This window comes from Juglans microcarpa x Juglans regia, chromosome 8D, assembly GCF_004785595.1.
Source record: "Juglans microcarpa x Juglans regia isolate MS1-56 chromosome 8D, Jm3101_v1.0, whole genome shotgun sequence".
Taxonomy (NCBI): Eukaryota; Viridiplantae; Streptophyta; class Magnoliopsida; order Fagales; family Juglandaceae; genus Juglans; species Juglans microcarpa x Juglans regia.
Window position 1 is genome coordinate 15,942,566 of NC_054608.1, and position 57,270 is coordinate 15,999,835.

The 57,270-nt window shown below is 38.4% G+C and overlaps 4 protein-coding genes across 4 annotated transcripts; all 4 read right to left on the minus strand.

Annotated features, from left to right (window-relative positions):
- Nucleotides 1–10,128: 10,128 nt before the first annotated feature.
- LOC121242711 (17.3 kDa class II heat shock protein-like) lies at nucleotides 10,129–22,289 on the minus strand. Its single transcript, XM_041140646.1, has 2 exons — nucleotides 22,188–22,289; nucleotides 10,129–10,814 (listed from the first exon to the last, which is right to left on the minus strand). Exons 1-2 carry the CDS (start codon nucleotides 22,204–22,206, stop codon nucleotides 10,360–10,362), a joined length of 474 nt encoding a protein of 157 aa, XP_040996580.1. The 5' UTR covers nucleotides 22,207–22,289; the 3' UTR covers nucleotides 10,129–10,359.
- Nucleotides 21,482–22,206, minus strand: LOC121242710 (17.9 kDa class II heat shock protein-like). The gene has a single exon (XM_041140645.1). The coding sequence runs from the start codon at nucleotides 22,204–22,206 to the stop codon at nucleotides 21,733–21,735; it is 474 nt and encodes a 157-aa protein (XP_040996579.1). The 3' UTR covers nucleotides 21,482–21,732.
- A 2,812-nt stretch (nucleotides 22,290–25,101) lies between the features above and the next one.
- Nucleotides 25,102–26,245, minus strand: LOC121243050 (17.3 kDa class II heat shock protein-like). Its single transcript, XM_041141111.1, has one exon. It carries the CDS (start codon nucleotides 25,865–25,867, stop codon nucleotides 25,394–25,396), a length of 474 nt encoding a protein of 157 aa, XP_040997045.1. The 5' UTR covers nucleotides 25,868–26,245; the 3' UTR covers nucleotides 25,102–25,393.
- Nucleotides 26,246–45,042: 18,797 nt separating this feature from the next.
- Nucleotides 45,043–47,504, minus strand: LOC121243133 (ankyrin repeat-containing protein NPR4-like). Its single transcript, XM_041141200.1, has 2 exons — nucleotides 46,737–47,504; nucleotides 45,043–45,972 (listed from the first exon to the last, which is right to left on the minus strand). Exons 1-2 carry the CDS (start codon nucleotides 47,364–47,366, stop codon nucleotides 45,136–45,138), a joined length of 1,467 nt encoding a protein of 488 aa, XP_040997134.1. The 5' UTR covers nucleotides 47,367–47,504; the 3' UTR covers nucleotides 45,043–45,135.
- Between the last annotated feature and the right edge of the window lie 9,766 nt (nucleotides 47,505–57,270).

Genomic DNA, 57,270 nt, shown 5'->3' on the forward strand with positions numbered 1-57,270 from the left:
CTTCACCTACATTCCTTCAAGAATTCATGGCCACCATATCCCACCGCCAACATTATCGAGAAGATTGTTCCTTCCTCTAGTTTCTGGAATCTAGTATGCTTTGACCGAAAATAACAATGCACGCAAAGCTAATGTTGTCATTCGACGAGGAATGCCGCTTTTTCGGCAGGTATATATTATGCTTCATCTTATATAACACATACTAGTTCTGGCTTCCTTTTTGAAGATGATTTTATAAGCGTTTTTTTATGTGTAGTTTGGACGTTTTTTTTTTCTCAAGGGTGATGTCCAGGATTCTTTAGTGGAATTCAACCGGGCGATTGAGTTAGATCATTGTCAAAAGGCATGTTGGTTACAGGGATACTTGATATCCTATCGTTGTAATGCGAATATATTACTTTTTGAATTGTATAATATGCAATCGGTGGTGTTTTTTGACAGATCTTTGGCAAAGGGGGCTCTCGTTATACTTTGTTTCATGACAAGTCTTTGGACTCGTCTTTGGTGCTTGGAGGGTCGCAAGGTCGCCTGACCTATGTGTTCATTTCGTTTCACCGCGAGTTTTTTACTCATCCTTGGTGTTTGGAGGGTCATAGGGTCATTTGACTTGTGCACCCATTTCATTTCACCGTGAGTCCTTGGACTTGTCTTTGGCATTTGGAGGGTCGCAGGGTCATATGACCTACGTGCCCTTTTTGTTTCACTAGGAATCTTTAGACTCGTATTTGGTGTTTGGATAGTCGCAATGTTGTCTGACCTACGCTCCTTTTTCGTTTCACAATGAGTTTTTGGACTTGTCTTTGGTGCTTGGAGGGTTGCAGGGTCATCTGACATGCATGCCTTTTTCATTTTTGAGTGCGTCAATAAGGAGGGAAATGATCGCCTTTATTTATTTTTCTGCACAGTAAAAAAATACATAATCAAGGGTAAAATTTTTGTAGGTGCTCCATATTCTAGGGATGTTACAGTTCTTTCCCTTGGCTGTCCTTTAGGCGATATGATCCAGGTCAGTGTTTGGCGATTACAATGTAGGGCCCCTCCCAACGCTGGCAAGCTTTGCCTCCTCTTTTGTAGTTACTTCGGGTTCTTTTAGTACCAATCACTTGTTTTGAATGTTTTGGGCCTGACCCTTTTATCGAAATAGCATTATGTCCTTCTTTTATTCAGAACAATCTGAACCTCTATTTCTTTCCTTTCTTCATCCAAGAGATCGAGGTGCTCTTCTAGTGCTTTGTCATTCTGGAGTGGGTCAAAGTGGCGGGCGTAGTAGGTGTGCCACCTAACTTCTATTGGAGGCATGACCTTTCTCTCATATGCAAAACGAATGGTGTTTCTTCAGTTGGGGTCTTCACAGTTGTTCTATAAACCAAACAGTACTCTCGGGAGCTCCTTCACCCATTCTCCTTTTTTGTCTATGAACTTTTCTTCAATATCCCTAACAGGACTTTGTCGTAGCCTCTACCTACCCATTAGCTTAAGGGTGTCCCGGGGATAAGTACTTGTTCTTGCGCACCACTCTCAATAGTGCTCTGAGTCAAAATGCCACCCATTGTTTGAGATGATGTTTTGGGGGATTCCAAATTTGAAGATGACATTCTTCCACAGAAATCTAGTGATTATTCTTGTGGTGACAGTCACCACGGGCTCCACCCTCGCCCATTTCGTGAAATAATCCACGGTGATGACTATGAAATTCACTCCTCCCATCCCTGGTGGGAAGGGTCCTACTATGTCGATTTCCCATTAGGCAAACAACCAAGGGGCCGTAATGGAGGCTAGGTCCTCTAGAGGGCAATGTGGCACAGGAGCGAACAACTGGCACTTAACGCATTTTTTCACAAACTTATAGGTGACCCTAAGGCCAATAGTATCCCGCCCTTATGATCTTTCTGGCTAAGGCCTTTCTTCCGGAGTGATTCTCGTACACCCCTTCGTGTATCTCTGATAAGACATATTGGGCTTTTTAGGGTGAGATGCATCTTAGTAATAGGGAGGCAAAGCCTCACCTGTAGAGGATCTCGTCCACCTTAGTGATTGCCTATATCCAGGTACTTCTCTATCTCCCTTGCCCAATTAGGCTCCTTGATCTCCACTCCATTAACTTCTCCCCCGACTACCAGGACCTCAATTACTCTCTTCTCCACTTCCCATGGTAGGATGGACTTGTCCATCCTCGACGCTGCTCTTACCAGTTTGTCTACTATAGAATTGCTTCCTCTAGGTATTTGCATAATATTGAAGTATGAGAACCATTCGCGACTCTCTCATACTCTATTTAGATTCTTCCTCAACTTCTCACCTTTGGTGGCATACGTTCCCACTACTTGGTCCATGACCACTTGGGAATCCGCTTTTACCTCAATTTCCGTAGCCCCCAGTGCTTTCGCAATAGAAAGTTCTGCTTTTAATGCTTCGTATTCGACTTCATTGTTAGTAGTTTTGAATATAAGTTTCGCCATGTAATGGTATTCTCACCCTACTCCATCGACTATATGGACCCTTATTTTCCCTCTAGTGCAGAAGGAGGAGCTGTCGACGAAGATCTGCCATGGTTTCCCAATGGGGGTGGGTGCCACCTCCAGAGGGAAGCCACTGAACTCGGTGATCCCTTCATCTCTTCCCTTGGCAGGTAATCAATGTTGAACTCGCTGAACTCGATCAACCAGTTGACTAGTCTTCCCAAGCTATTAGGTTTCTGTAATATCTTCCTAAGGGGGTGCTCTGTGAGTACCTTAATAGGATGGACTTGGAAGTATGGTCACAATCTCATGGCGGCAATCACTAAGGCGAACGCCAGCATCTCCATCCATGGGTACGTAGCTTCCGTGCCTCGAAGTGCGCAACTGGTGTAATACATTGGCATTTGAGTTGTCCCTTCCTATTTAACTAGGGTCAAGGATGTGCTGTGGGGGAATACTGCTAAGTACACATACATGATATCTCCTTGCTCAAGTTGCTTTAACAATGGCAGGCTAGATAGGACCCGTTTCAAATCCTAGAATGGTTGGTCGCATTCCTCATTCCACAGGTGCCCTTTACGTAGGACCCTGAAGAAACGAAGACATTTATTTGTGTCAAGTCTGTTTAAAGCTACTACCCTGCCTGCCAATCGTTGGGTCTCGCTTATGTTCTGTGGCAGTTTCATGTTTATAATGGCGTCGACGTTGAAACCTAAAATTTTCCTGAGTCCACGCTGAATGCATATTTTGCTGGATTCGGTTTCATTCGATATTGGCGGAGTACTGCGAAGGACTCCCTTAAGTCTGTTAGATGCTAGTCTCTTTACTTTTAACTAGCAAGTCGTCGACATATACTTCTTTGTTCTGCCTGATCTACTTCTTGAACATCTGGTTTACCAGTCTTTGATAGGTTTCCCTGGCATTCTTCAGGCCAAAAGGCATTACCTAGTAACAATCAAGCCCCTCTGTTTGTGATGAACGACGTTTTCTCTTCATCTGTTGGGTTCATACGGATCTGGTTGTATCTTGAGTAGGCGTCCATGAATCTTGGCATGCGGTCTCCTGCCATGGCGTCGCCGATAACGTCGATTCATGGCAATGAGAAACTATCTTTTGGGCATGCTTTGTTCAGGTCAGTGAAGTCTACACACATTCTCCACTTACTGCTTGCTTTGTTGACTAGGACGACGTTGGACAACCATTAGGGGTAGTGGGCTTCTCTAATGAATCCTGTGGCGAGGAGGCAATCTACTTCTTCAGCCATAACAACGTACTTCTTTGCGCTAAATGATCGTCCTTTCTGGTAGACCTTTCTGCATGTGGGGTCAATGCACAGTCTATGCTCAATGGTTGTATTGTCAATCCCAAGCATGTCTTTGTGACTCCATGTGAACACATCCCTGTGCTCGATCAATAATTACTTCAAGACCTCTTGGATGTCTGGGGAAGTCATGTCCCCACCCATATTGTTGTGCCTGGCCCCCCCGGGTGCAACGTTACTAACTCCAATGGCTCATTTACCTCTACCTGTTGTAAGCTATGCTCATCATGTGCCTCCACGCCTTAGTCAAGAAGAATTGGGGGTGGGGAGGGGGTAATTTGCTTTGAGCCCAGCTTTTGTCTATGCGAACGTCAGGTCCCCCTACCTTTAGCTCCTGTACATAACATTCTTGGGCTAGGGCCTATTCGCCTTGCACTTCCCTTACTCCAGCCTCCGTCAATAACTTCATCTTGAGGTGGTGGGTGAAAATAATCACTTTGAGGCTATTTAGGGTCGGTTGCCCTAATATGGCGTTGTAAGATGATGGGACAATGACCACCAAAAGGTCGGTCATCGTGGTGGCCGTGCATGTCCCTTTCGTCGCCATGACAAGTAGGGTTATGGCACCCACTGGCTGAATTGTGTTGCCAGAGAATCCTTTCAATGGGGTGGGTGAAGGTCACAACTTGCTAACGTCTATGTCGATCATAGCAAAAGCCTCCCAGAATAAGATGTTTGCGGAGCTTTCATTATCCACCAGAATTCACCTGGTAGTATAGTTGGCAACTAGGAGGGTCACTACCAATGCGTCGTCATACCCGAATTTGCAATCTTCTTCCCTGAAGCAGATTTTCATTGAATTACTGCGACGCGAATGCTTGGACGGCCTATCCATCACATAGATTTCTTCGTAAATCGCCCTACGGGCATGTGCTCTTCTACTTGAGGCAGAAGTGCCATCTTCTGCAAACCCGACAAGTATAGTGTAGATTTCTCCCCGAGGTGCATCGTCATGATTGTTGTCCTAGCGAGGGGGTTGCAACCATCTTCTCTTGCTAGTCGTCACATTTCCAGATTGTTGCTTTCTCAAGGATTACAACCTTGCTCTAACCGTCGCCTCGGCTTTTCACGTTCAGTGAGCATCCTATCAAGCTCTCCTGTACTTACCAATTTAGTTACCCTCTTTTTCATTGTGGTGCAATCTTCTGTCCAATTAGTGTCTGTCTGATGATACTTGCAAAAGAGGTGTCCTAATCTTGCCTAGCTTGGTTCTCTTTTTTAGGAACCTTCTTTCTCCTGTACGTTCAAGTTGCTGTGGACAAGCTTGGTAGCCTGGTCGCGTGGGGGCGCCTGTCTGTCACGGCTTCTCTCTTGAATGCCTAAACTAGTCTTCCTATCCCCATTTATTCTCTTGCCGTCCGACTTCATCTCTCCTTTCCTTAGCTTAATGAGGGCTTGCAGGGTGTCCTCTTCATTGATGAAATTGTTGACTTTGTTCATAAATTCTCTCAAAGTTGATGGGCTCTTCCTCACCAACTCGGCCATGAATGGACTTTTGAGCCACACGCCTCCCAACAGGGCTGTTAAGGCAATTTTTTTCGTCTTGGTCGTCGGTAGTCAATCTTTTCTTGTTGATTGGGTGAGGTAAACTTTTAGGCTTTCTTCCTTTCTCTGCTTGATGGTCAAGCTTAGGCATAAACTGAGTTAGGAATTGCTTGGCTAATTCTTTGAAACTGCTAATTGAGCCAAGTCGCAATGCTCCAATCCAGCAACCTCTTGCCATACCTTTTAACGTTAATGGGAAGGTCCGACAGGCTATTTCTCTGAGAAAATTGTGGAGAGTCATCTATTGCTTTATAATGTTCTAGATGATCGACTGAATCGCGAGATCCATCGTACAATGTTTATCCCTCCGATACTTTGTGCTTCTCCTTCTATCTGCTCGTTGTGGCTTGGTAGCATGGCTTCGCTGAGTTCAATGCAACGACATTTCAACTCTTCATTCTCTCGTCGTAAGTCTTCCATTGCTTCCATAACCTTACTTAATTTCTCCTTGGTTTTTACAAGTTGCACTTCCATGTCTCCTTGCTTGAGAGTGCGTGGTGGTTGGCATGTGGAAATCACACTAGAGTTCAATGAGAAACTAAAATGATACCTTCAGTATCCCACAGATGGCACCACTGTTAAGGACGTGTTTCACAATCTACCAAAGTTGTCTACCTGCAACAAATAAAGATGGTGGCCTAGTGTGCCTGAGGCATCTCTGATGCCGAAGTAAGTGATACGTAGAATGAGTTACCACTAAGATTCTAGTTCAATGAGTCATTTTCTGCACTCACCACCTTCTTATTGTATATATGAATACCAATAAGTGATAAGTGATAAGTAGGTGCAGTAGATTATCAATAAATACCAATGATGGTTATCCCATTGGGTCTGATCTTCTCGTTACCCTTATCACCTTTTTCATTTGACATGATACTCATCCTAGAGATGTAGGGTTTATGCCAGTTTCCTGGATTAACTATCCATTTTGTTACATTTGGTGGTTACCAAATGGAGTCGTATTGGCCTTTAAGACCTACTCAACGACCTTGTTCTCACGATCTGTTGGGCTGGGCCTCTAGTTTGGACCCGTTCCTTATGAAAGACTATAAAGGTCCCTCCACTAATAAAATCAAATTCTCTCTATTTTTAATTTTCTTTTTTTTTACAATTTTCTATATTTGCAATTGTTTCATCCTCCTGAAGAGTCAATCTTTCAAAAAAATTATTATGACTTGAATTTGTGTGCGCGTGTATATATATATATGGCTTATATATATATATATATATATGGCTATAGGGCTGGACAAAGAAATGCATGCCCAACCCAATTTGATTTACCGATCCGACCCAACCCGTTTAAGTGTAAAAAGGGAAATGAAATACCCGAACCTGTTTTCTTTTTTAAACGGGTAATACCCGATACCCGATTTTAGTCTAAAACGAGGTCGTTTTTGGCCTTTCAAAGAAACACATCTCAGCCCTCAGGTTCCTCTTCTTTCTCCCACTTGATGCTCACTCTATCCCTTGCAGCGGCAACTCTCATCCAGCTTGCAGCTCACTCTCTCCACTGCAGCTAACTTTCATAGCTCTCACTCTCTCTCTCGCAACTCAAAATCAAAGTTAGCACATAGGTTTGTCGGTTTTTCATGATTAGAACAAAATATTGCCGTTTGGTTTGGATCTAGGATTTGGTGTTCTGGTGGCTGAATAGGCTACATTTTCTTACTTGTTTGCTCTTCATGGTTTATGCTCGCCCATTCTCGATTTATGCTTTGCTATTCGTAGTTTATGCTCTACTATTATTATTGTTATTATTATTATCATCATCATCATCATCATTGTCATTTGGTTAGGATCTCATGTTGGAAAACAAAATCGTACTCCCTTGCATGAGATTAGTTTGTGAGTTTGCTATTCGTGAGATTATAGGTGTTTGGATGGTTGAATGGATTATATATTGTTTGCTTGTTTGTGCTTGATGGTCTATGCTCTCCTGTTCTTTGTTTATGATATGCTATTCTCAGTTTGTACTCTGCTATTCATGGATCTATGTGTAAAATTACTGTTCTTTACTGTGTAGAACAATGTTGTCAGTAAAGTGAATGATGTTGGATGTCTGAATCATTTTATTCTTTTTAAGTAAGGTCTAAGTTCTGGCCTAATCTTAGCCTATATCAGATATCATTGTTCCGGATATATCTTTCTAAATACAGTGTAGGTGGAAGATATCAGTAAGGAGCCTATTCATTTCCCGTTTCTTTTATTTTGAAACTCATTATCTGAATCCTCTAGGATACGACTTCAGTGTGTATGGTTTAGGACCAACATTTTCTTTTAATGAGATCTTTTAGTGCACTGTTCCCCTTTTATTTCATGGGGTATATTGTTTCTTATGGATTATTTATGAGCTTTTCTTCTTGAGCTTGGGTAACCTATGCATAAAACGGGCTATTTCCATAAAGGTTTGTGCATAGACCTTCACATAAAGGTTTATGCACAAACAAATAGTGGTTTTTTTTCTCTTTTTTCTCTTTTTAGCAGACCATTAGAACTGCATTGGGTGATTGTGGTGAAACTGAGATGATTGTACCCCATGTGCTGTTTTGACATATGAAAAGCCTCTACCCGTCGAAACATCCCAAACCGTGGATATGGATTTTCTTTTGCAAGCCAAGGAATGCTTGGGCTTGACAGTCTTTGGGATGTTACAAGTTCGCCCTCCTATCACAAGAAGACGAGGCAAATCAGATGTATGACAATACTTTACGAGGATTGAAAATGTCGAGGATTGAAAATGAGCCCAAAGTCTCATGCGATTATTGTGGTAAGATTTTGTTATGTCATCCTAAAAAATAAGATACTTTATCTTTGAAATACCATAATCAAACATATAAAGCCTTTAATACTAGTTGATGACCTCCATTAATTATGACTCCCAAGATATAATAGAAGATGCCGAAAGCTACAAGTTAGAAATCCATAAGATTCATATTTAAAAATTATTTTCATATAATCCTTTCAATTAATTATATGTTTAAAATAATTTTTTTTTTTTTATGTGGAGATAACTTTAAAGAATATTTTGAATGAGGTCAATTGAAGATTACTTGAAGTACTTTTAGACCAAAACTAGCTAATCCAAGAGTAAGACCATTTTTGCTTGCTAATTGGTTAAGTCATTGATTGGATTATATAGTATTATAATATTATGCATTTGATCCTTGTTATTTATACTTCCAAGATAATTGATGCATAATTTTCTTTGTTATTTGCAGTTCGATTTTAAGTAATATGTGGTGATTGGTGATGATGAATTTCTATTGATTGCTGCTCCAATTGAAGAGGGCTTAGCTATGAATTTTCCTTGTGGATCTTTTGGGATTGATGTAACCAGGATATTGCTCTTTATGATGTAAGCAAGATAATGTTCTTTTTGGTATAACTAGGAAGTTGCCTTTAGTTGGATTGTTCTTTTTGGATGTAAACAGTTGTTAATTACAAACAGTGTCAAATGGAATGGTCTTTGTTTTTTTTACCAAGTTTTATTATTAGTATTTAGCTATGCTTTATTATGAAGGATATGTGGAGACACATCATGCACTCTTGGAGAGTTGAATGGACGTAGTTCACAAAAGGATACCAATAAAAATACCAATAAGCATGCAATCTTGAAGTGGTGCTGCAAATCACTTCCTCCATTCACTAACTATTCTCAAAAGTCTTGGAATTGAAAAGAAAATCAGATTCTAACAACGAGAAAAAAATACAAAACCATCTATTGAAAATACAATGAATCGTTAGACATTCGTTACAATATAAACTCCAATTACATTGAAATTTAGAAACAAATAAATTCTACAATTAATGGACAATCACAACCTCCTGCACAAAATCACAAAAGAATATTAAAACGGACCATTTCAATTCTTTTTGTATAAAATGGTAATCAAATTTTTCTAGATCATTAAAGAAAAAGGAGTTGAAATACTTGTTTCTTCCGAAAGATACGACCAAACAGAATGGCTCTAAATCGGGTCGGAATAATAATTTTCAAGTCGTATGCACGGTCCTAGTTATATATATATATATGTGGCTTATATATGACTTAAGTGACATAATTTAATTTAAAAGATAAATTTTAAAATTTATATTTTATAAATCAAGTCTTATGATTTGAATAATGTTGATAGTGTACTCTACATATTGACTTCAGAATATAATAATTCTTTATATATATATATATAATTTATATATATATGTATATGTATGTATGTATAATGTAATGAATATAATTATTATATGTAGCTTAGTTTTCTTTAAATATCGTTTAAATAGTGAGTTAAAATAAAAATTAAAAGTTGAATAAAATATTATTTTTAAAATTATTATTATTTTAAAATTTGAAAAAATTAAATTGATTATTATATTTTGTATAAAAATTTGATAAAATTATAATAATTAGATGAAAAAAAAAATTGAAAAAAATTGAGATCAAACGGGGCCTATCTTACTAGCCAACATGGCCGTCCCACCTAGCAAGGCTTATTGAAGCACGGTCGTTTCAAAGGAAATTTTTGTCCTTCAAATCATAAAGCACTTCTCAAGAAGATGGTGAAGAATTAGTGCAATTAATACTTGAATGTATCTTGTAAATTTTCACGCAACAAGATACTGCGACGAAAAGACTTAAAATTTGTGCTTGATGTTCCATTCACCCAAAATTTAAACCCAAAACCGAACCATTTCATAGAAGCAGTTAAACAATCGCATGAACCATTAAACAGAGCAGGCCCTGCATCTGAAGGAACTTAGTTGTTGGCATTGCCAAGGAAAAGAGGAAAACCAATTAAAAGATGAAGAGAACCAATAAAATGTGATATCAATATCAGAGTTTATATCACATTTTTCATTGGTAAGAACAGTTTTCTTAACACAAACCGAAGGCACAATGACAGGAAATCCTACGGATGATAAAAAACAAAATCCACTTGCAAGCAATGACAGAACAGACGCAAGACAAAACACTCGATTATTTTCATAATCCAACAAAAGGGCAACCCCCATCGAGTCACCCATGACCAACCACTGCGCTTATGCAATCTTAACCTCAATTTTCTTGGGCTTCTTGGGTTCTGGAGGCGGAAGCTTCTCCACAGTCACAGTCAGCACGCCGTCCTGGCAAACCGCGGAGATAGCATCTGTGTTGGCATTCTCAGGCAGCACAAACTTCCTCATGAAGTTGCCCACCCTCCTCTCCATCCTCACATACTTGGCTCCCTCTTTCTCCTCCTCCCGTCTCCTCTCGCCGCTTATCACAAGCACATTGTCTTCCTCTACCTGGACCTTGATATCCCCGGACTTGAGCCCCGGCATGTCGATGATGAACACGTAGGAGCTTGGGTACTCCTTGACATCGGCGGGAGTGGTAGCCATGGCCTTGGCGTCGCGCATGTAGGTGCGTGTAGGAGCGTTGAAGGACGACTTTTCGGTGTCATCGGCCAGGTCCATCATCTGCTGCAGGGTGGAGAACAGTGGAGAATCCACACCCATGATTCTGAGATCCATTTCTCTCTTCTAAGTTGGCTGGTTTCGTCACTCAAACACGAAATGCTAGACAAGTTTTTGGATAACTTCTGAAATGGAATTGATCGAATTTCTCTGAGAAAAAAGGTCAGGTGCTTCGGTGATTAATAGGTGCATCAGCGGGGAAGGTAGTGTTGGGGCGATGGAGAGAAGGGGAAAGTTCTAGAGGGAATTGACTGAGATTGGAAGTCTCCAGGAGGTTCCGTTGTATGAAGTCGCGTTGCGACTTGCGATTCCAGAATGACGTGGAAAGTTTTTTTTTTTTTGGTTCGAATTCTTGTTATCCACCATTTATGAGTATATTTTAAAGAAATAAAATGTTAAATGTATTTTAAAATAATTTACTTCTTTATACACGTGTAGAAAAATCATAAAATTTAGCTTTGAAAAAAAAATCATAAAATTTGAAACCACTAAGGTAGTTTCTCGGTCTCCTCTGCTCTCTGTAATTAGATATTAAGTTGAGTTGAAATGATAAAATATTATTTTTTAATGTTATTATTATTTTAAAATTTAAAAAAATTAAATTATTTATTATATTTTATATCAAAATTTAAAAAAATTATAATAATATATTAACATAAATTGAGAGAAGTTTAGTTACCAAACGAAGCCGAAACTCAAGAAACTGCTCCATGCAACAGATTCGACTCACTGGGTCATTTGCTGATCAAAAGTAAGTTTGTGGTAAACTGATCAAAAGTAGCCCGGGGCTCTCTAACAATAGTTTGATGCAAACTTCTCAATACTTTATTAGATTGTAGACTATTCTTTTTATAAAGAATACATTAGCATATAATAACAAACAGTTCTTTTATATATCACCGTAAAACGTAATCGTTGGAAAACCGACTGACCACGTTAGTGATTTGTTATTAAAAAAAAAAAAAAAAAAGATTAAAACAACCCGAAGGGAAATATAAAATTCTTTATTCATCTCCTTCTTATTGTTGTTCAACACCTAGAAGGCATCTGTTGAGGTAAGTTCATCTCCTATCCTCATCTCCTTCATCTTGCAGTTCAACACCTGGATTTATCTCTATTACCTCCATTAATGGAGGATAGACTTAGAAGGAGATGAATAATATTAAAAAAAAAAATAAAGATAAAAACAACCTGAAGGGAAATATAAAATTCTTTATTCATCTCCTTCTTCTTGTTGTTCAACACCTAGGAGGAATTTGTTGAGGTAAGTTCATCTCCTATCCTCATCTCCTTCATCTTCTTGTTCAACACCTGGGTTTAACTCTATTACCTCCATTAATGGAGGATAGACTTAGAAGGAGATGAACAACATTCATCAATTTGAGAGAGTGTCGTCGCCGTGGCTAGCCGAATCTATACCGGTTGTCATCGTCATGGGTAGCCGAATCTTTTGAAGGTGGTCGTCATGGGTAGCCGAATCTCCACTGGGCAACACCTCAACATACAGAGTAAGGCTCAATTCCAAGCTTGCTTTCGTCAAACACCGTCTCCATAGTATATCCATTTCACCACCATTTTAGATAACATATCCTGATCTCAGTAAATCACTTCATCAAAAATAAAAACCAGAACAAAAAGTAAAGAAAATGCAAGAGATAAAAATGTAAAGAAAAATGCCTATTTGCACTTGGCCACGCGGGATGCAATGTCCCTGCAGTTTCCCTGGCCGGTTGCAAATAGATTTTTTCAATAACAAATTTCAAATACTGATTATAGAAACTGACTCCCAAATTGACACTATAGTAGTATGAACTAATACTGACTCCAAAACTAAGATTGGGTTTGTTTGAAAACATAACAGTTTTTTATACTATTTCATTATTATTTATAAATTATTTTATTACTATTCTCACTATTCACATATCATCTAAGATATCTTTAAATTCCTTTTGGATAGTGAGATAAGATGAAATGAGATGGTTTTAGATGAAACTTAAAAATTGAATAAAATATTGTTAAAATATTATTTTTTAATATTATTATTATTTTAAAATTTGAAAAAACTGAATTATTTTTGTGTGAAAATTAGAAAAAGTTGTAATGATGAAATGAGATAAAATTAGATCAGATGAAACTGTTTTTATATCCAAAAAATCTTGAAAAAGTATTAATTAAAGAGTCGTGTTATACAGAAATTTTATACTCTGTACAAAAATTATATTTTTTTATCTTCATTTTTCATTTTATATTTTGAAGATAAAATAATAAAATTATATATTTTTATATAGTATACAAGAAAAAAAATTTCTTAATTAAAAGTTTCAAGCGATTGCAACTCTTTTAAATAATAAACACCACCCAGATAATATTAGATAATGTTTACATTTGACTTAAATGTCTTTTCCTAAACTTCTATTGCTACTAGGCACCAAAATTTTCCGCCAGTTCCGACCCCAAATAACTGAACCGGATATTGAATTGTTTCTAATGCGAGCCAAAAGGCATTTCATAAAGACCTACAGAACATTAGAATTCAAGATTTATGATTGCCGACAGTGCTCCCCGATCATCCACTCCAACGGCTGAATCCTACATAGGGAGCTTGATTACTGTGATTTCCAAGAGCGAGATCAGATGCAAGGGGGAACTCCACATCATTATGTTATGGTTCTCCTTGTAATCTAGTGTAACTTTGTTAGGGTTCCGTAAGGGAAGGATAGAAGAGGGCGAAGGGATGACACTGTGAAAGGGAAGAAGCTTCGGGACTTAGGGGAACTGAAGTAAAAGTGAAAGTGAAAATGAAAGTGAAAGTGAAGTGAAGGGAATAAGAGGAACTCTATATGCACCGTTTGCTACAAGACTGAAACGCACTGTTTGGGAAGAGACTTGGAGCGCACCGTTCTTCCACGCACCGTTTTGGAAGAAGACTTGTAGTTTAGTAATCAAGCAGCAGTACCGTTTAATGCTTTTTATTATCATTTTCATTTGCTTTGTATTTGCTTTTTGTTAGAATAAGAGACACGTGTAAGCAGCTTAGGTGATGAGTTTGTTAGGCTGCAGAGTATGTAATCCGTAGTGGGATGTGGAAGGAATCATCTGGAAATATTTGAAAGAATTGTCCTTTGTTTTGGAGGTTAAGGGATCGCTCGAAGTACCCTAATGGCTCACTGATTTTCTCAGTGCCTTTATCAAACAGTTTGTCTGCATCTTCCTTTCCACCCATATTACATTCTGTTTTCTTCATTTCTCCACTACACTCACACACGAAACAGTATCCTTACAAACTTACGGTAGATTGTGGTATTATAATGAAAGTTGGGCTTTGTTGTAATGAGATGAAGCAGCTGTAGACAAAAAAATAAGTGAATGTAGAAGAATAAAATTGCAGGAAAGCTGTTTGATAGAAATACTCATAGAGTCATATGTATTAAAAAGGAAGGCTTCGAGGGCTTCCAAACCTCCATACACAGATCAGTTTCTTCACAAAGATTCAGAATAATTCCCACTCCCTTCCATCCGTTCCTTATGCTACTACAGAATAACAACCCATCCAATACAAGAGTGACACGTACACAGCTGCAACTAACAAATAAAAGATATCCAAAAACAATTCCAGCAGTAATTTCATCTGATGCAAAACGGTACGTTAGCATTACTTTATTTATACTGTGCATTTAAGTAAAATCTAAAACGGTGTGCAGAGATCTCCTTCTTCATGCCATGACTTCCCCTTTTCTTCACTTCATTTCTTCTTTCACTTCATTATTCTTCAAACAACTCTGCTCCCGACCGCAAGCTGCCCTTCCCATGCCCCTTCCACTCCATCTCTCAAGAGGCCATAACAATCTCTCCCCCTTAAAGAACCTTGCCCACAAGGTGTGGGTAAAGATCTTGCATTTTTTTCAACCCCTCCCAACTATTATTTTCAGCCGCTGCTCCAACCCATTTAATGAGCACCTCCGTGATGGCTCGGTGACCCAACTTCCTCACACGACGGTCTAAGATGACTTCGGATTCAGGCTGTATTTCTCCCTGAGTGTTGACTGGTGGCAAGGAAGGTAGTGCACTGATCTGGGTTCCAAGTTTCCTTTAAGATAGGAAACATGGAACACTGGGTGAATACGGGCGTCGGCTGGCAAATCAAGGCGATAAGCCACCTTACCCAAGCGCTGAACTACCCTAAAAGGGCCATAGAACCTCAGTGACAGCTTCAAGTTGTGGCGGGCTGCGACGGATTTCTGCCTATAGGGCTGTAAGCGGAGGTAAACCCAGTCCCCTTCCTCAAATTTCCTTTCCGTCCTCTTTTTATCTGCATAAAGTTTCATTCTTTGTTGTGCAAACTCTAGATTAGCCTTGAGTAGCGTAGTGATCTGTTCCCTGGTTCTGAGTTGTTGGTCCACTACATCTATGGTAGCTGTCCGTGGCACGTAGGTAGTTAACTTTGGAGGGGGGTACTCGTACAATGCCTCAAATGGGGACATTTTGCTTGAGGTGTGGTATGATGTGTTGTACCACCACTCAACCATGAATAACCATTGGGCCCAACTTCTGGGCTTCAACCCGGCATAGCATCTTAGATAGCCCTCTAAACTCTTGTTCAGGGCCTCGGTTTGGTTGTCAATCTCCGGGTGGTAGGCTGAACTAAATTTCAGAGTCGACCCTTGCAACTCAAACAAGTTCTTCCAAAAAGAACTTAAAAAAATTGGGTCTCTGTCTGAGACTATGGCCTTGGGCAAGCCATGTAATTTGAACACCTCCTTTAAGAAAATCTGAGCCACAGTCGAGGCTATGTATGGGTGAGCAAAGGCCACAAAATGGCCATACTTCGCCTACCTGTCCACCACCACTAATATCACACTGACTCCTTGTGAAACTGGCAGGCCCTCTATGAAATCTAGAGAAATTCCTTCCCAAGCCCTCTCGGGAATAGGTAGTGGTTGGAGGAGGCCGGGAGGGTGTACAGTTTCAGCCTTATTGACTTGGCAAATATCACACTTACGCACCACCCTCTTAATGTCTTTTTTCATACCCTTTCACCAAAAATCCCTTTTTGCCCTCATATAAGTCTTAAGGTACCTAGAATGTCCTGCTTGGGGATCCTCATGAAGGAACTTCAGCACCTTCCCCTTAAATGGGGACTATTGGTCAATCATCACCCTCCCTTTTTTTAGTATAACACCTTGCTGGAGAGTAACTCCCTTAGGCATTTCCTCCTTAGCCTGGTACTTGGACAGAATCTGCTGTAAATCAGTAGAGGAGTCGTAACTCTCTTTTAACTCATCAATCCAACTTGGGGTAGGAAACATAATGAGGGCCAACATCACTTCTGAACCTTCTGCACTGCCCTCGGCTTCATGCTTTCTAGAGAGGGCGTCAGCCACCTTGTTTTCTTTACCCACCTTATACTCGATTCGAAAATTGTACTCCTTTAGTTTGGTAATCCACTTTTGCTGGGCTGTAGTTCCTATTTTCTGTTCTAGTAAAAATTTAAGGGCCTGCTGGTCCGTCTTGATGATGAATGCTTGGCCCAACAAATAAGGCCGCCATTTGTGAACTGCTGTTACCAGGCCCAACAGCTCTTCTTCATAGGTGGATAGGTCCAGCGCCTTCCCCTTTAAAGCCTTACTCAGGAAGGCTATTGGCTGTCCACGCTGCATCAAAACAGCCCCTATTCCACGCCCACTAGCATCGCATTCAAGAGTAAAGACCTGAGAAAAGTCTAGTAGTTTGAGAACTAGGGGTGTTGTTACTTCAGTTTTCAGCTCTTGAAAGGCCCTAGCAGCTTGCTCATCCCACACAAATGAATTCTTCTTTAAGAGACTTGTTAATGGGGCTGCAATGAGCCCATACCCGCGTATAAACTTGTGATAATATCTGGTTAGGCCCAAAAATCCTCGTAAGGACTTAGTATTCTTAGGAGTTAGGGTCTTCCTTAACTCCCTTTCCAATCACAATATGGCCCAAGTACTCCACCTCTCTCACCCCAAAGTGACATTTAGACCTCTTGGCAAACAATTTATGGAGTGACAGAATGTCCAGCACCTATTTAACATGCCCAATGTGCTCTTCCTAGCTGCGGCTATAAACTAGGATGTCGTCAAAAAATACCAAGACAAACTTTCGTGAAAAAGGTTTAAAAATTGTATTCATCGGCCCCTGAAATGTGGAGGGGGCGTTGGTAGGCCCAAAGGGCATGACCAAGAATTCATAGTGGCCTTCGTGAGTACGGAAGGCCGTTTTAGGGATATCCTCCGGCACCACTCGAATTTGATGGTACCCCGACCGTAAATCCAGCTTTGAGAACACTTCCAACCCATGTAATTCATCTAGGAATTCATCAATGACTAGAATAGGAAACTTGTCTTTAATTGTTTCCTGGTTCAAAGCCCGATAATCCACGCATAAGCGCCAACTACCATTTGATTTTCTTACCAAAAGGACAGGGGATGAAAAAGGGCTGGAACTGGTCCTTATCACCCCTGTTTTCAGAAGCTCCATCACTACCATTTCAATTTATGTCTTCTAATAATAAGGGTATCTTTAGGGGCGAGTAGAAATTGGGCTGGTACCTTCCTTCAACACAATTTTATGATCTTGATCCCTCCTAGGAGGAAGCCGCACGAGTTCTTGGAAGATTGGTGCATACTCAAGTAACAGCTGGTCCATTTCTGGGCATGTGGTGCTGCTGTTCTGCTGTGATTCTTGGGACACCAATTGCAGTAGAATAGCCTTACCCTTGGTGAATGTGTTCATGGCCATGTTATTTTCCTCCACAAAGGAAGTACCAGTTTGTTTCAGCCCATGTAAGTCTACAAGTAAGCCTTCCACCCGAAAAGACATTTGTAAATTTGAGAAATCCCATGTGATGGGACCCAAGGTTTCAAGCCATTGGACCCCTAGGACAGCATCACAGCTCGCTAGAGGTAAGACACAATAAGATGGGTTGAACAGAAACCCCTGAATTTTAGTCATGACATTGCTACAGCTACCTTGGCTATGTATGACAGCCCCGTTCGCTACCTTTACTTTTAACTGTTCACCCCTAGTTAATGGTATATAATTCTTCCTAACAATAGAAGGGTTAAGGAAATTTTGGGTACTTCCCGAATCCACCAATATCACAGCCATACCACTTCCAATTTTGGCATATAACCGCATAGTACTATGACAAGGTGTACCAGTTAAAGCATTAAAAGAAATTTCAGGTGTACCTTCGGATAACAGTGTAAGAGCCACCTCGCTGGAGTCAAAAAATAATTCATCACTCTTGTCCTCCTGTTCATTCTCCCCTGCTATCATTAAGTAAACCCTCGGGCTCTTGCACGTGTGGTTTGGATTCCACTTCTCATCACAATGGAAGCATAAACCCCGCTTCCTCTTCTCATCCATCTGAGTAGAGTATACTTTCTTAGGTTGGGGTGAATACTTCTGAAATTTTGGGGCACTATCAGTGTGTGGGTTGGGCATGTAACTTTTTTCTATGGTTGAATACATGTGGTTTTTGACTTCCTGAATTTCCAGCTTGAGAGAAACTCCTTTCCCCCCACCCTTTTGTGGACTTTTTGATACTAACCAGGTACTCTTCTTGGATTTTTGCCAGGCTAAAGGCAGCCCCAAGATTCAACAGGTTCAGCATCTTAATGGGCAGTCGAATTTCATCTTTCAAGCCACTTAAAAAGTAGCTCAGCTTGTGTGAGTCCGTAAGGCTACTCAACCGATTGGTCAATGTTTCAAATTGAGCCGTGTAAGCCGCCACTATGGTGGTTTGTTTGAGCCTTGTAAGTGCTTCCATCGGGTCATCGTAAGCTGTAGGACCAAAGCGAGTCAGCAATGCTCTGGTAAATGTCTCCCATGAATTAATTTGTCCACTGTCAAAAGCCCACTGGTACCATGGTAAGGCCTCTCCAACCATGTGATAGGAAGATATTAGAAATCGCTGGGCTGGTGGTATTTGGTGAAAGTTGAAGTAATGGTTGGCCTTAAAAATCCATCCAACCGGGTCCTCACCGGAAAAGTGGGGAAAATCCAACTTAACTCCTCTATTGGGGTTCCTTCGATGCTCATGAGGATCCATTTCCATCTCCACATTGTTCTCCCTTTGCTGATTAGTAGCTATGCCACGGACTAGTGCTGTGAGTTGAACAACTTCCTCATGAAGAGCTTGGAAACATGCATCTTGGGCGTCATGTCTGCGATCTTGAGCATCCTGCCTGAGGACAAGCTCCTGATGTTTGGTTCTAGTGTTATCAGCCATGGAGGATTGGTGCTTTGATTACCACTTGTTATGGTTCTCCTTGTAATCTAGTGTAACTTACGGTAGATTGTGGTATTATAATGAAAGTTGGGCTCTGTTGTAATGAGATGAAGCTGTTGCAGAAAAAAAAACAAGTGAATGCGGAAGAATAAAATTGCAGGAAAGCTGTTTGATAGAAATACTCATAAAGTCATATATATTGGAAAGGAAGGCTTCGAGGGCTTCCAAACCTCCATACACAGATCAGTTTCTTCACAAAGATTCAGAATAATTCCCACTCCCTTCCATCCATTCCTTATGCTACTGCAGAATAACAACCCACCCAATACAAAAGTGACACGTACACAAACTACAACTAACAAATAAAAGATACCCAAAAACAATTCTAGCGGTAATTTCATCTGATGCAAAATGGTACGTTAAGCATTACTTTATTTATACTGTGCATTTAAGTAAAATTCTAAACGGTGCGCAGAGATCTCCTTCTTCATGCCACGACTTCCCCTTTTCTTCACTTCATTTCTTCTTTCACTTCATAATTCTTCAGATAACTCTCTGCTCCCGACCGCAAGCTGCCCTTCCCATGCCCCTTCCACTCCATCTCTCAAGAGGCCATAACACATTAACACTCAAGATCACTCCAATATTGAAATTGATGTTAGTGATGTCTTGTTACACGGTCTGGACAACTCTACGCTATAGAGGCTTGGTGACGGGTTCCTACTAAAACGAACAAGGGGGAGATCGAGATTCGTGATACTTCCACGTTCAAGTCAATTTCGATGAGAGAGATGAAGAGAGAAGTGCCAACCCCCTCACTGGTCGTGTGAGAAGTTTATTTATACATGTTTGTCTGACCTACATTGTAGTGGTCGTGTTGCTCTGTACGAGATCTAGTGTCCCTATCGTTTACCTGCCGCGTCGCTGACCACTCAGGCCTGATAGTGATTGTTCCCGACACCAGGATTCATGTTGTGCATATCAAGCCCTGGGACGCATTAAATGCCGTATGGCTTCTTTTCAAAGCCGCCTCCATTTGTGGTGTGGCCTTTAGTCGGTATAGAGGCTTGGTGACAGGTTCCTACTAAGACAAACAAGTGGGAGTTCAGGATCGATGATACTTTCACGTTCAAGTCAATTTCAATGAGAGAGATGAAGAGAGAATATTTTAACCAGAGTGATGGCATCAATGTATGTAAGTGCCAACCCCCTCACTGGTCGTGTGAGAAGTTTACTTATACATGTTTGTCTGACCTACATGATAGTGGTCGTGTTGCTCTGTATGGGATCTAGTGTCCCTATCGTTTACCTGCCGCATCCTTGACCACTCAAACCTGATAGTGATGTTCCCGACACCAGGCTTCATGTTGTGCATATCGAACCCCAAGATACATTAAATGCGATATGATTTCTTTTCACAGTCTACTCCATCTGTAGTGTGGCCTTCAATCAGACATCCTTATCTAAAATTCGCATTGTAGCATTCCGAGCCCCATGATGTATTAAATGCAACAGACCTCCTTTACGACTCTATTTCATTAATGCAGCATAACCTTAGCCTGACATCCTCACCTTTTTTCACACTCTTGGATCTCGAGATTATGGGTCACAAGATGTTCCTGTTTGTTAGACAATCGCAATGTCACTCTCCCTCCACTTACTCTCTCCCTCCTCTTACTCTTATGTTGGTGTACCTTATTAAGCTACTGCTTTTTTTGAGCTTCCTAGATTGGGCCATATCCTTAGACTCAGGCTTGGCCCAGTTTCTTTTTCTACAGTCTACTTCTCCATCCTTTTCTTCTCAAGCTCCTTTTTTTTTTTTCTTTTTTTTTAATTTCTTTTTTGGGCAGCAATCCATTTTTCCAAGGTCGAGACTAGACATGGGAGCAGCACCTAATTTCTATCTTTCGCTTTCTTTTTTTTTTCTAATTTCCTGTGTTGCGGAAATCAAAAGGAAAAGGAAAGAACCTATTTCAGATCGGAACCAGTTCGGAAATCCTTTTCCCGAAAGATCTTGTGCTGGAAAATTTACGAACAAACTGCTATTCGGGTTTGGAAAATCATTTCGGCCCGTTCAAAATCGTATCGAGTTGGAAGTATTCCGATCCGTTCGGGCCAGGTGATCAGCGCTGCCCTTGCTGACTGTAGTTGTAAAAGATGCACTCAATGTTTAAAATCAGTGATCTGAATGGAGCATAGACCATGAGCTCCTTTAAAAAACATCATGGTCGATTCTTGGGTCTAATTATTATCGAAGTGAAGAACGATGCCTGTATAGCCATCTACTTAAGAACTTGATTTTGTCATCTGTTGGATGAATGCTAGACGTTGCGTTCACCCAAAAATGGTACAGAAGCTGTCAAACATTATAAACTTAAGAACAGAGAGCAGCCGCTGTTTCTGAAGAAATTAGGTCGTTGGCACTACAAGAAAAAGAGGACAATGATTCGAAAATTGAAACATCCAGAAGATAAAAATGCTGTTTATATCATAATAGCACATGCATCATTTGTAAGAACTGTTTTCTACCAACAAACCGTAGGCATAATAACTTGAAATCCTACATATGACAGAAAATCCACTTGCAAACAAAGACAGAACACACGAAAGACACAAAATACTCGATTATTACCATGATCCGACCAAATCCACAACACAGTCACAGCCTAATCTTGTCACCCATCCCACCGACTACTGCGCGCTTATGCAATCTTAACCTCAATTGTCTTGGGCTTCTTGGGTTCTGGAGGCGGAAGCTTCTCCACAGTCACAGTCAGCACGCCGTCCTGGCAAACCGCGGAGATAGCATCTGTGTTGGCATTCTCAGGCAGCACAAACTTCCTCATAAATTTCCCGATCCTCCTCTCCATCCTCACGTACTTAGCCCCCTCTTTCTCCTCATCTCGTTTCCTCTCGCCGCTAATCACCAGCACATTGTCGTCCTCTACCTGGACCTTGATGTCCCCAGACTTGAGCCCGGGCATGTCGATGATGAAGACGTAGGAAGTTGGATAATCCTTGACATCGGCGGGAGTGGCAGCCATGGCCTTGGCGTCGCGCACGTAGGTACGGGTGGGAGCGTTAAAGGAAGACTTGTCAGTGTCATCGGTCTGGTCTATCATCTGTTGAAGAGTGGAGAACAGTGGAGAATCCAGACCCATGATTCTGAGATCCATTTCACTCTTACGAGTAGGTTAGTCTCGTTGCTGACGCGAAATGCTAGAAAACTTTCTTGGAAACTTCTGGAATGGGATTGTTCGATTTCCTCTGAGAAAAAAGGGGGAGGTGCTTCTGGGAATTTATAGGAGCACTGGGAAGGCAGGCAGTACCGGGGCAATGGATTGAAGAGGAAAGTTCTAGAGGGACATTGAAGAAACTGGGAGGCTCCAGGAGGTTCCATTGTTCGAATTCCCCGTGCAATTCCAGAATTATCTGGAAGGTATCATAAGATATATTTAAAAGGAATTATCCGGAAGGTAATATTTCAAAAAATATTATTTTATTGATAAGTTGTAAATAAAATGTAATTAGGCGGTAAGGCTATGATTACTCTAAAGAAAAACCGCTTCTAACAATGTTTTGGCTCTAATTTACCCATTTGCCCTTTTCTTCTCATATTTTATCCGAATTCTTTCTTTTGCAGCATGTATGGCCACGTGTCTCCCTTTTGGACCTTGATCTGAGTAAGAGCTAAAAAAAAAAAAACAGCTCAAATCTTTCGAGAACATAGTAAGTTTTAGAAGATGTACTTAATTAAAATTTATAAAAATGTTATAATTTATTAAAATTATAATAGATAAAACATCACTTGAAATAATTATTTAAATAGTGAGTTGAAATGAAATGAATTGAGATAAAAATTAAATAAAATATTATTTTTTAATATTTTTATTATTTTAACATTTTAAAAATTGAATCTTTTATTATATTTTATTAAAAATTTTAAAAAAAATTATAATGATGAGATTAAAATAAAATAAAATATTTCTTACATCCAAAACTAGAGTACTCTTGCGATTAAATAATTTCTTAAAATTTATTCTCGAAAAAGTATTAGCATCAGCCTACTGTTTGGGATCATCCAAAACACACTAGTAAAATGACTAAAAACATTCCCAATAAAACCTACTTCCCTCTCATTTCAAATTTCATTTTTACTTTCTCTCCTCACCACCCGTGTCGCTCAAGGCCTCTCCTTCTCACCCATCCTCGGGCATCGACTGTCGAGGTGGTGGCAACTATCAAGGTGCCGTCGACTGTCAAGATGGTGGCCGACAGTGCAGATTTGGCCATTTTCCAGGGAGAGAGAAATGGTCGGTGTGGGTTGAGGAAGGAGGGTATTGTCAAGGGGTGGACGTCCGGCGTGCTCGTGGGCGGTGACACCCGGCTGTAGGTGGCGGAATGTGAGCCGCAACGTGGGTGCGTGGGGTTGAGCTACAGGCGTGCGGAGGAGCTACGGGCCTCGGGCCAAGGGAGAAGGACGGGTTCGGTGATGGTGGTCGGTGACTGCAGTGGGAGGCCAGGCCAAATCAGTGGCAATGGTGGATATGGGTTGTGACGAAGACACGGGTGAAAAGAGAGAAACGAGAATGAAAGGGAGAAATGGGTGAGAAGAGAGACGAATTCTCAGAAAAAAAAAAAATAAATAAAAAGAAGGAGAAGAAGATGGTTAAATCGTAAGATGTACAAATAAACTGTGAACAAGGACTGACGTAACATTTGTCTTTATTCTCTCCCTTAAAAAGGAAATCGTTCAAGTTTGCCACCCACTCGGGGCTAATCTCTTTAATATTTGTAACTGAATTTAATATTTCATTAGTAGCTCAAAACTTGTACCAGCAAGTCAACTCGGTAGGCGATTTTATATTGCTGACTCAGACAGGATCAGGAGTTGACTAGTCAGAGCATGTTTTGGTCCTTCACCTAGGTGAGCTGCACTATTATTTTGGGCTTGGTACGGCCCACTATAGTTGACAACTTAGGCTCCATTTCTATTTGTACGTATATACTTTATAAATAATAATGAGATCAAATAAGATAATAAAATAAGTATTATAAAATTTATTTAAGATATGTTTAAATGTTAAAATAAATTTAAATATATTTATAAAAATTTAAAAAATATTATGAATTATGCATTTAAAGAGATATTGAATTGAGATGACTTTAATAATTTATAAGTTGAATGTTTAGATATTATACTCAACTTAAAATTAGACTGACTTATATTTTCTTTGGATCCAAGATTCTGAACTGCTGCTAACTGCAAATGAAGTCCAAAATACTACTGTTTAGTATCTACAACTATGATTCATTCGAGTTTCTAGTATTCTTTCTTCCTTTTCTAGCTATAATTAAAAGTATTCTTTCCTATTACTATAGTTAATGTATGGGTGAAAATTTGGATGCGGATCCGAACATCTAATAATTTCTAAATCTATATCCGAATTTATAATATAGTTAGGATATCCACCCGACTTAACCCTTAATACCCGATTATAAAAATCCAGGTATCTGATTACCTAACTTATAAATGATTTATGGAAAATTTCTAAATCCATATCCGAAGTTAATCCCGGTTATAATCTAAAATATCCGATTATAAAAATCCAGTTATGTGATTAACTGGGATATAAACATATAAATGGATACTCAGATTTATCAAAAAAAAAATCATTTAAAAAAGAATGACTATAAATACAAATTATCATGTCGTTTTATCTAAATAATAAGTTTTTTTATTTTTAAAATGTAAAATTCAGTTACAAATATCGAATATTAATCCGAAACCGACGTTATATAACCATATCCGCATTTGGGTAGCAGCGGATATGAAATTTGAATACCCACCCGATAATAAAGAATACAAAACTCGAATACCAGTACTAAATGACAAAAAAAAAAACGACCCGAATGCATGGCAATGATCATTATTGTTAGAGTAATGATATATATTATATTCTTATTTTATTTTAATCATATATATAATATATTTATTATTATTAAATAATAAAAAAAATATAATAAATGATTATTTAATGATGACGGGATGAAAGTGAAAGGAAAACGTAATGTATAGAATTTTCGTTATTGTTATGATTATTGATTACTTATAATCACAAAGTACAGATCCTCGTAACAGAGCATTAGAATAATGCTTATTATTGCTATTATAAAGATCCATAAAAGCCGAAGGTAGAGAGACGGATACGTCCCTCTTTAACAACACACAAAATACTATACCTTCAGAACAAAGCACACATGCATACACAAACCAAAGTGTAAAACACTTCAAACAAAAGGGGCAAACTCCTACGTTGCCATTTTGTATGCTACTGCCGCAACATATAATATATTCTCCCTTTAGGCAACTTGGACCTCAACGGTCTTCGGCTTCTTGGGTTCCGGCTTCGGCTTTTTCTGCACCGTCACCGTCAACACCCCGTCCTGATAGACCGCCGATATCTTCTCGGGGTTTGAATCCTCCGGAAGCATGAACTTCTTCAAGTACTTACCCAGCCTCCTCTCCATTCTCACGTACTTCACGCCTTGATCCTTCTCTCTCTCCCTCCTCCTCTCCCCGCTTACCACCAGCATGTTATCCTCCACTTGCACCTTGATCTGGTCCGGTTTCAGGCCCGGCATATCGATGACGAAAACGTAAGACTCTGGGTAATCCTTCACGTCCGCCGGCGTGGCTGACATCGCCTTGGCATCTCGGACGTAAGCCCGGGATGGGGCGTGGTGGGACGACTTGTCGGATTCCTCGGGGAAGTCCAGGAGCTCATGGAGGGTATCCATGATGGTAGGGTCCAAACCCATCATTCTTAGGTCCATTTCTTTTCTTGCTGCAAGAAAACGATCGCTTGATTTCGAAATAATGCTGGCTCCTTGGTTGCGTGGAGCGGGCTGGTTTATATAGCAATGTGAAGCGGTTTGGAACCTTTCTGAAGATGTTCTTTTTGTGTTCTAGAATAATGGTAATTGGTGGTGTTATTCGTTTCTCAAGTAAGGAAAGCGCAAAGCCCTGAACCCTTGTCATTTCTCCAAGCGCACAAGTGGTTGAAGAGTTGATCGCAATGAAAAAGCATTATTGGTGATGTTTGTCTTTCACGTCTGCTACGTGGTTGCCCACGAGGAAGTTATGGTTCCACTTGTCTCTGCCCTCTTTGTGTTTTGTTCAAACTTCAACGACGGACGTGGCAATCCCAGGATGCTGATCCTTGGCAGCAACGAACATCGTATGCCGGTCTCGTGCAAAACATCTTTGCTTGGTTTACTACGTTTAATTTATAATAGATATTTTATGACTCAAATAATTAGTGAGGTGTTGTCAACGATGCCCAATTTATCCTTTTTCCAAAAACAAAAAATTTCAAGGGAAAAATGGCCGTCATTTAGCCCAAGAAAACTATTTAATGACAGCTAGCTGCTCTCGTTGCAAGTAGATAAAGTACTTGATCATACTCTCAAAATCGATGGCAATGGACCTGCAAAATGAGTAGAGACAGAGAGAGACCTGCCCAAGCCTGTAGGTGGGAGAACACTACCAAAGTGATGCAAACAAGGGAGCTAAGATTTTCTTGGATTGACATATTTTTGTAGTGCATGCATGGTGTTTGCATTCTGAATTCCGATCGCGACTTCCAGATATATTTTGATCTCCCTAATCCAAGTCCATAGCTTTTAGCCTTTAGGTCCTTTACACACAAACAAATACACATATGTATACACATATACTAAGGTAGTAGACTATAAGCCTAATTTGCCACCAATTGCATATGAATGGAGCTAAAAAAAGTTAACAAAAAGTATTGGGAGGACTTATGAGAAGTCCTTAATTATTAGTGTCAACTTGAGCAAGGAAAGTGATGCAAACAAATATTAGTTGCTTGGAACTTGATCAGCTAACCAATCGAGAGATGGTGGCAGCGCAGAGTCTTCAGAAGAGTTGTGCAGACACAAGAAAGAGACCTGTCATTTGAAGAAGGTAATTGAGTGCACCTCAATGTCTCACCCATGAGGGTCATCAAGCGGTTTGGAAAAAAAAGGGAAGCTTAGCCCAATATGTGTTGGCCCTTTTCAAATAGTGGACAAGGTTGGGTCTGTTGCCTACAGGGTCGCGTTACCAGAATATTTTGGTGAGGTGCATGACGTGTTTTATGTATTCTCATTGAAGAAGAGTTTCGGGTAGCAGGAGTCACGACTGGTCGACCCGGTAGCCATCAACTGCAACCTAACCTTACCTAGGAGATAGCACCGACTCAGATTGTGGATTGGAATGAGCAAAGGCTGAGATCCAAGGCAATACACACTGGTGAAGGTGTCATGAGGAGATCCAATGGCTCAAGACCTCACTTGGGAGAGAGAGGCTGACATGAGAGAACTTTACCTGTATTTGTTTGAGTGTTATTGATTGTATGTCTTATCTCAAGCATGTTTTGAGCTGTATCTTGTTTCTGTTTTCGAATTCGGTATAAACCTGTCAATTTTAAGGACGAAATTTCTTTTAAGGGGGGGGGAATCGAGACCCCAAAAATTTAGTGTATTCAATTTTATTTTATGTGTTTTATTTTATTGTGTTTTAGTCCTTTCTTTAAGGGAATTCTAAGCCTAGGTTTGTTTGTAGGTTATTGCTCTTCCTTGGGCTATTGTGAGCTGAACCTAGGCTTGAGAAGTGTTGAAAACAGGCCCATCCCGTGTGCTGCAGGGGAAGCCCAGCCTTCCCACCTTAAATGGTGTTGTTTTGAGGCTTAAAGGAAAATCCTAAAATTTTTCCCTTCTTCCCTTGGCGCCACACGAATTCCTTTCTCCCCTCTTTCTTTTTCTTTTTTTTCTTTCTTTTCTTCTTCCTCCTCCCACTTGCAGACCCATGAGCCTTGCCGCCCCTCACCACTAGCCTTGCTTCGCCACCAATCCTTCGCAACTCAACCCTCTCATTTTCGACTGCTCCACCTTCCTTCTCCCCCAATCCGAGCATTTCTTCCTCTACTTTTTGTCTTCCACTCTCTCTGCTCCCGTGCTCACTTCGGCCATGGTGAGGCCTTGGCACTGCTACCCACCCCTCGTTGTGGGCCACTTTGGTATCTGCTCCGCCATGCGCCACCACCACCCTCCGCCAAGAGTTTTCTTTTGGCCATCCTCTCTCCTCCCTTGCATTTATTACTTTTAAAATAACCTCTTTTGAGACCCTGTTCTGCCCAGTTTCCTCTCTCCCGCCACAGCTCCGCCCCTCTAGACGCCACGACAATAAGCTATCTGCTCTTTGTTTAGTTTTTATTTTATTTTTGATCAATCTATGTTCTGTGTTAACCCGATTACCCTTTTCGCTTGCGCAGCGATGCGTGCATTCGTTCAATTACAGGACATCGTAAAATCGTCACGTGTGATCATCCCAAAATTTTTACCTTCAGCATCGTGACTCTCCAGCACAACCCTTGATTTTTTAACATGAAATTATTGCTAACTTGTGTAGTTTGGTTGTATTGAGAAGAGCCTTGGGTCCGAAGAAGTGTTGGGATTATTTTTGACGAAGTTGTCGAAAATTGGGCCAAGGGCTAGATGGAGGATGGGAAACGCGTGTAATTGGGTTTGTGAAACTATGTTTTGTGACTACTGTGTGGTTGTATGTGATTATTGTGTGCTATGCCAGGCCATCCAATAAATTTTTTTGTCATGCATATGCATTTTACTGCTAATGATATTTTCCATGATTAAATTCAATTGTGCTATATTCTATGTTCAACTGTGTCATCTGAAAACTGGGTTTTTTTGAAAAATGTATATTTTTGGTGTGGGTTCATGTGTATCACGACCCCAAAACGAGATGGGGTATTATCTCCGTGGAGCTCCTCTGATCACTCGAGGGCGTGTAAAACTGAGTGACATCTCCTGGGCTGTAGCCGGGCGACAACTGGCTTGGCCAAGATGGTAACGTTCTTGGTACGACTTCAGAACCCCTCTACTAACAAGGGCTAGAGGTTGCCTGGTCAAGTTACGTGTCGGGCGCGGAGCTGGGCAATGCTCATAACAAAGTCACATGCGCAGTCATTACCCATGGTGTGACGAAAGGAGTTAGGGTGTGCTGGTGGTCCCCAGAGGAGACCATGGTATAGACAGTAATAAAATGTTTGTGTTTGGGTACCAAGGGTTTTTGGCGTGAATGGCTGTACTTAAATGATTTTGGGGGTTATTGCTTTCATAACTCCTGAACATGTTTGATTGTATAATCTCATGCTTGAATCTCTTGGTTGTTGTTCTGTTAAGTTATTTATTGAGATTACGAAATCTCATTGTGGTATTCCTACCTACAGTCTCGTTTCATGGGAGTGTAGACTTTGATGCAGAAGAGGGATATGAGCACGAGGGACCAACCCCACCCGAGGAGTGATGACAGGCTTTTTGCATTGTTTATTGTTGGACCTTTATTTTCCATTCCGTTATTTTCAGCCGGATGACTGTTTTAACCTCTTGGAGGACTTTATTTTGGGTTGTACAGTTGTTTAAAACTTTCTGGTACTTAGTTTGGCTGCCTTCTATTTTTTCGCTGCAAAATTTTTTTACTATACACATTTTGCATGTTTGCACATACTTCCACAAGGCGATCAGGTATATGATCCGTTCGGTCATCATCCTGATGTCATGACTTCCACCAAATTACAAGTGGGGCTTGAGGGCGCCATGGGTGGTATCAAAGCGGTTAGGCTCTGGGTAAAACCACAAGTCACCTAGGTGCAGTACCAGAAGTGTAGGCTTTAATCTTGGGGTTTTCTTTTGTTAAGTTTAAGATTGGGGTTAAGGGTTGCGTTTTGGCAAGAAGATGGTACGACCAAGGATGTCGCCCGACGTGCCTTTTGTCCAAGCTCCCGAGGACGAGGTGCATCGAGGCGATGGGAACTACACCATGGCTAGGGCGTTAAACTGTATGACAGAATTCCTCCAGTAGAATTTCCAACCCCAACAACGGGAGGAGCAAAGAGGGTGCTCCTATGAGTGTTTCTTGGCCCATAAGACCCTAGTTTTAAGGGTGAGGAAGACCCTCTAAGGGCTGGGAGGTGGATTAAGGATGTCGAGAGCCCGTTCAAGATATGTGGATGCACCGAGTCCCAAAAGGTGTTGTATGCTGGCTACATGTTGCAAGGTGAAGCTACTGCCTGGTGGGAGACTAAGTGGGAGATCCTTGAGATGGAGCTGGGATCTTTCGCAGTAGTGACTTGGCAACGCTTTAAAAAGTAGTTTGATGATTGCTTCTTCCCCTACATAGTGAGGCATCAGAAAGCAAGGGAGTTCAACAACCTAGTGCAAGGAGACATGACAGTGGAGCAGTATGCCTGAAAGTTTATGGAGCTCGGAAGGTTTGCAGCACATCTCATTGCCACTGAAGAGATGCGGACAGAGTGCTTCCAAGAGGGTTTGGGTCAGGAGATCTGCAGGCAAGTTGCTTGTCTGCAAATTCTAACTTTTCAGGGTTTGGTTGAGGTGGCCTCTATAGCTGAAAGGGAGTTCGGCGGTCCGGTAGGCTCTCCGACGGGCCAAAAGAGAAGGAGCTTTACAAGAAAGAGTAGTAGCTCGGGGTTGCCTCAAAAGTTTGTTTTGAGGATGGGGGCTAGACCATAGGCCTCAACTGGTGTACACATGGTGGGCCGAGCCCCAGTTTGCGGAAGATGCAACCGATCCCATGAAGGTGGCTGTCGTCAGGATAGGACCTAATGCTTCAAGTGTGGTCAGACAGTGAATTTTGCTCATGAATGCCCTAATGCTACTCAAGGAAATTGTCCAAGATAACGCAATGGAAGGACGAATCAGAGGTAGACAGTGTAGGCAAGAGTGTACGCTCTGACTCCTGGTGAGGTCGATGATGAGGCACTAGAGACTTAGGATGTGGGGGTCATCACAGGTATGAACTTGATCCAGTCTTTTTAAGTTAATGCATTGTGTGGGTAATTTTTAGAACTTCATTGGAAGTGTTTGATCTCATCAGGTAGAGTTTGGTTGTATGAATACTATGCTTATACTCTGTTTGATTCGAGAGCGACCCAGTACTTTGAGTCTGCCACTTTTGCACGAACGTGCAACTTAGTCACGAAACCCTTGCCACTTCTGTGTCCCTTTGTTTCTATTTACTTTGCTCTTATTTTTCATTCATCGTCATGAATGTACGCACCGACACCATACAATAGTATCAGACCACTGCCGGGGGCTCCAATCAACACTGATCGAAGACCAAATCGACTCAGCAAGTTGGAAATGACTCAATCTCACCTTTTGGCCTATTATGCGATTTTTCACGCATCAACAGGTACCATTCATTTACATATCTTCTTCATGTCGATTCGAAATCATTTGAGATTGCTAAGAAGAAGGTTGTTTGGTTGCTTAACATCGGAGTTTTTTAATCACTAAATCTATGGGTAATTTTGTCTTGGGCTTAAATTCGGGAAAATCATCACTTTTTTGGTGAATTTCATAATTGGCCGATTGAGATGTTTAATTGGTGTGATGAATCAATTAGTCCAATGGAAATGAGGTATATAATGAAACAGTATTTTAAGACTTAATTTGAAATAATGAGAAAATAAAAGATTGACTTGGGTAAACATATAAGGAAATGTATATATATAATTGGAATTCATTTCGGATTTATAAGTAAGACTTAATTCATTTGGTTGATAGACTACACTCAGTCCAGCTGAGTTCGGCTTAGATTTAGACCTCTTCTAACATCCAAACACTCAATTCTCAAATCACTAAACTCATCTCAACTCAAAATCTCTTTCCAATCTATAACCTTTTTCAACTTCTCATAAATATATCTAAACTAATCTTAACATCCAAACACATCTAAACTCATCTTAGGTAGACTCCACAAAACTCACTCCACTATTTCAACTTACTATTTATAGAAAACTCAATTTAGCTTAACATTCAAACACAACCTAAAAACTTGCTTAATGAGTTTATTAATCAAAAGATACTATGAAACAGAGTTGGCTTTTCCTGTTCTTCTCATCAATAAAGAGAAATTTGGGCCTTTCTCTAATGGATTAATTGATGGATTAAATATCTGGTTTATTTTGAGCCCATTTGTTAGGTAAAGCCCTCCTTGCCCCTAAAGCTATTTTGTTCACTTCGAAGAACCGTTGGGTCGTATGCGAGCTGAAAGTGTGAGGAACATAGCCAATAAGTCAAGTACCTAGAATCCGAAAACGGCAAGGCACTTTGAATGCCCGAAGAATAAGTAGTAGGACCAAGGGGTGAATGGCCAAAAGGCAATTCGAACACTCAATGGATAAGCAGTAGGATCGAGGATTCGATGCCCAGAAATCTTGCAGAAATCATAGAGAAAAAGTCGACTTTCTGTCCTCCAAGGGATAGTTTATTGGGTAAGAATAGGTACACTGTTAGAGGGGCAGAATGGGAAGATGACTGAAATGCCCAAAAAGGACAGATAAGCCGGCACAAGGGGAACAAGTGAGGACATTTTCATTAGGTGCAAATTTACTAAAACAAATGTTATATAAGCTGCACTTGGGCAGCATCTTGGACTGCAATTAGAAGTTTAAATTTTAACTGAAAAATTAGTCCGGACCGGTCTGAACCGGTGGCGATGGTCCGATTCAGAACAGGTTTCTAAAATGCCAAAACCGGCTAGAATCGGTCTGATCTGATTCTATATTTTTTAAGACCGAACCGGTTCACTATAAGATATATTTAAATTAATTTTTTTAATAATATATAATAATATAAATTATAATTATATATAAGATATTATATAATTATCACTATAACCATATATTATAATATAGTATTAATATCACATTTAGTATAGTATATAGTATTAGTAATAATTTAGTATCAATTTATAGGTTTATAGCAAATTTTTATTTTTATTATTTTTTTACAGCAGATTTTTTGTTTCAGTTGTTGTTCAATAACAGTTTTTTTTATAGTAGAATTTCTTTTACATAGCAGATTTTTTTTTATAAAGCAGATTTTTAATAGCAGAGTTTTTTTTACAAAGGAGATTTTTCTTACAAGTAGATTTTTGTAAATAGTAATAGATTTTTAATAAAACAGATTTTTTTTAAAGCAGTTTTTTTAAACAGATTTTTTATGAGAAATTTTCATTTTATTAAAATCGAAAAATCGAACCGAAAATCAATAAAATCGGAGGTACTTCGGAGATACCGGTTTAGAAGGATAACTGGTGAGTAATCGGTTTTAAAAAATACAAAACCAGTGCATATCGATTCGGTCCTAAATTTTGTCTAAAATCAGACCAGACCAGACCGGTTACACGCCTAACGACAATATTGTCTATTCCGATGTGGAATTACCAAAAGACTCATCATATTAACCACAGTCAAGAAATATATTGGAGGGCCATTGGAGGACAATTATGTTCATTCAAGTATCAAGAATTTGGCACCTTAAATGTGCTTGAATTCCCGTTAGCATACGAATTAATAATTCTAAAGGAAAAAGAAAGTTTTCAATATAAACCTTCAAATTAATAATATTAAATTGAAAAAGGAAGACTTTGATCTAAATATGTGAAATCCGCAAGAAACAATGTTAAGCGAAATATGCTGACATGCATGCTTTTATGAGTCATTTAAAATACGATATTAGTCTTTTGATGTTCGCTCCCCTACCTAGGGGGCAACCATTTTTGCTCTCTAGGTGCTCGTCCGGGGCTGATGCTCGCCGAAGTTGTGAGCATCATGTTATTGACCTAGGGGTGAGCACTTTCACTTTCATGGTACCTACCTGTGGGCTAGCAATTTTGTTCTAATTGATACTTACCCAAGGGTGAGTACTTTGCTTGCCCTAGCACTGATATTAGGGGGGGACGAGCACTTTTTCCCTTCCTTGGTGCTTGCATGGTGGACAAACAATTTTGTCTTTTCGATGCTCTTAAGGGGGTGAGCTTTGTTGCGCTTATCATGCAAGCTTAGAGCGAGCAACTTTGAGCTCATGGTGCTCACCCCGAGCCAAGCACTTTGACTCTCTGTAATGCTCACCCTAGAGAAGATCGGATAGACCAAATGAGTGAATTGATTGACTTAAAGTGAAGCGATGCGCCAACTTGCTGCCAATAATGTGAATATGCAGATGAACATATGCACTTGTTGAATGCATATATGACACGTGCAGCATCAAGGTTATCTACGAGGGTAGGCTTCTTGGTTACATGAGGGTAGCTACACTACTCAGGATAATCAAGTTGTACAAGAAAATAACCCTTGCTAGGGTGGTCCTAAGCAAGGCCAGTCTGACTGACATAGGGCTCGGGATAACCAAACAATGGTAGAAAATGACACTTACTCGAGGAACATTGCTTAGGATAACCGATTAGCACAAGGAAATAACCCCCACTTGGGGCGAGCTTTATTACTCGCCCATGATGGGTGGGCACTCATGACCAGAGCTAATGTTTGTCTCAATCTCTAGTTTCTTTTCATAATGCATTTCAACTAGACATACGTGTCTAATCGCACATAGATGTTTTGCTAGTATTTATATATAGATATAAGATAAGAACATTTGAATTAATAGCATATAAATCTGGATAAAAGTTTTAAAAAAATTTGTCCTTCCCGTGAGACATTGCCACGCGTAAGCTAACATATATGTCCTTTCCGTGATGTTAAAGCAAGAGAACTGTAAGAATCGAGTCAATTTGCCCGTGAATATCCGAATATCAGTTGGCGTGAATGTAAGAATAAGAGAAGCCTATCGGAGGGGCAAAGAAGGTATAGATGAGGAGACGGGGCTCAACGCAATTGAAAATGGAGGAATCGTGTTGTAGTGGGGTTTCTTCTATCAAAATCTGCATAATTATCTACCCTGCCGTTGGCTGAGTCGGCAAGCTAAAGCCGACAAAGATAGAGCGCTTTATTAGGTTGTCGGGGCGGACAGTTTTGACAGAAAGGGACATCAAATAAGCTAGACAGCTCTTTTGAAGACAATTTTTTCCATTTAAGTACCAAGAATTTAGCAACATCTCGCTCTTTATTATAGAGAATATATATTTATATATATGCATTTTATTAAGGGTAAAGATACTATGCCATCCTGCATTTATTATTGGGCATGCCGTTCAGGTATTTTTTATTTTTTATTACATTTATTAATATATTTAAATAATTAAAAAAATAAAAAATACACTAATATATTTAAAATCACTTTCTTAATCATTAAGAAAAAAAATAAAAAATAAATTTTGTTTTTGACGAACGATCAAGTAAGATGATCAAATGTAGAGGGCATATAAGCTTTTCCCTTTTATTAGTGTGGTTAAAGTCAAACAAAAAAACCCATCTACTTAAAGGCAAGAATAAAAAATGAAACCCATCTAGCCTGATTTACTTTTAAGACAAAAATTTAAAATTTTGAAAATTTTAAAAACTTCTCATCTCATAATGATAATTTTCTTAAATCTTTACATAAAATAAAATAAATAATTTAACTTTTTTACATTACAAAACAAAAAGAATATTAAAAAATATATTCTAACAATATTTTATTCAACTTTTTAACTTTAATCTCAACTCATCTCTGAAAACAAACGATAGATTATTGTGTTTCTATTAATTCTCTATCTCTCTCTCCAAACTAACATGTTTTATGTTATGGGCTCGCGCAATAGAACGTGTAACGGAAGGATCCACAGGGAAGGCGGCTAGATCAACCCGTCGTGCCTTACCTATGATGCCGGAAGACAAAAGAACTAAAAGAAGGGCAATACTAGGGATCCCGCTGGGGGATCCCGTTCATTTTTCAAATTACCTTCTTTTTTTCTTTACTTAGTGATTAAAAAAATATTGTTTAATAATATTGTGATTTTTTTTCTTGTTTTTAAAATATTTAAAAGTGTTAAAAAATTATGTGAAAAAAATATTTAAAACTTCTTTTCACATAATTTTTTTAACACTTTTAAATATTAAAAAAAAAAGAAAAAAAACTCACAATATTATTAAACAACATTTTCTTAACCACTAAATAAAAAAAAAAAAACTAAAAAAGAAGAGTGGGAAAATGAGCAAGATCCCTATCATTTTCCAAAGAAGAACTCAACAAATGCAAGGTTTGTGATGGAAAATATATCGATAATTTCTTATTAGAAGCAGAACTGCTTTATTTCTAGAGACAGTTAATTATTCTTCCTTTGGCGATAAAATACTTATAGAAAGAAAATAAACATAATAGTAACTACCATAATAAAGACAATAATTTCTAACGAAACTTCACGGATTGCCAGCAGCTTCCTATCATGCTTTCACTTTCCTTGTCCAACCATTATTCTCATATCATTTCCATAATCTCCTTTGCATGACCTCATCATGGATTTTGTCTTCAACTTTATGCATGCGGTCTTCAAGTTTTAGCCCCATTTAACTCATTGAGTAGCTCATCAAAACTGTGTATCGAAAACTTATCCTTGACTGTGATTTGGTTGAGTGCTCGATAGTCCACACAAAGATGCCAAGAGCCAACATGTTTCTTAACCAACAAGATTAGGGAGGACTAGAGACTAATACTAGGATGTACTACACCCGATTGCAATAATTCAAAGACTATCTTCTCAATCTGTCCTTTTTGGTAATGCGGGTATCGATAAGGGTGAACATTAATAGGGCCTGCAACAGGAAAGAGTGCAATCTAGTGATTGTGTGATCTATCATTGGCAACCACACTACGTGTAAAAAAAGATCTTGATATTTTTGTAATAGCTATAGCAATGAGCCATTAGACGAAGACGGGCCAGGGAGGTTAGCTCCTAGGTGAGTGTTGAAACAACTGTGGCCTTGCAGATCTTGACTTGTCGTTGGTAAAAGTTTGCATAACAATCCTGATTTTCTTTTGAACAGGTCCTTGGGGGCTATTGTGTCTTCAACAATCTTGTGTTGAGGACCCTTGATCCCTCTTAACTCAATTCGGTGGTTCTTGTACTGGAAGCTCATCAATAATATAGTGAAATCCCACCAAATGGGACCCAAAGTGCAAAGCCACTGCTTGCCAAGCACTGTGTCACATCCCTCGTAATTCAACAATAAAGAATTGATGGAAAACTAGGTCCCTTGGAGCCTAACGCCCACTTCCTTACACCACCCCATACAATCCAATTTCTCACCGTTTGGCACCATAACCTTCATACCCATAGCCTGTTGTGACTTCAACCCCATTCGAAAGGCTAGAGTAGCATTCAAAAAATTATGAGAGCTACTTGTGTCCAAAAATAGTGTGATTCCCTAACCCTATAGAACTCCACAGACTCGCATCGTTTAAGGGGCCTTGATCCTATAATAGCATGCAAGGGAATTATCGGGTCTTCGTTTTCATAGTCTAGTTCACTTAATCGGTCTTCTCCTCCCCTTGGCTCTCTTTGGTATAGACTCCTTCAATCAAGAAAAATTTCTTATAGCGTGCCCCAGTGTAAATCGCTCATCACAATTGAAGCAGAGCCCTTTGGTCTGCCTTTCCTGCAACTTGCTTGGGCTGAGGTATTTAATGGAAGGTGCCTTACTCCGTGATAGTGCTGCCAGCAATGGGGGCACCATCTCGGTAGGTGTTGGTCGTTTGGTCACAGATCGTAGGCCTCTTCCATTGTCGTGCCTCATAGAGCCGAGCAAGTCCGATGGCGTCCGTGATAGATTCTGGGGGCGAGCTGCTTGTACATCAATCCTCATTGAGTCTTGAAATTACTCAAGTACCCTTGTAATGCAACGAAAATATCTACCAATTCACTCAACAAATTGGTTAGTATTCTAGCATGCAATTAATTTAATATAAATAAATTGCATAACACTAAGATTGGTATCGAAGGGAAACCCTTTAAATAACTCTTTAAGGATAAAACCCTACGGGGCAGCCAAACCCAGGAAAGTCAATCTTATTATTTGAAAATCAATTACAAATACTCATCAGTTACAAAACATTTGCAACTTGACTCTCTTACTTGCCCAGACAAATGACCCGTTTGTCTTCTACCGCAGTAGCAGCCAGAACTTCTGGCGATCTTCAAATATTGTCTTTCCTCCTAGAACTCTAGGGGCTGAAGTCCAATTGCACGATCCTCCATGCTCAAAGCACAATCACACTCAAAGAGAGATCACAAATATGAAAATTCACTAAGAAATTTTCTCACCAAACAATGCACTAGAAAGTGCTCTAGGAAATATGTAGATCTGAATCTCTAACAATCTTGACCAGTAGAATCCTTTAAATAAATTATCTGGAAAGAGTTCCAGTTTCAGTAGGATTCTGCTGACGGATAGAATCTGTCGCGAATACGTCTCCTGACGGATTGCTGACATATTGCGATAACTCTTCTCTGCAGTAACTGATTTCTATTCAGTTTCTGTTCTGGATAACTTCTTGATAGTTCAAAATTTTTTCTGCTTGATATCTTCTTTTTGAATCTTCTATCCAGATCACTTGATATCTCCTATCTTTTCGAACATTCAATCTTGATCAAAAGTCTTTTGAACATTTATCTATTTAATCACTTATCCTAGAATTCAAATATTCATATATAAAGATAAAGACAAACTTTTATCTATTAATCTATTTATCTTTGAATTTAGATATTCATAGATAAAGATAAAGACATTACATTCATCCAATAATTCAAATAGATCCTAGTCATCTAATCTTAGCCTACAAACTTTTACATCAACAATCTCGTAACCCACTAATAAAACATCTGAGCTAATGGTTGGGAGCCAAGCCTCCTACTAGGTTGAGAAGTCGTTCGAACTACAGTTGTAGTCACATACCATCCTCGTTTGCCATAGTTTACTCAACTCACCGAAATGATCTGCAAACATTGTTGGCCCGTAATGTATGTATGCCTCTTTTCAAAGCATCCTAGGAATGGGTACCTTCACTATACCTGAAGAGCTAGTACCACATTTGGACCTCCCCTTCTAGATGGTGCGCAACCAAGGGTAGTGGTTCTTGCTTGTTAGCTTGTTGGAATTCGAAGAATTGTTTTGTAACGCCCGTTCTTGTGTTGGGACTTTAGAAATTAATTTAAGAAAATGAGACGGGAATTACTGACTATTTCAAAACTTTTTCATTTCCTTCCCAGGATATAAAAGATTCTATTTTTTAAAACCAAAACATGTTCTATAAATTAAAAGAGAGCTACATCGAAAATTATCAAATTAAATTAAAAGTTCTTTTACAAAAATAATCTTTCATACATTGCATAAAACTTGCCTAGGCGTCTGTTAAACTTCCCTTGCTCCATTTTTGTCCTGAAATTTCTTCCTCGTTTTGTCCCTGAGAGGGGGAGGGATATATATAAAAATTAAAATGAGTCGAATACTCAGTAAGTATTATTTCATATTATAAAAAAATATACTAACATGAGTTTTCATTCATGCATTCATCATTCATCTACATACTTTACATAAACATTCATTTTCTTCAAAAATATTACGAGGTGAGGTTTTCCTTTTTTAAAAAATGGTTTCTTTTCATAAAATATTTTCACACATTGTACATTTATTCATAAAGAAACTAAAGCATTCATATATTCAGTTTGCTCTTTTCACTTTTTCTCTGGCCAGTACATACTGTTATGCCCCGTGTGTTGGGGTTAGCGGTCTGTTGGACCCAAATTTCACCGGTTGGGAATCACTTTTAGTTAGGGGGACAACAATAGATGCACAACCAGTACTACTTACCCAGCATTGCAATCTGCCCAATCAGTTAGTACCATTATTCATTCATTCAGTCATAGTCGTTACGTATTCTCATATATTAAAACATTCATTCATTTTAGTCATTTCCTTTCCTTTTAGTCCTTTCCATTTCATTCATTTCAGTCATCAGTCCATTTCATTTCATAATCATCATTTAAAAGCATGAGCATAGATATCATCAATAAACATTATTTTATAGCATTCTTTAAACATCCTTTCATAGCATCATTTAAAACTCATTTCATCGCATCGTTTAAACCTCAACATTTCATTTCATGAAAATAAGGACAATAGCTACTACGTATAACATTCATTTACATGAATACAACTATTAATTTGGGTGCATAAATAGGACTGCCAAAGAAGGCCTTTACATACATATACCTTTTAAAACATTAATACTTAAGATACTTTCATAAAATATCGTTTCATTTCATTCATAAAGAAAAACATTTCTTTGTCATTTCATATCATTAGAAAACTCTATAAGAGTATGGACATAATACTTACTTGGACTCCATGCTATTTACAATTCATGCGGTCCATTCATGTACATGTTAGATGGCGACCTATATGCATACATAACCTTAATGTCATTCCCTTTTCAAGTGCATAAGTAACTAAACTTATAAAATACATAAACTTCTCTTCACCAGGACTTCTTTCACTTAGACACTCTTTTATCCATGTCCATCTTCTATGCTTTCCTATATCACTTTTCAAAATTCTCAAACCCATAGCTTGGGACCCACTTGAGGTCACCTTTCCAAACACAACATTTTACTCTATGTTCTTATCCTTTAAAGTAAACCCGATTCACTTTAAAGGTTAAGACATGTTATCACCTTCATCACACTTTTCCTACTAAATCGTCACTTTCCATGCATAATTTGGACTAACCAAGTTATACAATCCAATCCTAGTCAATACATACATCCCTTTATTCATTCATGTATAACCTAACCAACAATTCACTGTAATCTTTAACTAAGCATAATACACAACTTTAAATCAACTTCAAGACTTAAACATCGTGTATTCATACTTAAGACAGATTATCCATTACATATGGTAAATCTCTCCGGCACATGCGTCCAACCAAATTACACATGTACCCTATCCCTTTTATCACTTAAGATCAACATATAATCCACTAAACGGCCCGCTTATGTAAACAAGTTTCATGCACTCGACACTAACGTCCAACTCAAACGTGTACAATCATTACCCTTCACAGTCTTCCTCAAGCTTCACAATCTCAGCACATCACTTGACATCATGCCACTTCACAAACTACACAACTATCCCAACAATTTAACAAATTTCCAACCACTTCCCAACTACACAGTGATCCCATCACTTCCTAACACGTCACACAACACAACTCTACATTTAACCCCCGTTACTTCATAGCGCACTGCCATAACACCAACTACGTCACACCTGCACAACAAACCCGTCACTTCAAACTACTCAGTCACATCACAAAGTACTCCACAACACCGTTCACAATAATCCAAGCACTTCACCTCACAATCCACACTTCATAACAACCCCATCACTTCACACTACACAACTTCTCACATCGCAACAACAACACAGTCCATAACGCTAATCAATCTTCACAATAAAATAACTATCGAGGGAAAGGAATAGGGAATTATACCATGCGTTGAGACTAGCTCATTGCGTCGTTTGCTGTACAGCAAGGCCTTGTGGTGTCAAAAGCCATTGGTTTGGGCAGTGACTGCCCCTTGGTGGTCACTACCGTGACCCAAAACAGGGGCTATTTTGGAGGGGCTAGATCTTGGGTTTCATGTACATGGGTAGTGGGGCATGATGGTGGAGCTCGGGGCGGCATGAGGTGGTCATGGCTGTGGCTAGAGGTGACGCATGGAGGCAGGGGAGGCTACGACAATTAGTAGTAGAGAAGAGGGAGAAAGGCATGGATCTGAGGAAGGGAAGGGGTTGAGTTGCGGTGGTGGGTGTGGGGTGACATCATGGCTAGCGGTGGCGCTAGGAGGTTGCGGTGGCGCTGGGAGGATAGGCTGATGCCGTGGGTTGCGGAATTGAGAGAGAGAGAGAGAGAGAGAGAGAGAGAGAGGGATGAAGGGGCTGTTGGGCTAGGAAAGGAGGAATAAGGGCCTTTCATGGAGCGGCTGGTAATCTCAACGAGGCGTGGTGGTGGTGGCAGCGGCGTCCTTGCTGTGGCGCAGCTAGGTGCTTAGATAGAGAGGAAAGAAACTTGAGGAGGAAGAGAAAGAGAGGGATCGTTGTGGAGGTTGGGGGAGGAGGAAGAAGAGGTCGCCGGTGAGGTGGTGTCATTGGTGTGCGGCGGCAGCAGAGGGAGGGGAGGACAGAGAGGGAAGAGGGAAAATTGGGGGGGGGGGGATTAGGGTTTTGGGATTTAGTCCCAACCTATTCCCAACCCTTCATATAGGAGTCTCCAAATTGATCTAACGGTGAAAATTAAACACAGATAAAAAAATAACTAAAAATAGAAAAATAAAATAGAAATACAATGGGACTAATTTAAAACCCAAATTAAATTCTAAAAATATAATCTTTCATCATAAAATCAAATGATTAAGTTTACTAAATATTTCTAAGAGAAATAAATGCATCTAGATAATAAATTTTTTAAGATAAAATGAAATAATGAACATTACATAATACTCTTAAAGATCTAAAATCATTTAAATAAAATGATTTTCTAAAATTATATTATTTTTGGGACTCCAAAAATATAAAAAGGTTTGCTTGAAAATTAGGTTTGGTGCAATAATACTAAAAATACTCTATTTAAAATAATTTTAGACATTTAAATTATGTCGAAGACTTTAAAATACTGATCTACATTTAAAAATCATCTGCAACATTTAAAACACAACTTCAAAATTTAAAACGTTAAGGCGAGACTCGTGATCAATCGAGAGAAAATGAGTGATTGTTCGCATGTTCCACCTCATAAATCCAACCGGTTGGATCGTCCAACCCATTATACTTCAGAAAATTCAACTTGACCAATTTGGGAATCGGTGAGTTGGAAGACCCATTGTGGTTCTTGCCCCATCGAAAGCGTGAACCGGAACTTTCCCCACCACCAGAATTTCTGGTTGCATAGGAATCCACTTTGGCCTTTGTCTTTCGAGTTGCTTCACAAGACACTCCATCAAACCCCCCAAAATTGGCCATCTGCTGCTCCAAGCGGTCGACGCGTGCGTCAGTCATGGTTGGCTCTAATACCAAAATGTTACGGGCCTACGAAATAGAACACGTAACAGGATGATCGACAGGAAAGGCAGCTGGATCAACCCGCCGTGCCTTACCTATGATGCCGAAAGACAAAAGAACTAAAAGGAGAACTCAACAAATGCAAGGTTTATTCTTCCTTTAGCAATAACGTACGTATGGAAACAAAATAAAGACAATAATTTATAAAAAAAACTTCACGGATTGCCAGCAGCTTCCTATGATGCTTTCCCTTTACTTGTCCAACCTTTATTCCCGTATCATTTCCATAATCTCCTTTGCATGATCTCATCATGGATTTTGTCTTCAAGTTTATGCATGAGGTGTTAATAACATCCTATGTTCATTGACTGTGCACTATAAACGGGGCTTTTATAAATAACATCGTAGCACTCACTTAGCATGCCACTTGTAGCTGCCATTTAGCAGCACAAGGAAAGGCATGAGAGGCAGTACTAGCAGAACATCTCCACGCCACATCAAGGCATGTGCACCTCATGCTTCCTCTTGTATCTTCATGCTTTTCTTTTATTATATCATCTCATCATTAAAACCTTCACAAATTCTTATGTAAAATATAATAAACAATTCAACTTTTTCAAATTTAAAAATAATAATAATATTAAAAAATAATATCATAATAATATTTTATTCAACTTTTAACTTTCATCTAAAATCATCTCATCTCAACTCATCTCATCTTACTATCCAATCCGGGCTACTACATAATGCTCTAGATTCACCCACTTGCTGAAGGCCATCTGCTGCATAGACACCAAAGGAACACAAACATCCGTATCTAGCTAGCCTAGTGTATTCCACTAAAGTCAAGTCTTGACACCTTAGGGGAGCTTATGCTAACTCCTTTTAGAGACATTCCCTTGGCATTTACTCAAGTTTCCTTCATCCATTTTTCACACAAAGCACACCTAGGTTTTACCCAACTTAGTTGCCACTCAAAGTTTAGCAAGGAAGCTAATTGGAAGGAGCTCAAGGTTGACACTCAAGTAAGTGGGTTTTGGATAATGCTTGTAAAGCATTCCAGATGAATTTTGTGTTTGGAGTCTATTTTGTCAATTAAGCTTAGGGTTTCAGAGCTTATATATTAAGGGCTTTTAATGAGTAGAAAGGGTGTCAGAATGGTCCGTATGGATGGAAAGCAAGGTATATAGTCAAAATTAATGTGTTGGCCAATAAGTTAAAAGAGCAATACTACAAACTACACTTCCATCTTATTTCATCTAAGGATTGATTTGATTACATAAAATTAAACTATCTTATCTCATCTCATATAATTATTATAATTTTTCCAAACTCCTACATAAAATATAATAAACAATTCAACTTTTTTAAATCTTAAAATAAAAATAATATTAAAAAGTTATATTATAATAATATTTTATTCAATTTTTAACAAAATATTTCATTTTATCTCATCTGAACTGCATAACCAAACGAACCCTTAGTATCTAAAACTCCGGCACTCTTATTACTCTTTCGTCGTTTTTTTTTTTTTTTTTTTTTTTTTTTTTTTTTTTTTTTAAGAAGAAACTCCAAAATTGATAGGCAATGTTAATTGTTACCTCATCGTAACGAGATGAAAGTGATATGAGATTATGGTTTATAAGATCTTTCCAAGTTAAACGAAAATTAGTTAACAGCATTCATGAGTGTGCTCGTAGTCATCATCTTTCATTATAAGACCTATTGTTTATTTAATTTTCCATCATTTGCTTTCATATGATATCCTGATTATGCAAATTATAAATTTTTAGATATATGTATTTAAAATTACTTATAAAACAAATATATATGTATTTAAAATATGTTTACTATATGTTATGCACTTATGGAGTCTTTTGACTCATTTTACTTTATTTTTATATTTTAATTACCCAGGCAAGAAAGATGTTCAAGACGAGCAGGTGGGTCAACAGTATCGAGGGCTTTATGTCACTGCCAAGACTATTTGGTTTAGATTTATTATTTAGTGGTTATTTGTTTATTCCTTCCGCAATTAAAGACTCTAATTATATTTTTTATGACTTGGTTTAATTTAAATTTGCTCAACAGAAAATGAGCATTCAAGCATTACAGCAATAAGACGTATGTTTTGATTTCTGTGTTACAATATACCTTTCAAAGTTCATCATTCTCATCATCCTCAATATAAATTGAGGGCCCTTCTGGCTTTTCTTCAATGTATCCATACTTTCTAAGGAGCCACAAGATCATACGAGCCACGTTACCAAGAAACACAATCCCCATCAGCATCAGCCATACGATCACAGACCATTTCATCAAAAAATAGAGTGTCCCCTTTTCATGATTCGGTGTCATGTTCATCAATCCAAGAAAATATGTACCAGTTAGTGTTGTGATTGCAATCCACATAGTGACCATCTGAATCCACATCCATCTGCGTCGCTTTATAGGCAATCCACTAACTAGCAACAATATTATGCTCAATGATGCAAGGAAGGCAATGGTGTTAAAAATCATGAATTGACCATAACCATCTGTGCCATTATAAGCCATCACCGCCTCGCCTACCTTGTGCGGATTTCCCACAGGGTTGCCCTCAGAATCCACTGAATAGTCATCTTGCCAAACACCACCTGGTGGTGATATTGCTGCTTGAAAGGCCACTGATGCAAGCAGTGATGCTACAACCATTAACGCACTTCGTTTCCTACCCAACCAATCGATGTGTTTATGTTTCACAACTGGTTGTTTGGCACCCGTTTCTTGTGAGGATGATGGCTGTGTTAAGGGAGCATTTTCGACTATTTCAGGATAATAGGTACTTGATGGTGCCTCATTGATTTTTAAAGCTCCAGCTTTTTTCAAGGAAACTTTAATTTCCATGTCTCTTATATCTCTAGGACCTTGAGATAAGATGTCCAGCGCAGTGAAACCACTCGCATTTTGGGCATTTACCTCTATCTTTGTCTGGTTGAGCAAAAATTTTGTCATCTGCAACAATTTGAAACATTCCTCTCAAATCCTAATTATACGACTGCTAGCCAGAAAAGTTGTACAAATATATAGAAAGGGTGATTCAACCCAAGGCAATATTATGAAATGGTGTAAAAGGAGCCACAACCCTGTTTATTGAGATAGGTGATTGTACTGCACCTGCTCAGTCGGGTGGTGACAGAAAAAAGAAGTTAGAAATGGATGCCACATTGGTGTTTTCCTACTTTAACCCGAGCTGTTTCATTAGTGCTTCAGCATTAGAGTTAATCTTATTCCCTGATGAATCCTAGAATAGATAACCAAGCTGAAAATTCAACTTCAAACAAGCAATGTATCTTTAAGGGTCAAGAAAACAACCCAGAAAATATTGAACAATCAGCTCTAAACAAAATGGATGCCAAAAATTAGGCCAGACCGAAAGCAGCTTGGAGGAAAAGGCCTGGGCACAAGTCATCTTAGGCCAACACATTGCACAATCTTAAAAGAGAACTACCTTAAACATGGTATACTCTCTATAGTTGAAAGGGGCCACCAGGTCCCATAACAGAGTTTATTCCTACACCACATGGTTAAAAAAGCATAACGAAACGCGAGAGGGGGCTATTGTTTTACAAATTATGGTTGTGAAAATCAAACAATCTCAAACCTTAAATTATGTTAAATCATAAATCCTATGCCTATCAGAAATCAGTATTGAGACAATAAGAGCAAACAATATATTAAATCACCCAGAAGTCATAAGAAAAAAGCTTCAAACATACCACTGATTGTTTCCTGGAAACAGCAACATGTAAGACAGTGTTACCATTTGAATCCCTCCAATTCACGAACTCATCATCTCCCCCAATACCTTCCACCAAAACTTTCAAAGCCTCCAACCTGTTATGCTTCACACACAAGTGAAGCCCACTCTCCCCTCCACTGGTGAACACCCGAGTGGCCTCCGGTCTGACTCGGACCAGCTCGGTCAACACCCCAACTCGTCCCTTGATCGCCGCGAGATGCAGAGGAGTCCTACCCTCACGATCCCACACCAAACACATATCGGGGTTAACTAGCATCAAATCTTTGACAATTTCCACGGACCCTGTCGCCGCTGCCAAGTGTAGAGGCGAAGAACCGCCAGGGTTCAACTCGGCCGCAAGCTCTGGCTTCCGAACCAGTACTTCTTTTGCAAAAGCAGAGTGACCCAGAAGTGAAGCGAGGTGTAAGGCCGTGCCTGAGAGAGTAGGGGTGTTCTTGCTGAGGAATTTAGGGTCTTCTTGGAGTAGTTCAAGGAGAGACGGTACTGATCCTTTCCTGGCTGCTTCTCGAAGCCTATTTACCATTGCTCTTTCCCTACCCTTTTCTTCTTCGTCCCTCTCATCGTCCAACAGGCTCAGCAGCCTCATCGTCTCTTTCCTTCGCTTCGTCTCTCTCTACAGTTCTCCGATTTGGCGTACAGGAAACGAAACGATCGTGCGACGAACTCGAGACAGCCACAGGACTCGATTGTATCAGTCTGTATCGCGGAATATGAGATTTGTATAATATATAAATTAACCATAAACCGATTATAAATAAATCATACTTATTTATTTAATTTAATAATTTCGCATTGAATTGGGGTTGAGTTTACAGTCATAACATAAATTATCCATTTGAATATCGCGTCAATTCGATACGAGTAAAATTAATACAACTTATTTTATTTGTGAAGTTCGTATTTAATTTTTATTTTATTTCAATTATTCTATTTTTCATTTTATTATTATTATTATTCTCTTAATATTTCATATATTAAATGATTGGTTTATAAATTAAATATAATAAATAATTTCTAATAATATAATACTAAAAATAGCAGCATAATGATGATAAAATATATGCTACCTAGCATTAATCATAAAAAAATATTTTAATTACAAAAGAATTATATAAAAATAAACTTAAAAATAAATATAACTTGATGTGATATATCATATTGTAAAGTTATTTTTATTATAATTTAAATTTTATAAATTATATAAAATCATATCAGTTTATAAATTTATTTTATACAATTTTTTTATTTCTATAGTAATTATTTAATTTATTCTCGTACCAATTTGCAGATGTGTAAGAATTTTGTCGACAAGAAGAAATATTAGAGATTCTACGTGAATCACCTTGCAGCAATCCATCATATTTTCAGCTTTCTACGGTCAACGCCTCCGTTTTAGACTTTTGGGGTTTTGGTTCGCTAGTTTGGTCAACTTCGATCTCGCCTATCTTTGACTGTATTACATTTTTTTTTTTAATAATAGAAAATACTTCATTCATAACCATACAAAGTGGTACAAAAGACACAAATTACACAGTACCATCTAACAAGATTCTAGAAAATAAAAAATTTAGACATACACTATCATCTATCATTCTTGCATGTCTATCATTCTTGCATGTCTTGCCAACAAGTGAGCCACCTTATTGCCTTCACGGCCTACATGAGAAACTTCATGATCCATTATCTGATAAAGGAGAAGTTGTATTTGTAAAATCAAAGAATTCTTACTAGATAAATCAGACCCCCGAGAGTGTATAGTGTCAATAACCCCCAAAGAATCCTCTTCCAGAATCAAAGTTGAAAAACCCAGATGTAAAACCATCTATAGACCTTGGAGTACAGTTATAACTTCAACGTTATCAACTTCAAACATACCAATCTACTTTCGACACATAGCTAGCAAAACCCACCCTTTTCGTCGTGCACTATCACTCCAAGATCCACAGTACCATAAGAACAAAATAAAACACCATCAAAATTAAGTTTAACTTTACTTTGTGTTGATGGAACCCCTAAGAATACCTTTTTTCTATGTACAAGCAAATGAGTGGTAGTGACAGTTAAATAGCTCTCAAGATAGCCTAACATTATCCACAATTTCCATAACTTCACATTCAGTTCGCTGAAATAGACAATGATTTCTATATCTCCAAAGGCCCCATGCAATAGTAATAAAAAGTGAAACCTATCCAAATAAGTTTTCATTGAGTCTCAAACTAAATTCTGAATATCAGAAGTTGTTCCCATCATCATTATAACCTTTAGGTAGTGATAAGAGTAAACTGAATGTAAAGTTGAACATTGATAAAGAGCATGACTACAAGTTTCAGGAGCCGACTTACAGAGGGCACACAAAGCTGAAGAAAGAACACCACGCTTTAGTAAATTCATTTTTGTAGGCAAGTTATCAAGACAAGCCTTCCATGTAAAATTCTTCACTTTAATAGGTAATTCTAAGTGTCATAAAGTTTTCCTGACATTAATTCTTCCTTGTGCATTTGAACTTCTAGTAGTAGCACCTGCATTTGATAAATTTATCAATAAATGATATCCCGACCCAACAGAATCGATGCCCTTTCTAGTATCCTTCCAAAACAAATGATCTTCTAGAACATGCGGGAGCAAAGGAACATTTAAAATTTGATTAGCTTCAAAATGAGAGAAAGCTTCATGCACGGAGGCTTGATTCCAAGTTCTTGAATGTTGGATCATCAAACAAGTAACATTAGCATCATAAGGAAGAATCTGGTGACAAGGAAAATACTGGGTTAAAGAAGAAAGTGGGAGCCAATGATCTTGACAAATGCGTATGTTATCACCTTGTGATACTCCCTATGATATGAATAAGGGTAAGTGATGTATGAGATCCCATATTGCTTGGGAATGAGAAGTTCTTGCTCTTTATGAGGTTCCAATGAGGCTTCAATTATATCATTGACTAGTCCTTTTGGAGTATAGGACATGTGGTTTGGGTATTCCATTGGAGTGTTACAAATGGTATCAGAGCCAGGTTCAACTAAAAATGTGGGACCTGAGCCGTGCCACCTACAATGGACAGGCCCGACGAGGAGGTCGGGAATTTAAGGGGGGTAGATTGTGATACCTCATATGATATGGATAAGAGTAGGTGGTGTATGAAATTACACATTGCTTGGGAATGAGAAGTTCTTGCTCTTTATAAGGTTCTAATGGGGCTCCAATTTTATCATTGACCCTTTTGGAGTATAGGCCATGTAGTTTGAGCCTTCCATTGGGGCGTTACAAATGATTTTTTCAGTTCAAGTTTAGTCGTAACACACTAACTCCCCGAAAATTCTAAAATGTCTTTATTGGGGAGCGGAGTGTTACAATTTGATAACAGAGCCGGTCAAGAGATTCTGTAGACTTTTTGAAAAAAAAATGGAGCCTTAACTCTAGGTTTAAATAAAATAATAATAATTTATCTGATAACTCTCTTATGGGCTTTAACTTATTTATTGAGCTAAAAAAAATATCTGTAATTTATCCCTAAAAATATAAGATCGGGTCGTTACACACCCCTTCCTATGCGCCATCTACACCCAAATTGCAAAACATGATTTGTTGCAGAAACTTCTCCACACATAGGACATACAAGACCTTAAAGTATAATGCAAAAAAATCTTACTTTGGGAAATATTTGGTCTCAAAAACTACATCCCTGTTTCACAAGTAGACATATTAAACAACTCCAAATTCTTGAATCCCATCCCACCATGAAACTTTAAAGTACAGGTTTTTTGCCAGCTATACCAATGCACTTTACATTCCACACCGCGTTGAGACCACCAAAACCTTGAAAATACACCTTCAAGCTCCTTGCAAAAAACTTTAGGTAGTTAAAAACAACTCATAGTGTATGTTGGCAAGGCCTAAACAACAACATTTATCAAGATCTCACGACTAGCCTGAGATAACAATTTTTTCTTCGAGCCTTGTAATTTTTCCCAAACCCGTTCTTTGAGTTCTTGAAAAGTATTCCTTTTGGATTTACCCATAAAAGAAGGGAGTCCCAAATAACGATCATGATGCTATAATGATTGAACATTCCAAATTACCATTATATCTTGAACCACTCGATCCTCAACATTCTTACTCAATAGCAACTCATTTTTCTCCTTGTTAATTTTCTAACCCGAAGTAGACTCATAAATATGAAGCAAGTGTTTGAGATATTCATTTGTTGCATGTGTTGCTTGACAACAAATTAAGCTATCTTTGCAAAGAACAAGTGAGTAACTACAGGAGCCCGATTACACACTTTAAAAACTTTTATCAATCAACACCTTAACATGTTGAATAAGAGTAGATAACCTTGAGCACAACAAACAAATATGGGGAAAGTGGTCACCTTGATGTAAGCCTTTGGATACCCATTAAGAAGTGCATTATAAGTAGCTAAACTTAAGCAAGATAGAACCAACACCACCCATTTGGAGTCAAAACCCAATTTGAACCTAACGTTTTGTAAAAAACCTCATTCCACTTGATTATATGCTTTACTCATATCAAGGTTCACTGACATAACTCCCTGTTGACCTCTCATTCGCTTTTGAATAGTACGAATAGTCTCAAAATAACAAGTACATTGTGACACCCCCAAATTTTTCTTGGGATTGGACGAACTTTGAAGTGTCAGGAATCCAACACAAAGTTACCTGCCCTATTCATGATAATTAACGATGCAATACGCTTAGCATGCATTTAGCATTATGCAATATACACAACGAATAATTTTTTTCTTTGAATGAATAACACTGTACTATAAACTATATCTCGAAACATATCATGATTCATAACGTCATAACAAACTGATAACTGTAATGATACAAAACTTATCCGTCATGACTATAACATAAATAAGTATTGGAGACTAGATAAATACAGTACTGAAAAACACATAACTACTAAGCTAACTCGCTAAGCCGCTCGTGCAACTCGACTAAGGTAGCCATAATCATATCTATAAACTGAAGGACTGAAGGAACAATCTCCTACTCATCGCGTCGAGGCCTAATCGACCACATCCAATCCGTCCTCAGCTGGCTCTCTAGGTCCTGACACAAACTCTATCATTTCGAGGTTAATGATAGTTGAGGCTATCAAGTGAGATTTGATTAAAAATCTTAGTAAGTTAACTACCAACTTAACTAGCAGCATACAAATACATGCCTGGAAGTAAATTGACATGAATGCGATGTGATATAAATATGAATGTACATGACATGACTTAAAATAGAATTACATGTGCTGACATAAGTGAAACTTGACAAGGATAGAAAATTGTCAAGAACTGAAAACTAACGTGGACTATAACTGACATGAACAGAACATGGACTTGAAATCTTGTTCAACATAAGCATAGTTAATTAAACATGAACATGTGGATACAACACAGGTCTCCTTGAGCTGTGTACTCTTGTCGATACCGCATCATATCATAGGCATCTGGGCCAACTGTGTGTACTTCATGATAACTGATCTGATTAATACTGAAAAATATGAGGTTGGCACCACCGATGTTGGGTGCCTGACTTCGCACTAGCAACCAGTTACTTAGATCTCATTTGAAACCTGTTGATGGTACTTTGTCAACCTAAATAATTCCACACCATTTTAAACACTCTATCGTAAACAATGGAGTTCTAATAGGATAATGCCCTATCCTAGCACTTGGGATCATGATAAACATAAAAGACTCCAAAAATAATTTTCATGACATACTCTATGAATGGGACATGACATGATATGAACGTGTGACATATGGCACGACATAACATGGCATGTATTGGAAATAATCATGATATGGCATATTAGAACATTTATATACATCATACCAGACAATAGTATGAAAATTATGTCTTACCATCGTACATACAAAAATATACCGGAAAGTAAGTTAGAGGCTAACTTACACTGATTGGGCATGACGTATAAGTAGCGGGAAAATAGTGTGAACTGAAATGAGATATTTCTAAGGGTTTGAATATCCCCCTAATTACTATAAAACATAAAATTCACTCACTCATAGAAAACTACTATTTTACCCCTTTACTTGTGGAAAATGACAATTTTGCTCCTAAATTAAGGGTTTTGCATACTAACTCCAAATGCTACTATCATGTAAATTTTATCATAAACCCAAATTGAAATCAGAAAAGATAAAAACAACTATACAAACTATGCATTGGCCGATTCACATCAAGGCTAGAAAAATCTTAATTTTTGTTGCAAGTCTTTCAAACCCAAATCATATTCTTAAACCAATTTATGCAATATTAAAAATCATATCCTAAGTTCTAAGATCATTCTAAGAAATTAATATAACCACTTCATAAAAATCTAAACTCCTCATATCAATAAAATGCCAAAACATTAAGTTTTAGTCAAATAGAACACACCCTTGATGTTCTTGATCTAACATTTTTCCCCTAAATTAAGGGTTTTGCATACTAACTCCAAATGCTACCATCATGTAAATTTTATCATAAACCCAAATTGAAATCAGAAAAGATAAAAACAAAAAAACAACTATACAAACTATGCATTGGCTGATTCACATCCAGGCTAGAAAAATCTTGATTTTTGTTGCAAGTCTTTCAAACTCAAATCATATTCTTAAACCAATTTATGCAACATTAAAAATCATATCCTAAGTTCTAAGATCATTCTAAGACATCAATATAACCACTTCATAAAAATCTAAACTCCTCATATCAATAAAATGCCAAAACATTAAGTTTTAGTCAAATAGAACACACCCTTGATGTTCTTGATCTAACATTTTTCGAATCAACTCCAAAAGTTCATAAACATACTGTTAATATGTTTATAAATCAAATCGAAGTGATAAAATTCTAGATCAAATAGCCAAAATCACAAAATTCATCAACAAACAATTGGCATGCTCACTAAACTCTAAACTGAGTACCACAAGTTTTTGAGTTAGAACAAAACACTAAATCCAAAACTTTCATGAAGCAAACCTTCAAGAAATAAAATAATACACATCATATTCAATCCTAAACTTGATCCAAGTATTTAATCTAGGATCACATGTCAAAAATTCCATAAAAACACCAACTAAACCCGTGAGCTTCAAGTTTGTGCATTAACCGAACCTTTTCATGCAAAATATACTTCCAACAAATAGTTAAACCAACTTTCTTCAAAACAAGACTATTAACACCTAAATGAAAGTTTTAAGAACATCATATATGAATTTCATAGCCACTGGACCAAGTTTCTAGAACCAACAATCATTATAACCTCAAACTAGAAATTGTTTTGTGTGTTCCAGTTTCAACCTCAAAGAAAATATGTAAACATTTTTAATAAAAAAAGCTAACACGCTTTGGACCAACTCATAATATGTATAAAAATATGTTAGCATTTCATCTTTATCAATATGGGAAGGGATATTCCCGTCCTTGCCCATTGGCTTGGGCCTAGGTAAGACCCTGTGTAACGTCCGTCCTTGTGGTAGAACTTTAGAAAATAGATTTTAGAAAATGAGACAGGAATTACTGATCATTTTAAAACATTTTCTCTTTCCTTCCCAAGATATAAAAAATTCCATGCTTTAAATTAAAACATACTTTATAAAATATAAGAGAGAGTTTTGTAGCGGAAATCATTAAGTTAAATTCAAATGCCTTTTACAAAAATATGACTTTTATACATTACATAAAAACCTGCCCAGGCTTCTGTCATCCTTCCCTTGTGCCATGTCTGTTCTGATGATTCTTCCTCGTTTTATCCCTGAGAGGAGGAGGGACATACATAAAAACTAAATTTGAGTCGAATACTCAATACGTATTACTTCATACAGTAAAAATATACTAACATAGGTTTTCATTCATGCATTCATAATTCATTTACATACTTTACATAAACATTCATTTCATTTGAAAACATTACAAGGTAGGGTTTTTCTTTAATAAGGTTCTCTTTCCATAAAACATTCTCTACACCATGTACATCCTTCGTAAACTAAATGATTTCACAACATTCAATTTAACTATTTTTACTTTTCCTCTAGTCAGTACACACTGTTACGCCCCGTGTGTTGAGGTTAGCGATCTTTTAGACCCGGATTCCGCCCGTGGCCACAGGTTGGAAATCCCTTTCAGTTAGGGGTAGCATTGGATGCACTACCAGTACTACTTACCCGACATTATAATCTGCCAGTCCTTTGGTACCATCATTCATTTAGTCATGGCCGTTAAATATTTTCATACATTAAAACATTCATTCATTTTAGTCCTTTCTTTTCATTTCATTCATTCCTTTCAGTCATTTCATTTTAATTTCTTTTCATTCATCAGTCCATTCATTTACTTCATTTAAGAGCATGAGTATAAACATCATCATAAACATCATTTCATAGCATCCTTTCATGGCATCATTTAAACATCATTTCATAGCATCATTTAAAACTCATTTCACAGCCTTATTTAAATACTAGTTCATAGCGTCATTTAAAAACACTTTCATCGCATCCTTTAAAGATCATTGAAGAGTATTTAGTATAAACCTCAACATTTCATTTCATGGAAAATAAGGACAATAGCTACTACGTATAACATCCACTCACATGCATACAACTATTACTTTGGGTGCATAAATAGAGGCTGCCAAAAAAGGTCATTACATCTATATACCTTTAAACATTTATACTTAGCATACTTTCATAAAATATCATTTCATTTCATTTCATAAGCATCATAAATAGAAACATTTCTTTTCATTTCATATCATTTAGAAAACTCTAAAATAGTATAAACATAATACTTACATGGACTCCATGCTATATTTATTTCATGCAGTCCATTCATGTGCATGTCAGATGACAACTTATATGCATACATAACCCCAACATCATTTCCTTCCTCAAGTACATAAGTAACTAAAACTTAGAAATACATAAACTATTTTTCACTTGGACTTCCTTCACTTAGGTACACTCTACTATTCAATTTCATCATCTATGCTTTCCTTTATCACTTTTTTCAAAATTCTTGAACCCATAAATTGGGACCCACTTGAGGTCACCGTCCCAAATACAACATTCTACTCCATGTTCGTTTCCTTTAAAGTGAACCTCCATGATTCACTTCCAAGGTTAAGACACACAGTCATCTTCATCACACTCTTCCTATCAAACCTCATCCCAATGAATAACTTGAACCAACCAAGTCATGCATCTCAACCTTAGTCAATACACACATTCTCTCTCCTTTCATCCATACCCAATAACCAACACTTCATCGTAATCCTAACCAAGCATAATATGCAACTTTAAACCAACCTTGAGGCTAAACATCGTGTACTCATACTTAAGATAGACTATTCATTACATATGGTAAATCTGTCCAGCACATGTGTCTAACCAGTTTACACATGTACCCTACCCCTTTTATCACCTAAAATCAACATATAATCCACTAACATCTTCTTGTATAAATAAGCTTCATACACCCGACACTAACGCCCAACTTAAACCAACTAATAAGATGTGACGCCCCCAAATTTCGCTTGGGATCAAACGTATATCTGAAGTGTCGAGACATGTAACACAAGGTTACCTACCCACGTTCATGACATATAAGATGCAATGTTCTCAACATGCATCTAGCATTATGCAATATTCACAGCGGAGAATTTTTTTTTAACAATACTATGCACCAAATTGATAATATCCTAAATAATTAAAACATAATCCATATATACTTAACAAAATAAACATGCATGATTACAGTACAGGTCTCAGAAAAGTGTAATCTCAAAACATGGTAGACTAGACTCCCTAATTACATTACCAAAATATACTATTGAGCTAATTCGTTAAGTAGCTCGCGTAACTCAACTAAAAAGGCCAGAATACTGTCCAAAAACCTAACTATGGAAGTTGTAAGCTATGCGTTGTGTCTGCGGCGTCTAGTCAGCCTCCTTCAATATGCTAGTATCTACTCCCTACTCTGATCCTGACACATCACCTACCATTTTGGGGGGGGGGGGATGGTAGTTGAGACTACCACAGTGAGATACAAATCTCACCAAATTAACAGAAAACTTCCACATAGGGTAATGATGCATGCATGGCAGTAAATGCATGAATATATTATCTAAGTCAATAATAAGCATAACATAACTTGACATGAAATAATAAGCATAATGTGAATTGGCATAATATGGCGTGAGCTGGCATAACTTGAACTACATTGGAAACTTGACATGAAATGAACTTGAAACTGAAACTTGACTTGATGTGACCTAAACCTAAACTGACTTAGACAAGAACGCAAACGAAAACATGACATAACTTGAGGCATGACTTGAATATGAAATACATGAACTTGAAATCTTGCTTAATAGACTTAATTAATAAAGTGACCATACGGATGCTACATGGGTTCCCTTGAGTCATGTGTCCCTGCCGATTAACACATCACAACACATGTATCTACACC

Excerpts from the sequence above, each read along its gene's own strand:
- LOC121242710 (XM_041140645.1), bottom strand. The coding sequence starts at position 22,206 with ATGGATCTCAGAATCATGGGTCTGGATTCTCCACTGTTCTCCACTCTT.
- LOC121243133 (XM_041141200.1), bottom strand. The coding sequence starts at position 47,366 with ATGAGGCTGCTGAGCCTGTTGGACGATGAGAGGGACGAAGAAGAAAAG. Across the intron at positions 45,973-46,736 it reads TTTCCAGGAAACAATCAGTG|ATGACAAAATTTTTGCTCAA; the intron begins GTATGTTTGAAG and ends AAATTGTTGCAG.
- LOC121243050 (XM_041141111.1), bottom strand. The coding sequence starts at position 25,867 with ATGGACCTAAGAATGATGGGTTTGGACCCTACCATCATGGATACCCTC.